The following is a 60,948-nucleotide window of genomic DNA, read 5'->3' as shown; positions in this document are numbered from 1 at the left end:
CACCATCAGGCAAGGGGCTCTGTGTCCTGTGACATTCTTCCCTCTGCCTCCATCCAAGGTGTGACCAGGTGTCAGCCTGGTTCCCATCGTAGGAGCAGAAGTGGCTGCAGCAGCTCCAGACATCACATCTTTGCACCTCACTGTCCAGAAGGAAAGAGCCCCTCACTTCCTACCCATCAGTAATAATGGCTTGGGCTTCACTGGGATTTCACACCCCCCTCACCCGGGGCCAGAACACCTCCCTTGGCTTGATCCGTGGGGGCCACCCTGGGAATCCGCCGCTGCAGGATGGGGGATGGGGAACGGGCCAGGGGCAGCCTGTCGTCTCTACGGGTGGTTCTCTGAGCTCACGCAGTCCTGTTTCCCTGGGGTGGAGGCTACCTCCGAGCACACGCTGGTCTGCCTCACCCAGTCCATCGTGTTAAACCTCCCCAGCCCGTGTCCCACCCTCCAAACTGGCGTCCCTCTTTCCTCCCCTAAACCCCCAGCTGCCAGACAGCCTGTCTGTGTATGAAACGCAGCTGCGGACGCGGCTGACACTGGTTTTGTCTCTCTCAGGGGATTTCTCGGTTCCCATGTGATCTGGTGGATTCACGATCATGTTTGGGAGAAAAGGGTCAATTACCTCCTTGCACCAGGATTCCCTGCATGATGACCCAGCCCAGGAGAAAGGGAGCTGGGGGCTGGCCAGAGGTGGGCTTAGAGGGTCTTCCTGGGAGCAGCACACTCCCACCCGCCCGGACATCTGCTGTGCTTGTCACCTGTGCAGAGGGAAAGGCCAGGCCTGAGGGAACCTGTGAGCAGGGCAGACCCAGGCTGCCCACGCACGGGATGGGCTCTCTGCCCTGCCTGTGCCCAGTGCCCCCGGATGGGCTTGGGACTGTGCCAGGCCCTGCTCAGCTCTGCAGGAGGGAGTGGGGAGTGGGCAGGCGCTGAACAAGGAAATGTGCAAATAACCATCCTGGCAACAGGCTAAAAAGGAAAATACCCAGCCTTCGAAAGACGCAGGGTGAGCCCACCTTGTCTGGGCCGGGCCGGGCTGCTCCATCTAAGCTGCACTCTCGGCCTCCACCTTCATCCAGCACCCGCCATCCCTGTCTGCAGAGATGCTCAGTAACCAGCCAGTCCTTATCCCAGGTGCTGGCACCCCTGCTTCCCATGAGCCAGACAGGGCAGGGAGCACAACCCACTTTAGGGATGGAGAAACTGAGGCCCAAGAGTAGAAACTGGCTGCGAGGTTTCCGCTCAAGTCTTGTTCTTGGACCCAAGTTCACTGCCCACTTGGATGCCACAGCAAAAAAGACTGAAGCCTTTACCCACGTCCTTGCCTCTAGAGGTTAGATTCAGGAAGAGGCTTTTAGCGGGGCCTCTGGAAATTTTCATCTATTGACTCATTCTAGAAGCTGCTGATCTGACAGACATAAGCCTCGCTCTCCTTTTCCAGGGCTGCATTTGGAGCCAATCTCATCCAAAATGCCGGAAGCCCCTCCTGCTCTTCCCCTGACCAACCCTACATAGTATAGAACCCGCTGGAGTATGTTTCCCGTGGCTGCCAGAACCAGACCACAAACTGGGGGGCTTAAAACAACAGAAAGGCATTCTCTGGAAGCCAGGAGTCAGAAACTGAGGGGTGGCAGGGCTGGCTCCCCTGGAGGCGGGGGGTGGGGGGGTGGGAAGAACCAGTCCCAAGCCCCTCTCTCCAGCTTCTGGGCCCATTCCCCACCCCCCCACCCCGCCCCCCAGGTCCCTGGCTTGAAGACTCATCACGGCAACATCTGTCTCTGTCTGCACATGGCCTTCCCTCTTGTGTCTCTGTGTCTTTCTTTTTTTTCTGTTTTTGTCTTTTTTTTTTTTTTTTTTTGTCTTTTTGCTATTTCTTGGGCCGCTCCCGCCGCATATGGAGGTTCCCAGGCTAGGGGTCCAATCGGAGCTGTAGTCACTGGCCTACACCAGAGCCACAGCAACTCGGGATCCGAGCCACGTCTGCAACCTACACCACAGCTCACGGCAACGCCGGATCGTTAACCCACTGAGCAAGGGCAGGGACCGAACCCGCAACCTCATGGTTCCTAGTCAGATTCGTTAACCACTGCACCACAACGGGAACTCCTGTTTTTGTCTTTTTAAGGCTGCACCTGCAACATATGGAAGTCCCCAGGCTAGGGGTCAAATTGGAGCTGCAGCTGCCGGCCTACACCACAGCCTGTGGCAACAGTGGATCCTTAACCCACTGAGCAGGGCCAGGGATCAAACCTGTGTCCTTATGGAATTCCATACACCTCGGGACGACCAAAAAAAAAAAGAAAAAAGAAAAAAAACCATAATAAAGGTTATCTTAGTGATGTACTTTACACGGATTTTCCAGAAAACATCTGAGCCACAAGAGGTACTCCTTTAGTTACTTTTAATTGTTACGAATTAACACAACATACATTTACTTACTGAAATGTAAATGGACACACACCTGCTAGCAGCTCCTGTACTGGAGAGGCTATTCTCACCACCTTCTTGTCCCCCCGCCCCCGCCACCCAACTCTTGCCTGCAGCCTAGGTGGGGCTCCCCCTCTGCCCTGGCCCCCTGACAGGGTGATCAGGCGTGGCCTCCCTTGCCCAGAGCCCTCAGTGGCTCCCCAGCATGCTCTCGGGAAAGGCCAGGCCCTGGCCTATCTCCTCCCGCCCTCCTCCTCCATGGCTCCCACTGCACACCACGTCCTGCTGCTCTGGCTCTGCCAGGCGCATTGCGGCCCCAGGGCCTTGGTCACTCTCGCCCAGATCTGGGTCAGGCGCCCTTCCCATCTGCTCCTTCCCAAACACCCTCGTCTGCTTGCTCTGTTCCTGCAGCGCTGAGCATCTGGTAACCTGCTTATGATTTGCTTTATTGCATCCATTGTCCGACCCCTCTGGGATTTCTGCCGGCTTTGCTCACTGATGCCCCCAGCACCGCAGCAGTGACCAGAAGCCTCGGTGCCTTTTGTTGACTGAACAGGACACCGCCAAACCCCGGCTCCGCCGCCTGCGTCCTCCCTGCTGGCATCTGACAGGCAAGGGGGCGGGCCCACGGCCCGACCGAGCCAATCAGAGCAGACTTGATCCCAAACGGCGTCTGGCAGGCGGGGTCCCGCGCTCTGAGGGGCCCTAGAAGCTCTCCCAGGACTGTTCTGAGGATGCCAGGAATCCCTTTAAATAAAGCTCCAAGAACTGTGCCTGGCAGACAGTAAGGCTTGCTCCCTATTGTAATTATTCCGGAAGGGGGTCCAGGAGCTCCAAGTGCGCTCGTTTAGCACATTCGTGTGTCCAAACCCTACTCTGTGCCGAGCTCCACGGTGAGCACTGGTGGAGGAGGGGGCACAGCGATAAGGATGAAGGCCGCCTCCCCCAGGCTGGGCGGTCAGGTCCCTCAGTGACCTCTGAGCGCATGTCTCCATGACCAGACGTTCAGATTCTGGCGTTTGCAGCCAGGGTCCATAGGACCCTTGCTGACCGAGGTCCCGCTTTCTACGTCGGGGAGCTGGGCCCTGGCCGCGCCGGGGAGCTGGGTCTATGCAGGTGTCCCTGCCAAGTGTCCTGCCCATCTCCGCCAGAGTGGACGCCCACCAGGCCAGGGCTGTGCTTGACATCTGGCCACTGTGCCAAGCTTGGGGACGCTGCAAGGGCACACTAGGATGCTGCTTTCCTTTGAAAATAACCCTGCAGTTCCCGAGTGTCTCAGCAGGTTAAGGATCTGGTGTTGTCTCTGCAGCGGCTCCGGTGGCTGCTGTGGCGTGGGTTCCATCCCTGCTCGGGGACCTTCTGCATGCACGGGCACAACAAAACATTTTCTTTTTTAAATAAAATAAAACTCTTGTTTGCCTACTGGCCTTCTCAGTATATGATTTTCACAAGCAGAGCTCACAGCTGTTAGCTCCTTTGTCCAGCAGTGGCTGGTGGGTCCGGGGTGTGTGTGCAGAGACAAGGGAACAAATGACTAAGCAGCTCTTCTCGAGGGCCTTTCCGCCGCGGCTCCGGCTCTGTGTCAATCTTCCCACCCTGCACTGCACTGCGGATCTCACTGCGGATGTCTGGATGGCAAACTCAGGTCTTATGGAGTGAGTGTGTGCCTGGGGTCACAGGAGGGGGTGGCCATGTGGGCGGGCCTGGGGGCACCTATAACCCCCAGACACCTGAATGGAACCCAGCTCGGGAAACCTACCAACCTCATCCATCCATCTCCCTTCCTGCCCAAACCTTCCTGTACTTCTCCACCCCAGGACCGACTCAGGACCAAGAGCAGACAATTATCACTGCGAATCAATAGCCTAGTGGCTCCAGATGCAGCCTGAACACTTCCAGAAGATTGATGGACTCGTTTTCAACGGCATGAAAGGAAAGTATGACTTTCTTGGAAGACCAGGGAGGTGAGCAGAATGTCTGAGCAGGGGCACTGCCTGGCAGGGAAGGTGGTTTCCCCACCCTGTAGGCACAGAACACGGCGGGGGAGGGGAGGCGCCAGAGTGGGCGGGGCTGCCCATCAGGGTGGTCCCATTCGCTGCTCCGTTGCTGGAGCCTAGAGCAGACCTGGCACGTGGTGGGTAGGACTCCTGAGCATTTGCTGAGTGAATGAAGGAACGAGCAAGGACCCTGCTGTCCTACAGGCCCCGGGGAACCCTTTGCCATGAGGGCTCAACATTCAGGTCTGTGTTGCCTTTGAGGTCAGGGGGCTTGGGGTCAGAGCTGAAGCTAGGAGCCCATTTCTCTGCCTGTGAACAGACCCGACCTCGCTTGCTACAAACGGCTGCGTGTCAAGGACACCACAGCCCGGGAACGGAGGCGAGCAGGAAAGGACAAATACTGCAGGAGGTGCCCCCAGCAGTCAGACTGACACAGTAGAGGGGGTGCCCGGCTTGGGACAGGCGGGGATGGTGTGTTTCACGGTGACAGTTTCAGATGAAAACGTTCTGCACGTGGAAGCGATGTTTATGTGTTTTACGCCACTGCACTACGAAGGGAAAGTGGGCAGCGTGTGTTTTACCACCCACCCACCCACCCAGCCTTCATTCCACTGGCCTCTGGGCCTCATGGTGTCTGAGGCGAGGCTCGTCCTCTCCAAGAAGGCACCTCGCACAGTGATCGGGCTTCCTAAGAGGGGTGCCACCCTGCCCAGCTGTCCAAAGCACCCCCAGGCTGACCCAACTCGCCTCTGCTCAGTCAGGCACAAGGCTTGCTTCCCAGAAGACAAGTGAGAGACAGGCCATCTCTCGGCCTGGCCTGTAAACACGTTGCTCCTCCAGGCTCCCTCCCACCCTGCAGGCTGGGAGGGCGATGGCCATGGGCCCCTTGCCAGCCATGGGTCATGTGGGCAAGCCCCCTGAACAAAGATGAGGGGCAGGTGCCCCTGGAGTGATCCTAGTTCTCTGAGCCACTAGAGGGGTGGGCCTCTTGTCGGAGGAGGGCACCCCTGAAGGTCAGAAGACCCCGCAAAATTTCTCTGGGGAGCCAGATCTTCCTTTTTCTGTTTTTGGCTCAGGTCACAGTGGTGACAGCACCAAATCCCAACCACTAGACCACCAGGGAGCTCCCCGGGGAGCCACATCTTGTCGTGTGAGCAAGTCTGCCACTGACCAGGGGGTAAGGGCCTTGCAGGCTGCACCTGAGACCTGAAGAGGTCAGGATGGGGACGGGCATGAGAGGTGCCTCCCAGGAGCAGATGGAAGGGGTGTGGGGGTGGGGGGCAGTGCCCAAGAAGGGCCTATACGGTTGTCTGCAAATCCCCACCTTCAGTTCCATGTTTTAAAATCTGTCTATCAACCTGACGGTGCTAGGAGCTCCCTTCGTGGCTCAGTGGTTAACGAACCTGAATAGAAACCAGGAGGTTGCAAGTTCGATCCCTGGCCTCGCTCAGTGGGTTAAGGATGGGGTGTTGCCATGAGCTGTGCTGTAGGTTGCAGATGCAGCTCGGAACTGGTGTGGCTGTGGCTGTGGTGTAGGTGGGAAGCTGTAGCTCTGATTCAACCCCTAGCCTGGGAACCTCCAGGTGTTGTGGGTGCGGCCATAAAAAGCAAAAAGAAAATAAATAAAAAAAATTTACAGTGCTATTTCTATCCTTTGTGATACTAGCAAGAAGATATATATATATATTATTATGTGTGTTTGTGTGTGTGTGTAGTTTGCCTTTTTAGGGCCACACCCACAGCATAAGGAAGTTCCCAGGCTAGGGGTTGAATCAGCCCCACTGGATCCTTAACCCACTGAGCGAGGCCAGGGATCGAACCTGTGTCCTCATGGATGCTAGTCAGATTCATTTCTGCTGCACCATGATGGGAACTCCATGTATGTCTATATAGCTTTTGGCCACCCTAAGGCATATGGAGTCCCGGGCCAGGGATCAGATCTGAGCCACAGTTGCAACCTATGCTGCAACTGCAGCAATGCCAGATCCTTAACCCACTGTGCCAGGCTGGTGATCAAACCCGCAACCTAGTGCTGTAGAGACACCACCAGTCCCACAGTGCCACAGCAGGAACTCTGAAAGTATCTTAATTAACTAGCACGTAGATAACTGCTGTGCATTTTAAGAGTGTGATGCTTCTGCAATTGAAAGAACGTAATAATTAAAATCTACGATTAACCCGGAATATAAACATGACGATCAGATCAGTTGATTCCGTAAAATATTCTGGTGGGTTCTTCTTCAGGTGACTAGTTTGTGCTCTTACCTCAAATCCTGCTAGTCGTGGTGGAGGGAAGCAGCAATACCCCCTCAACACGGCAGCCCCTGTGCCAGGCACTCAGTGTTCGAGCGGTGGATCAATGTTGGCAGATGGCCCATGCCCATGTGCCCACTGCTTCCAGGTGGCCATGCAGGTCTGAGGACCCAGGAGGGGTGCTGGGCTTTCCCAGCTGTACCAGGTGAGATACGGCACGCGTCAGCTCCAGGATGCAGACACCTTGGGAAGAAAGGAAGGCTCTGGAGCACAGACTCAGAAGGCCTGGAAGTTGCTAAGAGACAGTTACCTGGGGGAGAAACCAGCAGGGCCTACTGTACAGCACATGTAAGTGCACTGAGTGTCCCGAGACAAACCACAATGAAACAGAACATGCACAGGCATAACTGAACCACTCCGCCATACAGCAGAAATTAACCCAACACTGTAAGTCAACTGCACTTCATCAGCAAGACCGTATGGTACCGGCACAAAGACAGAAAGAAAGATCAGTGGAACAGGAGAGAAAGCCCAGGATTCAAGCCACGCACCTAGAGCCAGCTCATCTATAACAAAGGCGGCAAGAATATACAATGGAGAAAGGACAGCTTGTTCAGTAAGTGGTGCTGGGGAAACTGGACAGCCACATGGAAAAGAATGAAATGAGAACACTCCCTAACACCATACACAAAAATAAACTCCAAATGGATTAAAGACCTAGATACAAGACCAGACACTATCAAACTCTTAGAGGAAAACATAGGCCAAACACTCTCCGACATAAACCACAGCAATATCTTCTCAGACCCACCTCCTAGAGTAATGACAATAAGAACAACAATAAACAAATGGGACTTAATTAAACTTAAAAGTTTCTGCACAACAAAGGAAACCCTAAATGAAACAAAAAGACAACCCACAGAATGGGAAAAAATAGTTGCAAGTGAATCCACTGACAAGGGATTAATCTCCAAAATTTATAAACACCTCCTACTGCTCAATACCAAAAAAACAAACAACCCCATCAAAAAATGGACAGAAGATCTAAACAAACGATTCTCCAAAGAAGACATACAGATGGCCAAAAAACACCTGAAAAGATGTTCAACATCACTCATTATTAGAGAGATGCAAATCAAAACCACCATGAGGTACCACCTTGCACCAGCCAGCATGGCCATCATCCAAAAGTCTACAAACAGGGAGTTGCCGTCGTGGCGCAGTGGTTAACGAATCTGACTAGGAACCATGAGGTTGCGGGTTCGGTCCCTGCCCTTGCTCAGTGGGTTAAGGATCTGGCATTGCCGTGAGCTGTGGTGTAGGTCACAGACGAGGCTCGGATCCCGCGTTGCTGTGGCTCTGGCGTAGGCCGGTGGCTACAGCTCCAATTAGACCCCTAGCCTGGGAACCTCCATATGCCGTGGGAGCGGCCCAAGAAATGGCAAAAAAAAGACAAAAAAAAAAAAAAAGCCTACAAACAATAAGTGCTGGAGTGGGATTGTAAATTAGTGCAACCACTGTGGAAAACAGTATGTAGATGCCTCAGAAAACTAAAAATAGAATTATCATTTGAGGGAGTTCCCGTCGTGGTTCAGTGGTTAATAAATCTGACTAGTAACCATGAGGTTTCGGGTTCGATCCCTGGCCTCACTCAGTGGGTTAAGGATCCGGTGTTGCCGTGAGCTGTGGTGTAGGTTGCAGACATGGCTCAGATCCTGAGCTGCTATGGCTCTGGTGTAGGCCGGCGTCTATAGCTCCGATTCAACCCCTAGCCTGGGAACCTCCATTTGCCACAGGTGTGGCCCTAAGAAGATGAAAAAAAAAAAAAAAGAATTATCATTTGACCCAGCAATCACACTCCTGGGCATCTATCCAGAGACAACCATGACTCGAAAAGACACATGTACCCCAATGTTCATTGCAGCGCTCTATACAATAGCCGAGACATGGAAACACCCTAAATGTCCAACGACAGAGGAGTGGATCAAGAAGATATGCTACATATACACAATAGAATATTACTTGGCCATTAAAAGGAAAGAAATAATGGCATTTGCAGCAACACGGATGGACACAGAAATTATCATGCTAAGTAAAGTCAGACGGTGAGACACCGACATCAAAGCCTATCACTGACATGTGGAATCTAAAAAAAGGACACAATGAACTTCTTTGCAGAACAGATACTGACTCACAGACTTTGAAAAACGTATGGTTTCCAAAGGAGACAGGGTGGGGGATGGGGGATGGGCTGGGGGTTTGGGATGGAAATGCTATAAAAATCAGGTTGTGATGATCATTGTACAACTATAAATGCAATAAAGTTCATTGAGTAATAAAAAAAGAAAAGAAAAGCATTCTTAGAACTGAAAAAAAAAACCACAACTGTACTTCAAAAAAATTAAAAAAAAAAAAAAAGGCAATTACCTTGAAAAAAAAAAAAAATAACCCAGGTATGATGGAGTCTGAGAAGGAATCTAATAGGACTGAAGCCTCCCCAGTGAGCTTGGCTATGCCACAGAGAAAGCACCAAAAACACCAAACCCTGGGCTTTACGGGCAAGAACACCCAGCCTCCCTTTTGGGAAAACTGATTCCCCAGAGGAAGGCTGTTCTTTGCTCTCCACTCCTCCCGGCACTGTTCCAATACTGTCTTTCCTTTTTTGTTTTTAGAGCTGCACCCGAGGCATATATAGAAGTTCCCAGGCTAGAGGTCGAATTAGCACTGCAGCTGCCTGAACACACCATAGCCACAGCAACGCCAGATCTGAGCTGGGTCTGTGGCCTACACCACAGCTCACAGCAATGCCGGATCCTTAACCCACTGAGTGAGGCCAGGGATCGAACCTTCACCCTCACAGACACTATGTTGGGTTCTTAATCTGCTGAGGCACAATGGGGACTCCTGCTCCAATTTTTTCACCAGAGGCATTCTTAAATTTTTAACTTAAAAAAATACCTATAGGGACTTCCCTGGTGGTCTAGTGGTTAGGACTCAGTGCTTTCATTGCTGCAGCCGGGTTCAATCCCTGGTCTGGGAACTGAGATCCCACATCCAGCCACTGCACGCCATGGCCAAAACACCCAAAAAATCAGAATATGGCTATTGTGATGCAGAGGAATCATGAGAATTTAAACAGAGGGACCTGATCCACAGCAAGCTATTCCGGAAACTTTGGAACCAGGCCGTGCCTCACTGGAGGAAGTGGGGAGCCGGTCTCTGAAGGGCCCTCCCCGGTCCCTGGGGGTCTCTCTTGCTGCCAGGTCTTCACGTGTGTGCTCCCAGCAGAGTGTGGACCCGGGGACCTCCGACACCCAGGGCCACGGGTCAGGTGAGGCCGTGGTAACACTGTAGCCAGCTTTCGAATCATTCCCATCAGTGGAGTCACATTTTTCAAGTGCAATTTTATTAATATTTTTATATTGTTCTCTTCAAATTGGCGTCATTCAAAACCACAGGAAACAGGCACACAGTGCTTGCATTTTACTCGCTATCACTTCCACGACCAAGCACGGGCTCGGGTCTGCGCCGGGACGGAGCCGCACGGCACAGGGCGCAGGCCCGCGTTCGCCCAGCCTGCTCTGCCCTGCACCCTCAGCGAGGGGTGGGACTCAGGTCCCTCGCGGGGTTCAGAGCCCTCGGAAGGCGAGCGCCTGCAAGCAGCTGCTTCTCTCACGGACCCTCGGACGCAGGGCGTGTGGGCCCCGGCGGGCTCCTAGGCGCTGCTCTTCTTTTGTTTCAGTGGAAGCTTGCTCCAGATCCTCTCCAAGGCCACTTTTGCCATGAAGAAGGTGATGGCAAAATTACGCTTGTACCAGTCCCTAGAGAGAAAAAGGACAAGCACAGGTGACACAGGCACAGGAACGGGGCACCCAGCCTGACTCCTCGTCCACCTCCCTCGGTGGCTCTGGGCTCTCCGGCCCCCATGCCCGTGAAGCTGTGCACAGAGCCTGCCTGCCTCCCCTGGGCCTTCATCCTGGGGAGCACGCGGCAGAGCAGGGATGGGCCCGTTGCACAGCCCCCTCCCCGTCCCTGGAGGCTGCTGCCAGCCTCCTCTGGTTTTTGCTAGAAGACTCCAAAAGAGCCCTCAGAAGCCTTGGGGCCCAGGAGCCCCGTGCCATTCTCTGAGACTCAGTTCTCTGAGACTCAATTGAGTGATGGGGACGTGACTGCTCAGCAAAAGGCCTGGAGACTCGGCGGGAACTCGGGAGGGCCCCTCCTGGCTCCGGCACCTTGTCTGCACGAGACGCACAGGAAGAAGTACTGCCTCCTGAGAAGTTAACTTATCACAAGGGCTGGCATTATAAAGTTCCATGTCCTCTTCTCCTAGATGACCTGAACTTTTGGCTAATCTGTGTTTCTAAAGAGATCATTCCAGAGCTTCTCATACAACTATCAGAATGGAGTTGCACACAGTGGTGGGTTCACTTGCCCTGAGTTATTCTACAGGACCTGTCGACACTTGCAAATTCACACTGTCAGCAGCTGAATGGGCAAAGCTTGGCAGGTTTCCACACATTCCAGACCCTCAGTGCTAAGCCCTTGGAAGCTGAAATGCCAACAAGTGCCAGTGCTTATCCGCCAAACAAATGAGCTAACGAGGAAAGTGGAACTGCTATTCCAGTCTGGACTCAAACGATTTCTTGGATCCCAGTGTAAAGGATAACCAAAGCCTTAAAAGAAGCAACGGCAAGAAGAGAAATGCTAGTTTTCTGGAGCTGTTGCGCGGCTAGAGAGAAAACTCCTCTCCGTGTGGGAAAAATCTTCACATTTCTGTCCACTTCAGTCATGCTATGAACAGAAGCAACATTCTATAATGAGAACTTTTAGGATCTGTCCTCTCTCTCTCTTTTTTTTTTTTTGTCTTTTTGCTTTTTAGGGCTGCTGTACCCGAGGCATATGGAGGTTCCCAGGCCAGGGGTCTAACTGGAGCTGTAGCCACAGGCCTGCGCCAGAGCAGCAGCAATGCAGGATCCGAGCCGCGTCTGCAACCCAAACCGCAGCTCACAGCAACGCCGCATCCTTAACCCACTGAGCAAGGCCAGGGATGGAACCCACAACCTCATAGTTCCTAGTTGGATTTGTTAACCACTGAGCCACGACGGGAACTCCAAGAGTGGTAATTTTCTAATTCCACCACGCCTTCTGTGTTCGCTGTCCTTCTTCTGCAAAGGCGACTCCCCTCTTGGCCACCGCGCTTCCAACAGGTTCGGGAGAGTAGGAGAGGGGAGTGACCTCTGCATTTTCTCTTTTTTTTTTTTTTTTTTTTGGTCTTTTTTTGTCTTTTGTTGTTGTTGTTGTTGCTATTTCTTGGGCCGCTCCCGCGGCATATGGAGGTTCCCAGGCCAGGGGTTGAATCGGAGCTGTAGCCGCCAGCCTATGCCAGAGCCTCAGCAACGCAGGATCCGAGCCGCGTCTGCAGCCTACACCGCCGCTCACAGCATCACCAGATTGTTAACCCACTGAGCAAGGGCAGGGACCGAACCCGCAACCTCATGGTTCCTAGTCGGATTCGTTAACCACTGCGCCACGACGGGAACTCCTGCATTCTCTTCTCCACACACCAGTTTCCAGGATGATGCTCTGCCTCGTAATGTCCCCGGGCCATGAGCCGGTCAGTGTCACCAGGATGGCAAAGACGTTTGTACATGTGATGTGTCTTCACTCTGCCAGCAGTCATTTCTTCGTGTGGCTGGAATGGCCTTGCCTTTGGCCACTAGGAGCCCCTCAGGCTGCCTCCTGAGCCGTCCTCACACAAACCTCACTTCCAAAACCAAGGGGGTGCCTCGAGTGCTGTTCCTGCCCAGACCGTGCATCTCAAAGGAGTCCCGCGCCTCGGATGGGAGTGCTGTTTAGAACCCCTGTCCACGAGCTCCTGATGTGCTGCAACGAGATCGGCAGCAGCTGAGGAGTGCTAGGATGCGGGTTTGATCCCTGGCCTGGCAGAGAGGATCTGGCGCTCCTGCAGCTTCCTTCGAGGCCGCGGCTCAGGTCTGATCCCTGGCCCACGAGCTCCACATGCCGAGGGGCGGCCAAAAAAAAAAAAAACCCCAAAAACCTCACTGTCCAAGCACTAGGGGTGCAAACTGCTACAGGGATGCCATGCAAATAACTTTAATCAATGTTATTTAAAAATGCAAAAATTAAGCTGATAGCAACTTCTACTTTTATTTATTTATTTTTTTTGTCATTGTCCTTTTTAGAGCCGCAGCCGCAGCATATGGAGGTTCCCAGGCTAGGGGTCTAATCGGAGCTGTAGCTGCCGGCCTACACCACAGCCACAGCAACGTGGGATCCGAGCCATGTCTGCGACCTACACCACAGCTCCTGGTAACACCAGATCCTAAACCCACTGAGCGAGGTCAGGGATCGAACCTGCAATCTCATGGTTCCTAGTTGGATTCGTTTCCACTGTGCCACGACAGGAACTCCGACTTCTACTTTTAATATAAACATGAATGTTGTTAAATTCAGGTAGGAAAATAATCCTGCTCAATATGGAAGTGATATTCAAGGAAAAAAGTAGACACTCACCTGTTATAATACATGTGCTTCTGAAAATTTTTACTCAGAAATTCCTTGTAAAATTCAGCCATTTCTTCTGCATTCAATGTTGCTTTTGCACCTGAAAATTAATTTCAACTTAAGCAATAAGAATTAAAGGGAAGGATTTTACAAAAATTAAAGCTAATAAATGTGTTCGCAGTTGCAGGATAGAATCGACATCAACTGTGTCTACACACTTACGCTAGACAATCCGAAAAGGAAATTGAGACAACAATTCCATTTACAACAGTATCGAAAAGGATGAAAAACTTAGAAATAAATTTAAGGGGGGCATATAAGACTAATACACTGAAAACTGTAAGATGTGGTTGAAAGAAGTGACGGACCCAAGTAAACAGAAAGACATCTCATATTCACGGCTCCAGAGTCCTAGTACTGTTAAGAGGGCAACACTCCCCAGTTTATTTATTTATTTATTTTGCTTTTTAGGGCCGCACCCGAGGCATATGGAGGCTCCCCAGCTAGGAGTTGAATCGGAGCTGTAGCTACTGACCTACACCACAGCTCATGGCAACGCCGGATCCTTAACCCACTGAGTGAGGCCAGGGATCGAACCTGCAACCTCAAGGATGAGATTTGTTAACTTCTGAGCCACAACAGGAACTCTAACACTCCCCATTTTAAAATGACACACAGATTCAACACAAACCCTATCGAAACCCCAGGTGGCTTTCTTTTCCCCCGAGAAACTGACAAGAGGATCTTAAAATTCAGATGAAGAAGCAAGGAAAGAGGGTAGCCAAACAATCTTGAAAAGGATCACAGTTGGAGGACTCCAATCTCTCATGTTCAAAACTCACTACAAAGCTGCTGTAATCAGTTTGGTGTGGTGTCAGCAGAAGGACAGGCATAGAGATCAACAGAACGGAACTTAAGCGTCCAGAAATAAACCCAGACACTTATGGGCATGGAGATCCCATTGTGGCTCAGCAGTAACGATAATGAACCCAACTAGTAACCTGATGTCGAAGGTTCGATCCCTGGCCTCGCTCAGTGGGTTAAGGATCCAGCATCGCCATGAGCTATGGTGTAGGTCACAGACGCGGCTCGGATCCTGCATTGCTGTGGCTGTGGTGTAGACCAGCAGCTGCAGCTCTGATGAGACCCCTGGCCTAGGAATTTCCATGTGCCCCAGGTGCAGCCCTTAAAAAAAAAAAAAAAAAAAAAAAAGACAAAAAAATTTATGGGCAAATGATTTTCAGAAAGACAGGCATGTAGATCAATAGAAAAATAACTTTTTTTTTTTGGTCTTTTTAGGGCCACACCTGCAGCATATGGAAATTCCCAGGCTAAGGGTCAAATCAGAGCTGTAGCTGCTGGCCTACAACCCAGCCACAGCAACGTGGATCCGAGCCATGTCTTGGACCTACACCGCAGCCCACAGCAATGCCGGATCCTTAATCCACTGAGCGAGGCCAAGGATCGAACCCATGTCCTCATGGATACTAGCAGGGTTCATTACCACTGCGCCATGACAGGAACTCCCAGAAAAGAACTTAAGAGTTCAGAAAAACACTCAAAACATTTCTGAGCAAGTGTTTTCAACAAGGGTGCCAAGAGAATTCAGTGGGAACAAAGAGTCTCTCCAGCAAACAATGCTTAGGACAACTGGCTATCTAAATGCAAAAAAACAAAGCTGAATCCCTACCTCACACCATAAACAAAAATAACTTAAAAATGAATCAAAGACTTAAATGTGTGAGCAAAAACTACACAACTCTTGCAAGAAATGTGCAAATCTTCATTAGCTTAAATTAGGCAATGCATTTTTTCACTCCCATTTTTGGCTGCCCCGAGTCTAAGGACTTCCCAGCCAGGGATCAGATCAGAGCTGCAGCTGCACGTTGCAGCTGAGGAAACGCCAGATCCTTTTGTTTTATTTTGTCTTGTGCATCTTCCTGGACATGATGTTGAGTTCTTAACCCACTGAGCCACAACAGGAACTCCTACAATGCCAGATCCTTTAACCCGCTGTGCCAGGCTGGGGATTGAGTCTGTGTCCTGATGCTGCAGAGATGCTGCCGATCCCATTGTGCCACAGAGGGAACTCCGGGAAAGAATTTTAATTAGATACGACACTTAAAACAGGCAAACTGAGAAAAAAACAAACTGGACTTCATCAAAATTTATTTAATTAAATTCATTGCTTAATCTTTTTGGTCATGCCTGCGGCATGTGTAAGTTCTCAGGCCAGGGATCAAACCCATGCCAGGGCAGTGACAACGCCAGATCCTTAATCCACTGAACCACCAGAGAACTCCATCAAAATTTAAAACTTCTATGTTTCAGGACTTCTCTTGTGGTTCAATGGGTTAGAAATCTGGTGTTGTCACTGCAGTGGCTTGGGTCACTGCTGTGTCATGGGTTCAATCCCTGGCCCTGGAACTTCCACATGCCACAGGCATGGCCAAAAAACAAACAAATAAACAGACTTCTGTGCTTCAAAGGGCACTACTGAGAAAGTGAAAAGACAACCTATTGAACTGGAGAAAATATTTGCAAATCATCCTTCTGGCTGGTCTGATATCCAACATATGTAAAGAACTCTTACAACTCAACAATAAAAAGAGAGATAACCCAATTTTAACATGGATTTGAATAGACATTTCTTTCTTTCTTCTTTTTTTTTTTTTTTGTCTTTTTGCCATTTTCTTGGGCTGCTCCCGTGGCATATGGAGGTTCCCAGGCTAGGGGTCTAATCAGAGCTGTAGCCACTGGCCCACACCAGAGCCACAGCAACACAGGATCCGAACCATGTCTGCAACCTACACCACAGCTCATGGCAATGCCGGATCCTTAACCCACTGAGTGAGGCCAGGGATCGAACCCGCAACCTCATGGTTCCTAGTCAGTTTCGTTAACCACTGAGCCACGACGGGAACTCCTTGAATAGACATTTTTTGAAAGAAGAAATAGAAATGGCAAATAAGAGCATTCCCTGGTTATGGATCCAGAGTTGTCACCGCTGTGGCACGAGTGTGACTCCTGGCCTGGGAACTTCTTCACGCGGCAGGCACGGCCGGGGGGAGAACAAGACAATAACAAGTGTTGATGAAGATGTGGACGGAGCTCCTGGAACCTCACACATGCTGGTGGGGAGGGAAAATGACGCAGTCACTGTGAAAGACAGCTTGGCGGGTCCTCAGAAAGTTAAACACAGGAGTTCCCATTGTGGTTCAGTGGGTTAAGATCCCGACTAGTATCCATGAGGATGTGGGGTTCGATCCCTGGCCTTGCTCAGTGGGTTAAAGATCCAGTGTTGCCATGAACTGCGGTGTAGGTCGTAGATGTGGCTGGAATCTGGTGTCGAGGTGGCGTGGCAGCCAGCTTCTAATTTGACCCCTAGTTTGGGAACTTCCACATGCCACAGGAGCAGCCCTAAAAACAAAAAAAATAAAAAAATAAAAAGTTAAACACCGAGTTATCATATGACCCTGCAATTCCACTTATAGGTAGAGACATGATTGTCCAGAGCAGCATCAGACATAACAGTCAAAAAGTGGAGGAGTTCCCATTATGGCTCAGTGGTAATGAACCTGACTAGTACCCTTGAGGATGTGGGTTCAATTCCTGGACCTGCTCAGTGGGTTACAGATCTGGCATTGCCGTGAGCTGCGGTGTGGGTGGCAGATGTGGCTTGGATCTGGAGTTGCTGTGGCTGTGGTATAGGCTGGAGGCTGCAGTTCTGATTAGACTCCTAGCCTGGGAACCTCCATATGCTGTGGGGGCAGCCCTAAAAAGAAAAAAAAAAAGGTGGTCTGCCCATATGATGGAATCGTATTCGGCCATGGACAAGAATCTTCATGGTACTATTCATGCTGCAAGAGGGATGAAGCTCGAAAACACACACACAAAGGAAAGAAGGCACGCGTATTTATCACAATGTTGTAAATCAACAACACTTCAATACAACTTAAAAAGAAAAAAAAGGCACGCACGTAAGATTACAAATCACAGGCAGACTTTGGAGTTATTAAGGGTTCGATTCTGACCACTACAATGAAGCAAATATCACAGTAAAGTGAGTCACCTGAGTGGCTGATTCCCAATGTAGGTAAGATGTATTACACGATAGGCTGAGTGTGCAACAGCATCATGTCAAAAAACGCACATTTACCTTAATTACACAATCACGCTACTGGAAAAATAGGGCCAACAGACCTCCTCTATACGGGGTTACCACAAACATTTGTTTTTTTAAAAGAATCTTCCAAACACAACAGAATAAAGCTCCAGAGAATGAGGCGTGCCTGTGTACGATGCCGTTGACCTGGAAATGCCCAGAAGAGGCAAATCCATAAAGACAGAGAGTAGACCAGTGGCTGGGGGGCGATGAAACCGTTCTGGACCAGGTGGTGGTGACGGCAGCACAATCTCGTGGACACTAAAACCACTGAAGACTTGTACACTTTAAAAGTCTGAATTTTATGGGAAGTGAATGACATCTCAGTAAAGAAAAGACAAGGGAGGAAGCATCTCCCCGTCCCTAGCCCCTAATGGTTACGCTGTCGCCGATATGCACTCGGGGCACCTATCACCCTGGGCTGGGTTTCCCCACTCGAGGGCCAAGGCTGAGTGTCCAAGGAGGGACTGTGAGCTACCAGCGCAAGGGAAACAGAGTGTCTCCTAAGCCGAATGCACCCTGCGCTGGCCAGCAGCCCAGGCACCCCGGCTCCAAGGCAGGGAGCACATGCCAAGCCGGTAACACACCCGGTGCCTGTCACCTCCACGGTAGGAGACGTCAACGTGGCCTGCTCTCAGGGCTCCCCTGCCCCCAGACTCTCACAGGACAGGAACCACGGCCTGCCAGGCAGTAGGGCTTCTGTGCCGCGCGGGATGGCACAGCGGGGTAGGGCCAGTCTCAGGACACCTGCAGTGGCTGGGGGTCAAAGGACTGAGACCACACGGGAAGAGGCGCCCTGGCTTAGAAGCCCTAACCCCAAAACAGGCATCGCACCTAGGGTTCCTGCACTTCTGGGGCACCCCCAGGCAGAGGCCCCCCGCTCCAGTCCCCCGGGGTTTAGTCCCTTCGCCCCTGACAGAAGCTGTCTCCAGGCCGAGGCCATGTTCCTGGCTGTAGAGCTGATGCTGATGCTGACGCTTCAACCCGATCAGGATTTGGGGGAGACGGAGACGGAGGTGGAAAGAGAATCCCAGGACACAACTTGAGGGCCAGCCCTGCACTCACACAACAGAGGCGAACACTCAGAGCACAAGCAGGGCTGCCCTGGCAGACACAAGGCAAGGACCGCATGCCTGCCGGGCCGCCCCCTGCCTCCATGATCAGCAGTTCACTCCCTGTGTCCAGGCTCCGCTGCCCCGGCCTCCGGCTGCCCTTCAAAATCTCCGTCTAGAAGATTCCTTCCCACCCTTGGAGAGGCCGTCTCTGACCCCGCTCCTCCCCGCAGCCCTGCTTCTGTCTGTCCGCAGGCGACGCGCCCGAGCGCAGAGTGCGTTTACTGAGCTGGCCGCTCCCGCCCATGTGAGGCGGTCCCAGCTCCGCCAAGGCCAAGGCCACGCTGTCTCGCCCTCCGCTCCTCTCGGCGGCCAGCTGGCGAGGTGGCAGGTGTCTGATAAATACCTGGAATTAACCAACGGACGGCTTCTAAACGGAGTAGCAGGGAGAACAACCAGCTGCCTGAGGATGGGAGGGAAGCCAAAGGCTCCCAGAGAAGGTGACCGCCAAGCTGGGTTTTGAAGGATGAAGAGGATCCCAGAGGGCAGACGAAATGAAGGGTCTGGAGAGGCAGAGAGATGCCGGAGCACAGAGTGCGGGGCGGGGCAGGCGGGGTGCGGAAGGGCTCCGGCTTTGGGCAGCAGAGCGAGCGCTGGGCCGGCGCGCCAGCCCCCGAGCAAGGAGCTGGTCCGCCAGGCCTCCAGGCAGGTGTGCCGCTCCCCGGCCTCTCCCGCCACGGAGCAGTTATGGAGGCGCACATGTCCTCCTGGTACGGGGACGGGTTCTGTCCCTCACTGGCCCTGCGGCCGTGGCTTCGCTCACCTCCAGGACGTGGATCAGCAGAGCACGTCTCATAAAGCTGCTGTGAGACAAACTGAGTTGCAGTCCGTGTGGCGGCGGGTGGGACAGGGCTGGGTGCAGAGGGCACTCAGGTTCCCACCGCTGGCAGAACAGCAGGAGCCCCAGGCCCTGAAGGACAGGCTGGGGCGCCACCTTCGGCTACTGGCGGAGATTGGGGTCGCGCCCAAACATTCCCAGGTGACGACGCTCAACGTAAAGCAGAAGCACCAGACACGGTTGCTGAGAACTTCAGATGCCACACCCACAACGCTGCAACGTGACACCGACCTTCAGTAAAACTAAATAATGAAAGACAAGTGGAGAACAATCTAATTCATCACACACTTACGGAAAGCTGGGCAGGCGTTTCATAAATACCAGCTGACTTAAAAGAAACCCAGCCTGATGCCATCCCCGCCCCCATACCAACGCTTCAGCAATGAAAGAAATTAGAGGCAAGAATTCTCCCACAGGGAGTTCCCATTGTGGCGCAGCAGAAACAAATCTGATTAGCATCCATGAGGACGCAGGTTTGAGCCCTGGCAGTGCTCAGTGGGTTAAGGATTGGTGTTGCCGTGAGCTGTGGGCACAGGTCGCAGATGCAGATCTGATGTTGCTGTGGCTGTGGTGTAGGCGGCAGCTGCAGCTCTGATGTGACCCCTAGCCCGAGAATTTGCATACACCACGGGTGCGGCCCTAAAAAGACACACACACACACAAGAATTCTCCCACAGCACGGCTTGCCCTACCAAGGAGACTGAATCTGGGACAGGCAGAGCTGAAGTCACGGTATCCGGCTCTCTGCACTGGAACTGAATCCACGGTTTTCCTGTACGGCCGCAGAGGGTCCCAGTGAACACCCAGGGTGCGTGGGCCGCCGGCCTCACCCAGTCTTCATCGCCAGATGTTTAGATGCTTCCCCCTCTTGCGATGAAGACAGTGCTGCCACGGACCCAAAGTCAGGTCTGCCCATGCTTTCCTCTAGGCAGACTTCTCAGATAGTCCGCAGTCGTATGTCCCTACTTCTTGGCAGGTGAGCTTCATGCAGCTAAACCCTCCGGAAAGGGAGCGAGGAAGACACCTTCCTGAGCTCAGAAAGCATCAAATGATACCTGGTTGCTGGGGGTTTCTTTTTCGCTCGCCCTTTGGTATATGGAAGTGCTGGGTTAGGGACGGAATTCAAGCCACAGCTGCAGCAACGCCAGATCCTCAGTACACTGAGCGAGGCCAGGGGTTGAACCTGCACCACCAGAGAGATACCACCAGACCCCCAACCCACGGCGCCACAGTGGGAACTGCTCTGGTCGCTGTTTTAACACGGACTGTAAAATTTAGAGTGTGAGCAACTGTAGGTGTCTTGTTACTTCTACAGACTTGTCAAGGCTTTTCATTGCGTCCACACTGCCTTCTCAGCTCTGCCGCAAACGCCCCCAACCTGCCGTTCGTGTTTAGGGTGCTTCCCGGCCTTCTTGTCTGCCCGGCCCTATTTGCTGGGCACAGTTTGCGGAGCCTTCAACACAACCCCCACGCCCAGGCCTCTGCCCAACCCGGGCACCGCTGCGCTGGCTGGAGCCGCCTGGGAAGAGTCTCAGGCTGGCGCCTTCCGCAACGCGGGAGGTGTAAACGGAGGTGGAGAAAGCCCGCTTAGAGCAGAGGGGTCGTGACAAGGGCGTGTCTGGGTGCCCTTTGGGGCCAGGGTCAGCGTGCAGGGCAGGCCTGGGCCCAGCTCTACGCTGGCCCTGGGTCTGAGCCGCCTCATGTCCCTTCAGCAAACTCTCCTTTCCAGAAGCACAGACTAGCGGGTCCTGACCAGTTGAGGGTCAGTTTTCATGTTCTTGAATCCTTCCACCTTCACTGTCAAGCTGAGGACTCGCCACTCCTCCAGATATCGGAGGGTCACTCTTATTCCGTTAGGCTTGCTACGACTAGGAGCGATGTATTGAACGTATTAATCCATAAACAACTGATTTTTTTCTTTTCGCAGCCATACCCACAGCATGTGTACGTTCCCGGGCTAGGGGTCAAATCAGAGCTACAGCTGCCGGCCTACACCACAGCCACAGCCACTGCATATCCGAGCCGCGTCTGCGACCTACACCACAGCTCATGGAAGCACCGGATCCTTAACCCACTGAGCGAGGCCAGGGGTGGAAGCTGCGTCCTCAGTGGATGCACCACGTTAGGCTCCTGACCCGCTGAGCCGCAAAGGGAACGTCTTCGCTCCTGCTCTCCAGACCCTCAGTAGGGCCGGTGCAGTGGACGGCCCTTTATTCCAAAGGGACCCAGGTAAGGCCAAGGGTTAGCAGGGAGAGTGACAGTGCTTTAGCCCAATACAGACCTGGCTTTGGGGGGTCAGTGGTTTCAGATTTTCTGTGAGAATAATGTGTAGACAATAGACGTCAGTTTAACCAACAGTATAAAGTTATTTGAGCACTAGACTTTCCACCCAAAAAAGGAAGGACAGCACGGCAGGGAGAGGGAACTGAATGCCGTCTACACCCCTGACACGTCAGGCGGGCAGCCTGGGGAGCAGGACGCGAGTGCGGTGAGAGGGCAGCGCCTTTGGTCCAGACGGAGGAGCGTGGCTGTGTCATGCTGCTGTCACAGGAACTCTGAAAACCTAATGTCAGATCTGCATTTGGGTACAAGAGTCTGACTACGCGGCAAAGAATGGATTTAAGGCACAAGGTGCTAAACTTCAGCCTGGAGGCCACATCTGGCCTACCGCCTGTTTCTATAAATACTCACTGGGACACGTCCTTACCCGTTAACTTAGGTGTCTTCTATGGCTGCTTTCCCAGAACCACAGCAGAGCTGAGTAGCTGAAGCAGAGGCCCCTTATAGACCTGAAGCCTAACCTCTTTACTATCTAGCCTTTACAGAAGCTATAAAGACCCCAATCCAAAGACTGGGGGCCAGGAGTTCCCGTCGTGGTGCAGCAGAAACAAATCCGACCAGGAACTATGAGGTTGTGGGTTCGATCCCTGGCCTTGCTCAGTGGGTTAAGGATCCGGCGTTGCCGTGAGCTGTGGTGTGGGTTGCAGACGTGGCTTGGATCTGGCATTATTGTGGCGGTGGTGTAGGCCAGCAGCTGAAGCTCCGATTAGACCCCTAGCCTGGGAACCTCCATGTGCCACTGGTGCAGCCCTAAAAAGTCAAATGACAGGAAAAAAAAAAAAAAAAAAAAAAAGACTGGGGGCCAGGGAACCAATTACCAATTAGGAAGATACTGCAATAGGCGGAGAAGTCACACGGGCCTGAATCAAAGCCATGTTTAAGAACAGGGAGCAGCAAAACTGCTGAGAAACGTCTACGAGGTACCCGAGGTGAGAGAGCCTTCCAGGATAACTCCCCCAGCGTCCAGTTCACGGCTGGTGGGCCGGGCATCCAGGAGGAGGAGCCAGGGCAGGAGAGACAGAGGGTGCAGAAGCCACAGGACCTTGGGATCCAAGTCCAGAGATCAGAAAGAGGGCATCAAATGACCAGCAGGCTGACCTTCGCCCAGGAGGAAAGGCAGCAGGAGAACAGGTGTAGGTCCCACTGAGGGTGCCCTCAGCGCACCTGCCCCTGAACTTGCTCTCCAGCGGCCAACATGCTTTCTTTTATCTTCTCAAACAGCTACTCAAACAAATACAGTGTTGCCAGAAAAAGAACCAAAAAAACTAACCTGGTTCCGCTGTCAGTCCCAGGCTTTTAGCTTTCAGTCTTGAGTGAATAAATTCTTCTTTTTCCTAAAAGAAGACAGCTGTCAGAACTCCCTTCCTTCCTTCGGCTTTCCAGCTCTCCTTGGCTAGGACTCAGCTCTCGGTGCTCTGGAGAAGGCTGGAGATGGAGTTCCTGAAAAGTGGCCCATCTCAAAGTGCGTCTTTTTTTTTTTTTTTTTTTTTTTTTTTGTCTTTTGTCTTTTTAGGGCCACACCCGAGGCATATGGAGGTTCCCAGGCTAGGGGTCTAATTGGAGCTGTAGCCACTGGCCTATGCCACAGCCACAGCGATGCCAGATCCAAGCTGAGTCTGCGACCCACACCACAGCTCACCGCAGCACTGGATCCTTAACCCACTGAGCAAGGTCAGGGATTGAACCTGCAACCTCATGGTTCCTAGTCATTAATCACTGAGCCACGAAGGGAACTTAAACCATCTGAACTTGGTTAGAATTTTCATGCTTGATTTAGGATTTGAAAATGAGATGTTTAATAAACTTTGGGAAGTACTGTTTATTTATAAATCTACAGAGTAAGACAAAACAACCCATTTGGTATAGCCTTCCCTAATAGATAAATACACATCACCTTCAAGTCTTTCTCCTGGGTTAGAATACTTCTTTCTCATGTGGTTTTTGATGAGCATGCTGTTAAGAATTCTTGATTCTCAGGAAGAGTGAAAACACATCCCAGACACCCATATTTTCATAAGCACACATATAAGCATATCTTCATGTGAAGCCTGCAGTTCTAGTTCTAGCTCTGTTATTCCCTTTTTTTCCTTGAAAGTCTCAAGACCGGTGATTCTATGGATAATCAATGTTTCTTCTTTATAGTTATACATTAGTTTTAAAATCACATGCATACATGTGTACAAATGGTCTATGTACGAAGTGGGCCGGGGCGGGGGTGGGGAGAGGGACTGAACCTCTACCAAACAACTCGAAGGCAAAGTAGACACTAAAGGAGGTCCCGCTGTGGCACACTGGAAACGAATCCGACTAGGAACCATGAGGGTGGGGGTTCGATCCCTGGCCTCACTCAGATCCGGCATTGCCCTGAGCTGTGGTGTGGGTCGCAGACACGGCTCGGATCCCTTGTTTCTGTGGCTGTGGTGTAGGCTGGCAGCTGTAACTCTGATTCGACCCCTAGCCTGGGAACCTCCATATGCCTTGGGTGCGGCCCTAAAAAAAAAAAAGGTAGACACTAAAGATTTAGCGCCCCCAAGTGGCCAACTTCAGTATTTCTCATTCTAACACAAAACCTAAACTTACCTTATGAAAAGTCAAATTTTGGTTCGCCCAGAACTGTTGGTTCCATTCCTGTGTTTCTTGTCTTAATTTTCTTAGCTTTTGTTCCAGTGGTGACTCATTTTCAGGGATGTAAAAGTGAACAGGTCGAAGGTTTGAATATTTATCTGGGGGTCCTATCCAATCATGGCAAGATTTTCTTGGAGGGCAGAAACTTGAGACCTTAAACAAAATGTATGGGATTAATACACAAATAAATCAATCTCTAGCATTATAAAATGAACAGTCCAGATTTATTAAAGACCCGTGTTAGCTTTCTCTTTTTAAGACTATGTGCCAGGGTTGGAGTTTCCGTGGCAGCTCAGTGGAAACGAATCCGACTAGTATCCATGAGGATGCAGGTTTGATCCCTGGCCTCACTCAGTGGGTTAAAGATCCATCGTTATTGTGAGTTATGGCGTAGATGGCAGACGTGGCTCAGATCTGGTGTGGCTGTGGCTGTGGGTGTGGCCGGCAGCTGGAGCTCCGATTAGACCCCTAGCCTGGGAACCTCCATATGCTGTGGGTATGGCCCTAAAGAGACAAAAAAAAAAAAAAAAAAAAAAAGGCAGACAGACAGACTATGGCCAGAGAATACCCAAATTAAAAGAACTGTAATAAACAGTATTAACACTATACTAGACATGTTCAACAACAGTGCTGGAACAACTCAACATCTTAAAGCAAACACCTGCACTTTGCACCATATACAAAAATTAACTCAAAATGGATTGAAGACCTAACATGTAAAATCTAAAACTATAAAACTTCTAAAACACAGTAAAAATTCAACAACCGTAGATGTGGCAAAGATTTCTTGGATACGACACCAAAAGCACAATCCACAAAACAAGAAATAGATGAACTGGACTTCACCCAAGTTAAAATCTTCTGTTCTTGCAAACACACGATTAAGAAGATGAAAAGACAAGCCAAAGACAGGAGAAAATACATGCAAATCTATAAAAGGACTTGTTTCAAGAATATGTAAAGATTTCTCAAAACTCCATAAGAAAACAGACGACAATTTAAAAACGGAAAAATTTTCTAAATAAAAGTTTCCAAAGAAAGTATTTAGGTGGCAAATAAGCACATAAAAAATGTTCGACATGATTAGTCATTAGGGAAATGTGAAGCAAAACCACGAGCTTCCACTACACCTCTTAATATGGTGAGAAAAACCAAAACCAAAACATCTGCCAATAGGAGTGCTGTCAAGGATGCTGTACAGGAGTTCCCACTGCGGCTCAGCAGCTTAAGAACACAGTGTTTGGGGAGTTCCCGTTGTGGCGCAGTGGTTAACGAATCTGACTAGGAACCATGAGGTTGCGGGTTCGGTCCCTGCCCTTGCTCAGTGGGTTAACGATCCGGCGTTGCCGTGAGCTGTGGTGTAGGTTGCAGACACGGCTCGGATCCTGCGTTGCTGTGGCTCTGGCGTAGGCCAGTGGCTACAGCTCCGATTGGACCCCTAGCCTGGGAACCTCCATATGCCGCGGGAGCGGCCCAAGAAATAGCAAAAAGACAAAAAAAAAAAAAAAAAAAAAAAGAACACAGTGTTTGTGAGGTTGCAGGTTCCATTCCTGGCTTCGCTCAGTAGACTGAAGATTCAGCATTGCTGCAAGCTGCAGTGTAGGTCAGAGACGGGGCTCGGATCCAGCATTGCTGCAAGCTGCAGGGTAGGTCACAGATGGGGCGTGGATCCAGTGTTGCTGTGGCTGTGGTGGAGGCCGGCTGCTGCAGCTCCAATCAGACCCCTAGCCTGGGAACCGCCATATGCCAAAGGTGCAGCCCTATAGAGGAAAAAAAAAAAAAAAAAAAAAAAAAAAAAAAAGATGCTGTACAGGAGAAACTAGCCCAACACTGTAAATCGGTGATACTTTTTTAGGGCCGCACCCACAGCATATGGAAATTCCCAGGCTAGGGGTCAAACTGGAGCTGCAGCTGCCAGCCTACACCACAGCCACACCAGATCCGAGTCACGCTTTTGACCTGCACCACAGCTCACGGCAACACCGGATCCCTGACCCACTGAGCCAGGCCAGGGATTGAACCCACATCCCCATGGATACTATTCGGATTCATTTCCCCTGTGCCACAACAGGAACTCCAACTGTACTTTAATAAAAACAAATAAATTACTAAAAAAAAAAGTGCTGTCAAGGATGTAAAACAACTGAGCTCTTAAACATTGCTGGAGGGAAGGCCAAAGGGCACCATTCCTGTGGAAGAAGAGTCAGCAGCCCAAGACACAAGTAAACACACCTAACATACAGCCCAGCCGCCCCTTCCAGGGTTATTCATCCAAGACACAGGAATACATGTGCTCACACAAAAATCTGGATATGGGAGTTCCTGCTGTAGCTCCCCAGTAACGAACCCTACTCGTATCCATGAAGACTCAGGTTTGATCCCTGGCCCTACTCAGCTCATCTAGTAGGTGAGCTGTGGTGTAGGTCACAGACATGGCTCGGGTCTGGCGTTGCTGTGGCTGTAGGATGTGCTGGCAGCTGTAGCTCCGATTCGACCCCTAGCCCGGGAACTTCCATATGCCACAGGTGCAGCCCCTAAAAAGACGTAAAAATAAAATAAAAATAAAAATAAAATAGAAGGCACTTCATTCAGGATATTTCAGCATTTCACTATGACCATTAAAAGCTGCAACTTCCAAAGAACTAAAAATAGAGGTGCAAGGCTTGCAAAATTTAAGACAAAGCAACTCTCTATCAGTGTGTAGCTTACTGATCACTTGAACAAATGTAGATTTAATAGCTAAAATTTCAGGAACGAATGCAACTAACCAGGTGCAGCTGTGCATTTTGCACTGGCCTGCTCAGCAGGAGCAGCAGGGGAGGAGTGGAGTGGCTGAGCAGCTCAGCTCTGTGCACAATCCCCACCCTTTCCCCCAGGGTGGGGCTGATGGCCTTTCAGGTCTCTGGACCTACTCCTTAACAGTTAGAGTAAATAAGGCAGTGTAGACGTAGCAAGGAAACCAAGTCACCACTTCGGAAACACAGCCTGGTAGTTTCTGCTTTGATGGCCGCCACGAACCAGTACCAACTACCTCGAGCAGCCCAAGGCCTGGGCAGTCACTGAAGGAGATGCTAAACGCAGCACTACCCGGGCGCATTCTCCTGGTCTTGGACGCTGTGACCTTGCTAGAGCTTCTACACCCCCAAGCAGTCTAAAAAGAGTGAGACTCAAACAGGACAAGGATAGCAGTGGGTTTACTCAGGAAGTGGGTCACCAAGCTTGGTGCAGCTACTTGGCGTGAATAGTTTGGACCACAGAGCACACTGCAGGAGGCTGTGTCAGCTCTGCCATCGCTCCCTAGGGTTCAGCAGGTCACAGTATATGGACGTTCCCAGGCTAGGGGTCCAAGTGATGCTATAGCTGCTGGCCTGCACCACAGCCACAGCAATATGCAGAGGAGTTCCCGCTGTGGCTCAGCAGTAATGAATCCAACTAGTACCCATGATGACAAGGGTTCAATCCCTGGCCCCTTCAGTGGGTTAAGGATCCGGTGTTGCTGTGGCTGTGGTGTAGGCCGGCAGCTGCAACTCCAATTAGACCCCTAGCCTTTAAGGTTTGGCCTTAAAAAAAAAAAAAAAAAGGTAAAATTAACCCTTTTAATGTATACAATTCAGTGTTTTTAGCAGGTTCACAGAGCTGTGCAACCTTTTCTACTAATTCCAGAACATTTTTAACTCCCCCCAAAAGAAACCAGGTACCCGGAGTTCCCGTCGTGACGCAGTGGTTAACGAATCCGACTAGGAACCATGAAGTTGCGGGTTCGATCCCTGCCCTTGCTCAGTGGGTTAACGATCCGGCGTTGCCGTGAGCTGTGGTGTAGGTTGCAGACGCGGCTCGGATCCCGCGTTGCTGTGGCTCTGGCGTAGGCCGGTGGCTACAGCTCCGATTCAACCCCTAGCCTGGGAACCTCCATATGCCGCGGGAGCGGCCCAAGAAATAGCAACAACAAAGACAAAAGACAAAAAGACCAAAAAAAAAAAAAAAAAAAAAAAAAACCAGGTACCCAATAGCAGTCACTCCCAATAATCCACTTTCTCCAACCCTTGGCAAACTACTCCTCCATTTGCATCTCTACGGACTTGCCTGTTCTGTATATTTCATGTAAATGGAATCATACAATATGTGCCCGACTGTTTTTTTTTTTCTTTTTTGTCAAAGCCACAGTACATGGACGTTCCCAGGCTAGGGGTCCAACTGATGCTATAGCTGATGGCCTGCGCCACAGCCACAGCCACGGCAGATCCAAGCTGCATCTTTGACCTACACCATAGCTCACTGCGATGCTGGATCCTTAACCCAATGAGCAAGGCCAGGGATTGAACCGGAATCCTCATGGATACCAGTCAAATTCGTTGCCGCTGCACCACAATGGGAACTCCTTTATCCATCATTCTAAGAACATATGGTCACCAAGTCTTCCACTTATTTATTTGTTTATTTATTATCTATGGCTGTGCCGGCAGCATGCAGAACTTCCCGGGCCAGTGACTGGACTCGAACCACAGCAGTGACGACACTGAATCCCTAATTGCTAGGCCACCAGGGAACACCTTTTCTTCTAAAAACGCTCTTTTTAAAATCTCTACTCTTCTGAAAATATTTTCTGGAGTTCTCCCCTATAGTCTTTGCATCTGTGATATTTGGATATTCTCAGAAAGTGAAGGTGATTCACACGAAGGGACCCGGGGAGCAGAGACAGGAACGGAGCCAGCCTGGGCCTGCTGCTGAGAACTTTCAGCTCCCGGCTCCAAGCAGGCTGGAGAGGCTGCAGAAAGGCCCTTTCGCCGTCCGCTCTGCCAGCAGCAAGGGGGCAAAGGCGCAGGTTCCACCCTAACTGTGCGTGTCTACCTGTCTACCGCCTTCCAGAACCACGCCCGTTTTCTTACAGGTTACCCAGCAGGAAATGTTAAAGAAGCCACCTCGACAATTCCAGGCTTTTCTGAGCCACCCACACAGAGCACATGTGGCTCAGAGCGGCCCCGGGGCCTTCAGCCACTTTTCCACGTGCTTTGCCACCGTTTCTGCTCCGACGCTGCCACACCGTGTTTCCAGGCGCACTGTGTGAAGCAGCTCTTTCAATGATCCTGTTCTGTGTTATCATTTGAGAGGTTTTTTGTTTTGTTTTGTTTTTGGCTTTTGAGGGCCACGCTTGAGGCATGTGCAAGTTTCCAGGCAAAGGGTCGAATCGGAGCTACAGCTGCCGGCCAACACCCCAGCCACAGCAGCTCGGGATCTGAGCCGTGTCTGCGACCTACACCACAGCTCACGGCAACGCTGTGCTCCTTAACCCACTGATGGAGGCCAAGGATCGAACCCGCAACCTCATGGTTCCCAGTCAGATTCCTTTCCGCTCTGCCACGATGGGAACGCCACAGTTTGACTTTACCTTGTAGCGGCCGCAGTTCCTCGGCTCTCCCCTGTGAACACATGTTCTGTCCCTGTTCACCAAGCCCTGCCGTTTAAAAGGGAGGAGAAGGGGCTCGGGGAGGAACGAGTCTTTTGTGAAAGAAAGCCGTTCTCTGCCCTTGAATAGGCACCCTAATTTACGGTTCTCACAGCAAAGGCGTCCAGAGCCCAGGGTCCTTAGGCCTGGACTGGAGTGGGGAAGGCCTCGGACCCACCAGCTCCGCTGAGCACCTCGGTGTGAGTTTTCATTACTGGGGGTGCTGGAGAACCTGCCAGCTTCTCCTTTCTAGCTGTTACCTGCCAGGCGGGGCACCGGCACCCCAGGCTGCTCCTCTGCCGGGCTCTCCAGCCTCCGGGTTTACAGCAGGCTGCCGAGCTCACCCAGTACCCGCCCCCCGCCCCCCGCCCCCCCCCCCGGGCCACTCCTTCTAGAAGCCGGCATTTGCAGCCAGAGCCTGTTTCTCCAGCACCCTCCTTCCCAGAAGTGCCTGTACCCAGCGCAAAGGTCCCCTCTGAGCAAAGGTTGCCCTGCAGCCTCTGGGGAAACCGACAGGCAACAATGAAAGGAGCAGACGTCGGCAAGATTCGGTGTTCTGGCGCTTCCTGGAGTCCTGACTCTTCTGGGACAGGACCTGAAGGCCATTCCCTTCTGGAGGGTTGGAGCCCCAGCCCCCCATTCTAGACGGATGCTAGACAAAGCAGCACCCCAAAGTCAGCAGGACACCAGCTGGGTTTATTCTGGGAGTGCAAGGTTGGTTTAACATCAGAAAGTCCACCACCAGTGAAGTAGCCCTCTCCAAAGTAAAAAAGTCAAGAGCGCGTGTGGTCAAGGCTCTCGAATGCAGCTGTCTGTTTAAAGGTGACACGAAAGAGTCAGAGGGACACGTTAAACTGCACCGCGGGAATGCACTCCGCAAAACCCGGACAGCGGGAAACTCTGAAGGACACACTCCCCCAGCCCCAGATCGACTGCTTTTAAAAAAGGGAGGGGACAGAGGCACACCCTACAGGCTAAAAGAACCCCTAAAAGAACACCATTCCATCACGATGTGAAGCCCTTATGAGGATCCTGATGTAAGCAGGCTGTAAAAGCAAAACCTTCACAGCATCTCGAAGGCAATGGAGGAGGCCACTGGTGGCCTAAAGGTTAAGCAGCAGCGCTGCCATGGCTGTGGCATGGGTTCCATCCCCGGCCTGGAAACTTCTATACACTGTGGGCATGGTTTAAAAAAAAAAAAAAGGTTATTGGAGCTTCCAATGGGGCTCAAAGGGTTGAGAGCCCAACGCTGTCTCTGGGAGGATGTGGGTTTGATCCCTGGCCTCGATCAGTGGGTTAGGATTGGTGTACGTTGCAGATGTGGCTCGGATCCAGTGCTGCCACGGCTGTGGCAAAGGCTGTGGCAAAGGCTGCGGCTCGAGCTCCAACTCGCAGCTTCTAGCCTGGGGGTGAGGGGTGGGGCATGAAAAAAAGACTGTCGAGGAAATTGGTTGTCGGTGCGTTTCTTTTTGGACCGCCCCACAGCACATGGAGTTCTGGGGCCAGGGATCAGAGCCAAGCCACAGCTGCAGCAACACCAGGTCCTCTAACCCAGTGGAACCTGCGTCCTGACACTGAAGAGATGCTGCCGGTCCCACTGTACCACAGCGGGACCTCCAAAGAAAATCCAGCATTGGAAATTTGCTGGAATTGAGGAATTACTACGATTACTATGGTACTTTAGGTGTGACAATGCTCATCATACACAGAAGTCCATATCTTTTAAAAATACATATGGAAATACCTACATGTGAAATATGATGTCTGATATTTGCCAAAAAATCACCTGGGAAGTGGGACTGGATGGGGGGAGGGTGAACTAAACGGCCATCAGCGAGTGGGTACCTGCGGAAGCAAGTACTGGATACACAGCAGCAATTCTTTTTTTTTCTTGGCTACTCCATAGCATGTGGAGTTCCTGGGCCAGGGACCAGAACCAGAACCAAGCTGCAGCTGTGAAGATGCTGGATCCTTAACCCTCTGTGCCAGGCCAGGGATGGAACCTGTGTCCCAGTGCTCTGCCACTGATCCCACTGTGCCGCAGCTGCAACTCCAGCAATTCTTTATATTCTTCTTTGTACATGTTTTATTTATTTATTTATTTATTTTGTCTTTTTGCCATTTCTTGGGCCGCTCCCGCGGCATATGGAGTTTCCCAGGCTAGGGGTCTAATCGGAGCTGTAGCTGCCAGCCTATGCCAGAGCCACAGCAACTCGGGATCCGAGCCGCGTCTGCAGCCTACACCACAGCTCACGGCAACGCCGGATCGTTAACCCACTGAGCAAGGGCAGGGATCAAACCCGCAACCTCATGGTTCCTAGTCGGATTCGTTAACCACTGCGCCACGACGGGAACTCCTACATGTTTTAAATTTCCCATAAGTAGCAAAAAAAGAAAAACAAAAATTCAATGTAGGAGTTCCCATCATGGCGCAGCAGAAACAAATCTGCTAGGACCCATGAGGTTTCGGGTTTGATCCCTGGCCTCGCTCGGTGGGTTAAGGATCCTGCGTTGTCGTGAGCGGTAGTATAGGTTGCAGATGCGGCCCTGCTCTGGGGTGGCTGTGGCTCTGGTGTAGGCCGGCAGCTGTAGCTCCGATTAGACCCCCTACTCTGGGAACCTCCATATGCTGCGAGTGCAGCCCTAAGAAGCAAAAAAAAAAAAAAAAATCAATGTAATTTTCCACATTAATAGAACAAGGGCAAGACAGGGAAGACATGTAACCTTTCGCTGGGTGAAGAACAAAGCATCTGGTGACGTTAGAACACCGGCCTGAGAGTGGGGAAACCTTGGTTTCAGTCCTGACTCCACGGTGTGCCACCAAACACGTCACTTAATCCCTCTGGGTCCCAATTTCCTCCTCTTTATGGTAACAGAGTTAAAGGACATGGGTTTTAAAGTCCACCCCAAATTTAATTTACCTTCCAACTACTTTTTTTTTTTTTTTTGTCTTTTTGTCTTTTGTTGTTGTTGTTGCTGTTGTTGTTGTTGTTGCTATTTCTTGGGCCGCTCCCTTGGCATATGGAGGTTCCCAGGCTAGGGGTCCAACCGGAGCTGTAGCCACCGGCCTACGCCAGACCCACAGCAACACAGGATCCGAGCCGCGTCTGCAACCTACACCACAGCTCACGGCAACGCCAGATCCTTAACCCACTGAGCAAGGGCAGGGACCGAACCCGCAACCTCATGGTTCCTAACCTCATGGTTCGTTAACCACTGTGCCACGACAGGAACTCCTGTCTTTCTCTTTCTGACTTACTTCCCTTAGTATGAGCATCTCGAGTTCCACCCATGCTGCTTTAAATGGCCTTATTTTGTTCCTTTTTATGGCTGAATAGTCCAGCTACTGATTGAAAGTCTTTTACATATGAGAAATATGCACATCAATCTTAAAATTCAATGACTAGACCTCTCACCAGTTTCTCATTTATCTGGAGTTTCAACTTCTTTCTACGAAATTTATTTGAAATCAAACTTGAGGATTTTGGAGATCATTTTCCTTAATGAAAATGTAAGCAGGAGTTCCCACTGTGGCTCGGTGGTGATGAACCGGACTAGTGTCCATGAGGATGAGGGTCCTGGCCTCGCTCAGTGGGTTAAGGATCCGGCATTGCGTGAGCTGTGGTATAGGCTGCAGACACGGCTTGGATCCAGTGTGGCTGTGGTGCAGACTGACAGCTGCAGCTCTGATTCAACCCCTAGCCTGGGAACTTCCATGTGCTGAGGGTGTGGCTCTACAAAGAAAAAGAAAAAAAAAAAAGAAAATGCAAGCAAAACATGACACCAGTTGTTCCTGTTCTTTGTAAATGTTACCTCTCCATGCTGAGGGACTGTTTCTTTGTTCTTTTTGATCTAAAGATTACTAGGAGAAAAATTTTAATTCCTTATCCTTTGGATAAAAAAACAGTATATCCCTTACTGTGCTTGAGTTTCCTCATCTGGCGCACGCGCTTCCATGGTGTAATAGTGAGCACTCTGGCCTCCGAATCCAGCAAAAAAAAAAAAAGTTTCCTCGTCTGTGAAATGGGGATGATGATAAAAGCACCAACACAGGAGCTCCCCGGTGGTCTAGCGGTTAGGGCTCAGCACTTTCACCGCTGTGGCCCAGGTTCAGTCCCTGGTCTGCGAACTGCAATCCCACATCAAGCTGATGCACATCTCAGCCAAAAACAGAAAAAAAAAGAAAGAGCACCTCCTTGACAAAGGCCTAATTTTGAAGCTTAAATAAATCAAAATACGTAAAACTCTCAGAACAGTGCAAGCAAGTGCTCAGTAAATGTCGACTATAAAAGTCAGGGACATTCAGGACTACAAGCCAGTACTGATGCGTGTCATGTAACCACGGTTCCCTGATTTGTGAGCTCATTAGACTTGCCCTTAGGAGTCCTGACGTTACACCTCAGCAGAGCTGTGGCGAGGGGCAGGGACTGGACAAACCAAGAATATTAGCAAATGCCCTGATGCCCAGGCGGCATTCCAGATCAGCCACATCAGAACCTCTGTGGGGGGAGATCCCTTTGAGGCTCAGCGGTTAACCCGACTAGGATCCAGGAGGACTCAGGTTCAATCCCTGGCCTTGCTCAGTGGGTTAAGGATCCAGCGTTGCCGTGAGCTGTGGTGCATGTCACAGACTCAGCTTGGGTCTGGTGTTGCTGTGGCTGTGGCGGAGGCCGGCAGCTAGAGCTCTGATTTGACCTCTAGCCTGGGAACCTCCATATGCCACTGGTGCACCCCTAAAAAGGACACAAAAAAAGTGGTACCCTGGAGTTCCCTGGTGGCCTAGTGGTTAAGAATTTGGCGTTGTCACTGCTAGGGCTAAGGTTCAATCTCTCACTCGGGAACTTTTGCATGCCACAGGTGCAGCCAAAAAAATGGTACCCAAAGATTAAGAGAGAAATGAATTGTGTCCTAAAAGCAGGTCTCTTTAACTCAAGCAGAAAATAAAGAACTAATGAAAAAGTATGCAGAGTGAACTAGAAATACAAGACTAAAACATATCTCTTTAGATAAAGAAAATAAAAGGGTTATAACCTTTTGAAGACCTAATATTAAAATTCAAAGTCTAAAAGACAGCAATCTCTCTGTGCTGCAGGAAGTTAATTACCTAGAGAATTGGCTGTGTGCTCCAGAAGTACACAAAGTGGGGGCCAAGAGCAGAGGAAACACAAACTGCCCTGAGGTGAAGAACTGTTCTTTCATGTTCATCCAATATCTAGCACAATGGGGAACACATCCTAAAAAAAACACAACACAAGTCATGATGCCAGAATTGGGCACGGTCTGACTCATGGGTCAGCTGCTCCACTTTGGGCATGGTTCCCATCATCACCTTCACAGGCACAGGCAGCCCGTCAGGGGTGTAGCACCAGCTTCCCTGTCACTTGGACTGCGTGAGAAAGGCAGCGGTCTCACCTCGAGGATCAGATCCACGGTAAGACTCACTTTAACAAAAGGCTGTATGTCAGTGGAAAAAGCCTTGTTTGGGGCTGTCCTTTCTTCTGGCAGTAAAACAAGTTTGGGTAAAGGCTTCGCTCTGGCAGTTGTCCTGACGTTCAGTGTGCCCTCACAGTGCATTTTCAGGTACCTCTCAAGTATCTTTCTGCCCAAAGACAGAGATACTCGGTGGGTTTCTATGTTCCAGGAATAGAAGTCAGGACTGCAGCACTGTACTGGGGTCTAGGTGATCCACTGCCCTGGTAACTCCCTGGTTAAACTATATACTAGAAAGAACTTCAAAAGCTGTGTTTATAAAAGCATTGTAATAGAAACAGACCAAAATAAATGAAAATTTACAGGCAGGCACACTTTGGAACTCTTATCGGGCTCTTTTTTTTTTTTTTTTATCCCTCTTTAACTATCATTAAAAGGATGCTTTCTGGAGTTCCCGTCGTGGCGCAGTGGTTGACGAATCCGACTAGGAACCATGAGGTTGCGGGTTCGGTCCCTGCCCTTGCTCAGTGGGTTAACGATCCGGCGTTGCCGTGAGCTGTGGTGTAGGTCGCAGACGCGGCTCGGATCCCACGTTGCTGTGGCTCTGGCATAGGCTGGCAGCTACAGCTCCGATTCGACCCCTAGCCTGGGAAACTCCATATGCCGCGGGAGCGGCCCAAGAAATAGCAAAAAGACAAAAAAAAAAAAAAAGAAAAGAAAAAAAAAAGGATGCTTTCCAGCCTTGCTCCTTAACCTATTGGTTTAAACCTTAACCTGCTCTCGTTTAAACTTTTTTTTTTTTTTTTTGGCTTTTTTTGTTGTTGTTGTTGCCATTTCTTGGGCCACTCCTGGGGCACATGGAGGTTCCCAGGCCCGGAGTCGAATTGGAGCTGTAGCTGCCGGCCTATGCCAGAGCCACAGCAACTCGGAACCGGAACCTGAGCCACGTCTGCAACCTACACCACAGCTCACGGCAACACAGGATCCTTAACCCACTGAGCAAGGGCAGGGATGGAACCTGCAATCTCATGGTTCCTAGTCGGATTCTTTAACCACTGAGCCACCATGGGAACTCCATCGTTTAAACATTTTATCTGCAGCCCATTCCACACCCTTGGTCCACATTTTCATGTGACTGTTGGTATCAAAGTTTAGGACTCCCTTAAACAAAACGTCATTCCCCAAAGCAGTGCAATTTATAAAAACTGCTACAGATATTAATCGTTATGGCTCTTCAGTCACAGATATACATATATGCACACGGTTTCCAAACCAAATGAACAAAAACATTCAACGTGAAGTCCTACAAAACAGTACGCCATCACTTGAAGAAAAGCGTTACTAATCATAAAGACGACACACACACGTGCTGCGCATGTCAAGAGCTCTTTACATGTAAAAGCCAGTTATCCTCGACAGAAAGACGGTACGTATAAACTTTTTTTTTTTTGTCTTTTCTAGGGCCGCACCCGCAGCACATGGAGGTTCCCAGGCTAGGGGTTTAATCGGGGCTGTAGCCACCAGCCTACGCCAGAGCCACAGCCACGCGGGATCCGAGCGGCATCTGCGACCTACACCACAGCTCATGGCAACGCCGGATCCTTAACCCACTGAGCAAGGCCAGGGATCGAACCCGCCACCTCTTGGTTCCCCGTCGGATTCGTTAACCACTGCGCCACGACGGGAACTCCCCGGTACGTATAAACTTGCTGGCCGGCTATGCTATTCTTTTATTCATTTATTTATTTTTTTACTTTTATTTTCTTTCCGCTGTACAGCATGGGGACCAAATTACTCTTACATGTATACATTTTTTCCCCCACCCTTTGTTCTGTTGCACGGCTATGCTATTCTTAAAGTTCTTTCAACAGCCCCGGGACGGCGGCGGCACCCTCAGTCCCACCTCCACAAGGGGATTGACGCAGGAAACTGGGGGGCTCCAGGGCTTCCCCGCGCTCCACTCGCCTGTCCCGCAAAGCCCGTGCCGGCTCCGGGTCCCCACGCCGGGGGGCTCAGCCGACACCGCAAGTGGCGCGTCGCAGGTGTGAGGGTCCCACAGGGGTCCCTGAGGGGTGCGGCCCGGGTCTGCCGCCCCTTGCGGTCACTCCTCCCGGCCCAACTTTTCCGGGAACCCCACTTACGCGGCTGGGCGCTGCATCCCTGCGCTCAGCGCTGCGCTCGGGGGCGAGCTGACAGCCACGGCCTGAAAAGGCGCGGCGGAGAGGAAGGAGGACCGTCTTGCTTCCGGGCCGCCAGGGCGCCATGGTCGCCGTCCGTCGGCCCGCGCGGCGCACGGCGGAGTCGCGACGGCGCTAGGGGCTGCCTTACGGCACGGTCGCAAAGCCCGAGGACGGGGACAGCGCGGCCGATCGTGCTCTTTCCCCGCGTGTGACCGGCTGCGAGGACGGCCGTCGGCTCGGGCGCGGCCGGGTGGCCGCCTGCTCCTGGGGCTCAGCCGTTCCAGGCTGACTCGCCAGACGGCCAGCGGCGGGCTTGGTCAGGGTCGGGGTGGGCGCGGAAGCCGGAAGACCTTTTCCCAGGGCGAGGGGCTGTTCGGCCCGGGGGCGGAGCTGCCGGGCCCAGGCGACGGCGGGAGCTGCGGCGGCGCGGGGCGTCGGCGGCGGAGTGCGCGATGGCGCGGGCGGCGCAGGTGAGCGAGAACCAGGCGGCGGCAGCCTTCCCTCGGCGCGGGCAGCAGGCGGGCGACCCCCGACTCGGCGCCCTTCCCCGTTGTGGCCGGGCCGGAGTGGGCGCCGCCCCAGCCCTGGGTCCGACGCGGGCCGGCCCTGGTTTCCGAGCCGGGCTCCCCGCAGCCGGCCCGGCCCGAGCCCCCTCCCTCCTCGCCGGCTCCCAGGCCCGGCCGAGCGCGGCCGCCCCCTCCCCCGAGGGCCATTGTGAGGTCAGGGCGGGCGGGTGCGTCGTGGGGTCCGGGCGAGACGCCCGGAGCGGCCGCTGCGGCCAGTAGCTGCCGCTGCCACTGCCGGCCCCTTCACCGGCTGCCCCGTTCAGATCTAGCCGGGAGGGGTGAGAGGGATGCAGCTGGGGGCCCAGCTCCGGAGCCGCACCCCGTAAAGGGCTGATCTTCCATCTCGCCACTTCACCCACGGGAAGCCAAGACCAAACCAGCTTAGACCTCTTCTGGGTAAAGTGCTGGGAGGGAAGGGCGGGCAGGGAAGGGAAGAATCGAGGCCGCCTGCTCTCCCTGGGCCTCCAGAGGCGTGTTCTCGGCTCGGACACCCAGAAGGGATTGGTTTCACTTGAGTACCCGGCCCCCTCCAAAGAGCTGATCGATAGAAACCCAGGAGCATGAAAAAAGTGCGTTGAGCCATTCTGGATTCCTAATGTGAGGCTAGTGAATGGATTGCTCAGAGTTGTCACATGCTTGTGCGATGTATTTCGGAGAAGGGGCAGGAGCATGATGGGGCCTGGGGAGGTACTAGGCCTCCAGAGCCCAGGGTGGTGCTTTGACAGTCCCAGTCGCCTTTCCCGTGGAGCCCTATGCCACTGTAGAGGAGATGTTAGAAGGGCTCAAAGGATGGAGAGGACGGTAGAAGCGGGGACTTGGGCGGTGTCTGCGAACCACTGGTGTTTGTTTCAGTGGCTCGGTTCCTTTTGTTTACTTTTTCCGGAAATTAGTCATAGCTCTTTGTAATGGGGTGAGAGGAGGGCCCTGCTTAGACGTACTGACCTGGAAGGTTAGCAGAGCTACCACAAAGGTGCCCTGCCGCGCCAAAAAAAACAGCTTCCAGTTTTAAGACCTCAGATACCTGCACCTTTTCCAAAATGTTCAGCTTCATGCCATACTTATGATGGCATATGTTGTTTGTTCTCTCTTACAACTGAGGAAACTTGAAGTTCACAGGCCCAGAGCTCCGGCTCCTATTTCCACTCGGCAGTAGCCCTGGTCTCAACCTCGGTGCAGCTGTTTAGCTGTTTTCATGAGAGGGAATTGATGAGTCGCTCTGATTTCTGTGCTTGGATTTCTTCTCCTTTGGACTGCAGTAGCCAGCCTTTTTTTTCGAGCCTGTCTTTTTAGAATGAGAACTGTAGAATGAATTGAATATGTGATTACCATGCTGCAGGCTTTGTAGTGTAATGAGTTATCGTTTTTGCCATCTTTTAGTGCTTGTGAAACTGAACACAACCAAAGTATGGCGATGGGAAACCAGCATCCTTCTATAAGTCGGCTCCAGGAGATCCAAAAGGAGGTAAAAAGCATAGAACAGCAAGTAACTGCTTTCAGTGGCCTGTCAGACGACAAGACGTACAAGAAACTGGAGAGGATTCTAACGAAACAACTCTTTGAAATAGACTCTGTAGATACGGAAGGCAAGGGAGATATTCAGCAAGCGCGGAAGAGGGCGGCCCAGGAGACGGAGCGTCTTCTCAAAGAGCTGGAGCAGAATGCAAACCACCCCCACCGGCTCGAGATCCAGCACATTTTCCAAGAAGCACAGTCCCTGGTGAAAGAGAAGATCGTGCCCTTTCACAGCGGCGGCAGCTGTGTGACGGAGGAGTTTGAAGAGGGCATCCAGGACGTCATCCTGCGGCTGACGCGCGTCAAGACGGGCGGCCGGACCTCCTTGCGGAAGGCGCGGTATCACACCCTAACCAAGGTCTGCGCCGTGCAGGAGATCATCGAGGACTGCGGGAGAAAGCCGCCCTCGCTGCCGCTCTCCGCCGACGCGCACCCCTCGGTGGCCAAGATCAACTCCGTGATGTGTGACGTGAACCGGGCCCGAGGCACGCTGATCGCCCTCCTGATGGGCGTGAGCAGTGACGAGACCTGCAGGCACCTGTCGTGTGTGCTCTCGGGGCTGATGGCGGATCTGGACGCTTTGGATGTGTGCGGGCACACGGAAATCAGGAACTATCGGAAGGAGGTGGTGGAGGATATCAACAAGCTGCTGAAGTACTTGGACTTGGAGGAGGAGGCAGATACCACTTACGCCTTCGACCTGGGCCAGAACCACTCCATTCTAAAGATAGAGAAGGTCCTCACGCGAGTGAGAGAAATAAAAAACGAGCTCCTCCGAGCCCAGAATCCCGCCGAGCTGTACCTGAGCTCCAAAACGGAACTGCAGGGCTTGATCGGTCAGCTGGACGAGGTCAGTCTTGAGAAGAACCCCTGCATCCGGGAAGCCAGGAGACGGGCGGTGGTTGAGGTGCAGACTCTCATCACCTACGTGGACCTGAGGGAGGCCCTGGAGAAGAGACGGGCCCTGGCCAGCGCGGAGCACCCCTCGCTCGCGGCCGTCTGGACCATCCTGGGGCACTTGTCAGAGATCCAGGAGGAGGTGCTCGCCTTCGACGGCAACCGAACCGATAAGAACTACATCCGGCTGGAGGAGCTGCTCACCAAGCAGCTGCTGGCGCTGGACGCCGTCGACCCCCAGGGGGAGGAGAAGTGCAAGGCTGCCCGGAAGCAGGCGGTGAAGCTGGCCCAGAACATTCTCAGCTATCTGGACCAGAAGTCTGACGAGTGGGAGTACTGAAACGCCGGGGCCACGGTGGTGTTTCTCGCTGTGCACTTCACAGAGACCTCTGTGTGTTCGTGGAGGGCGTTTGGTGCGTCGAGGCTACATGTGACTTTTGCACATGCGTACGGCAATCTCAGTATTTATGATTTAAGCAAATTATATGCGGTATCTCTGCTGCTCTCGATGTTGCAGAACAAATATTATAGCGTATTAACTTTTCCATTTGGACTGTTACCTGTACGTCGTGGTGTGGTTTTTTGGTTTTATTTTTTAAATCAAAATGGAATGGGGCAGCTTTTAAAGAAAATGTAACGGGCTGTTCGAGCATTAAAATGCGGATACTTCAGGAGCTAGAAATAAACATAGAACCTTAACGTGATAAATACCAGGACAATTATGAGAAAGGGGGGAAGCTTTGTTTAAATGGAAGGTCCACAGCGCAAAAGCAGTACAATGAGATGTTGTATTTTGCTGAATAAAGCAGGATTTTTTTTTCATTTGTAAAATCTGATTGGTCCCACCCCATTTAGTAGGGTAGGAATTTCTGTTTTTTGTATCTGTTTTTCCAGATAGTCTGTTCTTTCAGAAACATTTTGTTGAAATACAGTGTCTGTATTTCCCCCATTCTCTGAGTATAGAGAGGGGAGTCTTATTGTTGTGCGTAACATAAATTATGGAATTACTAGCAAAAAACCTTTGAGGCTGCATTGAAGAAGGGATAAGACACCAGCTCCTACCTTCAAGCTGTTTCCGGTTGTAACATCCGAATTTACAGTCTCCCTTAGAAATGAGGAAGGATGGAAACATTTAAGTAAAGTTAATGGACCTTTAAAAAAAAAAGGAAATGCCCAAAGCCATAGTAGGATAAGGAAGACTGGAGATTAGTCAGCAGTGATTAGGTTATGCCCAGAGGAGCAGCTGTGTCTGCGTGCAGCTTGCAGTGGGCTTGTTGTTCAAGGCCGCGTGCCAGACAGACTCCATCAACATCCCCGGTGCCCCGCAAGCAGACGTGTCAGCAGCCCCGAGGGACCGGGTGCGGGTGCGGGTGCAGGTGCAGGGGGGCTAAGCTGAGCTCCTTCCCTCGCCGGCAGGCGGGAGCTTCTCGGGCGCCGGGCGGGGCCAGCACAGTCTGTCTGTCTGTCTGCGTGAGATTGCTTTTCCTCTGCTGAAGGGTGTACGTGCTTCTGTTCGTACCTTTTGAGGATCCAGTTTTGAGGTTGCCTGTTAAGGTGAACAGCGGAATTGCCCGCAGCTCTGAGGCGCCTTGCTGACATGCTGTCCCCGAATCGGACCTGCGACCCCTCTGCAGTCGCCTCTCACAAAAGCAGCACCTCAGAGGACATCCTGGGACCGCTACAGTAATGTGCTGTTTTTTCAGGGGTAGTTTGATGACTTTGTAAATAGCTAAGAATAAGATAAAGGAATGGCCCCGAATACCTAAAAGATGGACAAGCGTAGCCCTAAAACCATTCACTGCGTCTCAGTGCTGCCCAAGAGTTACAAGCCCTTGAGCCCTTCCTCCTAGGAAGTCGTGTGAGGGTTGTGATCCTGTTTCGTAAGTGTGAGGTGCCCTTAAAATCCGGAAGGGCTTTCAGCTCCAGCGCTGGCACAGTCGGATCCCTGGGAAATGGAGGCTGTGCTCTGACTCGCTTCAGACGCCAGGCCTAGACGTCGCGTGAACCTCAGACTTGAAGGTGGAGTGCCAGCTTCCTTTCCAGGCGTCACTGCTCCTGAAGCAGGGCCTCCCCTCTCACTCATCTTCCAGTGTGAGCTCTGCAGCCCGTGGGGCCCGGGCCGCCGGAGCGTGTGCGAGGGGACACGGGGGACACGGGTCATCTGGGAATGACTCTGGTCACTGAAATCAACCGATGAACCTGAGTGACTGCTGAGGCACGACGTCCCCTAGGGCTTTGTACCTGGTCATTCTAGTCCCTTAATGAGCCCAAGGGACACTGTCCCTGGTTGGGAGGCCTGTGTTCCTGGGGGCATGTAATTTTTAAACTGGGCTCGTTGCATTTGTATGATCTCACATGAGGAGAAGCTGTACTGGAAGTTCCACCTACCCCCTAAAATGTTTGGCCTCGGGTCTGCATTAAACTGTCTCCATGTTCGTGCAAAAAACGGCTGGGAGTGTTTGCTTTCTCTGCAGCCAGCCAGCACTGCTTTCAGGTCATTCTTCACCCACGTAGATTACTCAGCCTGCAAGCAAGTAGTTACGGAAATAAATGTAATGACTCTCTACTGAGTACAATGTAATGCTTTATTTTGCTAAAATGCCTGGGTATAACATATGTGACACAATTTAGCGTATTTCAAAAGTTTAGCCAGTTTTGGTTTTTTTTGTCTTTTTGCTATTTCTTGGGCCGCTCCCGCAGCATATGGAGGTTCCCAGGCTAGGGGTTGAATTGGAGCTGTAGCCACCGGCCTACACCAGACCCACAGCAACGTGGGATCCGAGCCGCGTCTGCAACCTACACCACAGCTCACGGCAACGCCGGATCGGTAACCCACTGAGCAAGGGCAGGAACCGAACCTGCAACCTCATGGTTCCTAGTCGGATTCGTTAACCACTGCGCCACGACGGGAACTCCTGTTTAGCCAGTTTTTGCTCATTTGTTTTACTTTGGTTTTTGAGGGTCTAAGCTTATCCTGTACACGCAGGGCTTTTTAAGCAAAGCGTTTTAGCTTTGAACTCGTATGCAGTGTTTTTCTCAAGAGCAACTGGAGAAATATTTGCGGTTGGCTTTGATGTATGTCACCCAGGTGTGTCATTCCAGCATGTGGTTGTCGTTCCCTCTCTGTTGACTGTGTGGCTCTGTTCTAATACTGCGTCTGAAATAACTCGGCACTGTCTCGAGAGAGACGCACCAGTGTCCCCTCAATTACTGATGAAATAAAAACCTCCCGGCTTATCTCTGTGGTAGAGAGAGGATGGGAGTCCGAGGGGTGAGTTCTGCTCCAGTGTTTTCCCTTCGTGTGCTGTCTGGCTTGGGTGTTCCCGGAGCCGGCCAGGCCTGCCTCCGGCTGGTGGCAGTGACACAGGGGGCCGAGCTCAGGCCAGGACCCAGTCACAGGTGAACGCCAAGTGCGGGGACCAGACAGCAGCCACCTGCCCGCAGCCCCTGCAGCCAGGACTCACCCGTACTTGGAGGAGGACACTCGGGAAGCATTCTGGAAAATCCTCTCCCCAGAGGAAAGGCTGGAGTTGAGGCGTGCTGTTGGCACTTGTCTTCTCGTTAACAGGGACATTTAGTCTTTGCAGAGTTTGTGGAATGCTCTGACTTCAGGCTCTCCCCTCCGCCTCCCGGTCTTGCCTCCCTGAGGACCTGTCCCACTCGGGACAGTTGTGTGTCTAGTGTAAGCCCATTACGTGGGAGCAGCAGCTGCTTCTGCCTTCTCCTACAGGCCCTTTCTGTAGGGTCGTCTCTGCCTGCGGGGATCTCCCAGGACCCACATGGAGAAGCAGTCAGTGGCACAGGTTAGAGACTTTGGGGGACCTGGACCTGTTTCACGATGCCGTGTGAGGCTTTGCTTACTTAGGTGCAGAGAAGCTGTTCTCGAGTGCTTGCTGTGCGTGGTGCCGCACCGAGGGCCGGGAAGCAGCCCTCCTCCTGTGTCCCCACTAGACCAGCGCGCAGGGGTGGCCAAGGACAGTGCACCAGCTGTTGCGAGTCTGCCTTGGTCATAGATGATGTCAGGAGAGCTGGGCAGGTGCCACAGGTGCATGGGGAGCCCACGGGCTCCCCAGGCTGTGGAAGTGGGGGGGCTTAGGGACCCCAGAGGCAGGCCAGGGACAAGATAGGAGAAAGCCCAGAGTGGGCTGGGCAGCACTGACACGCAAAGTCAAGGCACTGAGGAGCTTGACTCTTGCTTCAGGGGCGCCAAAGCGCTAGCTAGTGGGCAAGCTAGACCCAAACCCGGGCCCAGACGCGGGTCTGCAGGTGCCCGGCTGGCAGGGTCTGTGTGGTGGTGGCGGGGGTCTGAGAGTGCTTCTGCCGTAACTTAGACAGTTTTTCCGCTTGTCTTTGATTGAACCTTTCTACATGCCAGGCCCGGTGCGGAACGTCTTCCGGCCTCTGTAACTGGCAACTGGCTTTACCTGTATTTCATAGACTTTGACACTGGCGTCAGTTGCCCAGGGAACTGCCCGAGGCCACACGGCTATCGAAGGGCAAAAGTCCCCAGGGGGGCCGGGAAAGTGTAGCACCAGCTCCCCCGAGAGGCCTGACCTGGGGGGGTGTCCCCCCGCGGGGGCTCCCAGGTCATCAGCGTGGTGCAGGCCGGACTGGACGGCAGGAGGTATAAAAGCTCCGTGCGGGTGACACTGGCGGAGAAAGGAAAGCCCAGGCTGTGGGGTGCACGGAGGGCGGCGTTTGCCCTCGTAGGATTCGTACACCTGCCAGCCGCCAGGGGCCCGTGACTCCCAGAAGGGGAGGCACCGGGTGCACCCCCTCCTCTTCGTGGCCATGGCACCCGGCTGCCCTCTGTCTAAGAAGCCTTCCAACTCGTGCCATTGCCCTGTGGCCTCCCCTTTCCTAGACCTCGCGCTAGGCTGTGCCGGCCCCACCTCATCCTCCAGGGCACGCTGGACCTGGAGCTGGGCGGAAAGGCCGGGTGTCACCTCCTCTCCATCCCTGAGACGGCGGGTGTGGCTTGCATACCTGCCCCCTCAATGCTCGGGCCCACTGGTGTGTCTGTCACTCCCACGCCAGGCCACAGTGCCCTCCAAGACAGAACCGCCTCCGTCCTTGCAGCCTCAGGCCCTGGCCGTCACGGCCGCCTGGGTGTCCTCTGGACCAACTCTTCTTCCGAAATCGTGTCCTCGGCTCCTGGCACGTAACACATGTTTCCAAAGACTTTTGCTGAATAATTGGAAAACCTCAGGTCTTCAGATTGCTTCATAAAGTGTTTAAAATCCACTGCCTTGGAGTTCCTGTCGTGGCTCAGCAGAAGCAAAGCCGACTAGGATCCATGAGGACGCAGGTTTGATCCCTGGCCTCTCTCAGTGAGTTAAGGATCCGGCATGGCCATGAGCTGTAGTGTAGGTCACAGACGTGGCTTGGATGTGGCGTGGCTGTGGCTGTGGTGTGAGCTGGTGATTAGAGCTCCGATTCAACCCCTAGGAACTTACATATGCCTCGGATGCAGTCCTATAAAAAAAAAAAAAAAAATCAGGACTCAAAGAACTTTGCTCTCCTAAGGAGACCTGCAGCCAGGATCCCAGTACAGCTGCCAGGAACGCACCCCTGGCCCACCCCACTTGCATGGCAGGAAGGCTGGCCAGGCTGGCATGTTGCCAGGCTCACCTCTAACTAACTGCCTTTGGCTGAGTGCCCAACTGGGCACCTTGTTCACCTCATCCTCCTGGCCCAGCAAGGGTTGCGGGCTGCACAGTTCAGGTGGTGAGCACTGTGCCAGGGGAGAGGGCATCGCGCACCCCAAATGTGCGCCTCTGGGAGGGGCGCCTTGCTGGGGAGTCAGAACACTCTGGGGCGCAGGCTTTACACTGAGAGCCCCCCGGGGGGGGCAAGGACCTCCCAGGCAAGGGAGCAGTGGGTGTGGAGGCCGAGTCCAGCACCAGGCGTACTTGAGGGCCTGGGAGAACCTGGCAGAGAGCAGGGCTGCCAGGGGCTGGCTGGTGGGGTCCTGGTGAGCCGCTCGAGGATTTGGGCCTTGGAAGACAAGGAGCTTTGTCGAATGCTATTCCTGGTGACAGGGACTGAGCTGGGAACAACGGGAGGGGGGAGTGGAGGGGGGGAACAAGAGAAGCAGCAGAGGGAAGGACGGGGAGCACTCACAGGAGAGGGGGATGGGGGCTCCCAGGGTCCTGGGCTGACGGCAGGAGGGGTGCTCGTGGGGGCAGAACCCCCTGGATCTGGTTGAAGAACAAGAGGAGCTTGGGAGTTCCCGCTGTGGCATGGTGGTTAACGAATATGACTAGGAACCATGAGGTTGAGGGTTCGATCGATCCCTGGCCTCGATCAGTGGGTTAAGGATCTGGCGTTGCCGTGAGCTGTGGTGTAGGTCACAGACGTGGCTCTGATCCCGCGTTACTGCGGCTGTGGTGTAGGCCAACGGTTACAGCTCTGATTGGACCCCCTAGCCTGGGAACCTCCATATGCTCGGGAGTGGCCCTAGAAAAAAGACCAAAAAGAAAAAAAAAACAAGAGAGGAGCTGGTTCCCAAAGGTGCAAAGGATCCAACAGGCACAGAAGCCTGTCATGGCCACAGGCCTGGGGCAGTGAGGCGCCTAAGGTCTTGTCTGCACCAGCTGCAGACCTTGTCGTGCTGCCCGAAGGCCAGTCTAGGCAGGCCCAGGCCACTCCCTGGGGCCCTCAGCTCCTGGGCCCGTATGCATTATTTTCTCTGGGATGCCCAGGTCCCATCTTTCCAGAAAAAGACATTTCTGGCCCTTGTCCCCGACCTTGCAACTCAAAAGAGAGGCAGCTGTCCTAGGACCAGCATGGCGATTGGGGTGGCTGGGGGCGGGCCATTCAAGGGTCTGGGGAAGAGAGTGAAGGCAGAGTGACAGCTAGTGCAAAGGCCCTGAGGTGCAGCAGCTCCTGTGGTTGGAGCCAGGTGAGAGGCCAGGTGAGAGTCTGCAGGGCTGGATCCCTCGGGGCCTGGCTGGCGGTGCAGTGAGCCAGGGTACCTGGGGGAACAGGACTGCATCCTGGACCAGAGGCTCCGTAAAAACAGAGAGCCAGGTACAGGTGGCCTTGTGGGACTGGGTGCTTCGGAGGAAGCCCTCCCAGGCCCAGCCCACAGCAGCGCCACCAAGCCTGACTTGGCCTTGGATGGCTGTCTTGGTGCTAGGCCTGTGCCTGGGCCAGCTGGGATGGGATCCAGATGGGATCGCTGCAGGGCTGCATGCGCCCCGCTGCGTGCGAGTCCTGCCAGGCTGGGTATCAAGGGATGACCAGGAGAGACCCGCCCTCTGCACCGCCGGCCCGCCCCGCGGCGCACCTGCTCCCCGCGGGGCCCCTGACCTTGGAGGTCAGCCTCAGTGGGCACGCACCTCCCCTCCGCACCCCGCCGGTCCAGTCTCTTTCTCCGGGAGGCCGCCAGGTGGCGCCCGCGGCCCAGTTCGCGGAGCCCGGGACCTTCCCGGCGGAAGGAGCCGCCGGGAGCTGTCGCGGCTGGGCCACCGCCCGCCAGGCCCTCCCGGCCTCGCAAGGCTGCGGCTTCTGCCCCCCGACCCCGAGCTGTGCGTGGTGCCTGTGCTGGGTTCCGCGCCCCGTCGCGCCCCGACCGCAGGCCCCCGTGGAGGGGCTGCGTGGAAGCCTGGGGATCTCCCGGCTCCTGACTCGTCCCGCAGTTGGTCCAGCAGAACCGTCTCGGGCCCGGGTCAACACACCTACCCACAGCTCATGTGACCTCACGCCGTCAGGGTGGGGCCGCGGTGGCCTGGCGGGCAAGGCGGCCCTGCTGTCTGCCCTCCTCTCCACGCAGGCGGGCCCCTCCCTCCTGGGGAATTGAGCTCAACCTTCTGGGCCAAGCCAAATGCCACTTCCTGCAAATGCCACCTTCTTGCCTCCTGCCCTGTGTGCTGGCACCACCGGGGCTCCTGTGTTTTGAGGTCTAGGGCGGGGGAGCAGGGAAAGTTGGTGAAAGCCAAAGAGAAAGAAGGAATTGGAAGATGAGCGATGAGCAGGACGAGGCGAGCCCTCGCTGGGAGTCTGGGATCTCGGAGTCAGGAAAAGACAGGCAGCCGGGAGGGAGGCTGGGCCTCATTCCGCCTAGCAGGCCTCCCAGGCCTGTGTTGCCAGCAACCAGGATAGCTCAGGTGATGGTGTGCCAGGGGAAGGTCCCCTGTCACCGTGTAAGGCGGGCCTCCTGCCCCAGGCTGCCCACAGCAGCCAGGTGGGGCAGACATGGGGGGCAGTGGCACCAGCCCAGCACGCTGGCTCACTCCCGTAGGGCCTGGGGGGTGGCCCAGGGTGCAGGGGGCCTTTCACTCCTGGCCTCGTGGTGGCACTGGCCTGTTCCCAAGGCAAGCCTCAGTGCCATTGTCACCTCGGTGCCAGGAGCAAGGCTCTGGGCCCTGATGGTAGCTGCCTCCGGGCTTGCCCTTTCTCCCTCAGGGCCCCAAGCACGCTCCTGGCCCTGCCCAGGGAAGGTATCTGGGGGGCTCAGAGGTGAGCCACGCACTGTAGGGCCCCCACCAGTAAGCCTCGGCCTCCGGGGCCCTGGGGCCTCCGAACTGAAAAGCCAGCTCTACTAAGAGCTCAGGCCTCTCCCAGCGGCCTTGGGACTCGAACCAAGCGGTTCAAGTGCTCTGGGGTCACTGCCACTGTGGGATGCAGGCCGGAATCACACAGGCCCGCCTGTTGGTAAGGAGCCGGCACCTGCACCAACGGGTGGGTGTGGTGACCCCTGGCCAGCCCTGTCAGCCGAACAGCCCCTCCCACCCGGCCCCTCCCCCGGGCATCTCCCCCCCCCTCCCCTCCCCCCCCCCCCCCCCCCCGCCCAGGGTGTTCGCTGCGGGGCTCCAGGCCCTGGGGAGATGTCCAGACTCCACCCTCCGAGGTTAGTTGACAACCCAGGGAGTCGAGCTGGGCCCCAGGGCCTCTATGCACCGAGGCCTTGGCCAAGGCAGCGGCCCCCTGGGGCCTCTCTGGGCGAGGTCAGGGGATCGGGAGAGGCCGCGTCTTGATGGGTGAACTCCAGGGAGCCACGTGGAGCCCAGGGGGTGGCAGCCCAGGCATGGTGTGGGGTGTGGAGAGGAGCCTGTGGGAAGGCCCTGCCCTCTGCTCAGTCTCCCCTTTAGGCCCGCAGAGCCCCTCCCGCCCTCAGCAAGTCCTCAGGCCCTGGCCGAGGCCCCTGAGGCCGGCTGGCTCCGGGGGCTCTGGGCTCAGTGGCCCCTTGGAGCCCAGGGGCGCCTCGAGCTGAAGCTCGGCCCTACAGCCCACTTCCTGCTCCTCCTGGGGGTGAGGCGGCAGCTCCTGCAGCTTCAGCCAGCGCCTCCCTGTGGCAGTGCGTGTGGGCTGTGAGCGTGTGCGCACGCATGTGTGTGCTACGAGTGTGTGTGCTGTGCGCATGTGCACATGCCTTCTGTGCTGTGTTTACACTGTGCTGTGTGTGGCTGTGAGCATGTGTGCTATGAGTGTTGCACACGCATGTATATGCTGTGTGCACATGCGTGCTGTGTGCCCACATGCATGCATGTGCTGTGTGCACGTGTGCGGTGAGTGTGCCCACATGCCTGTATGTGCTGTGGGGGGGCCTGTGCCCACACTGTGTGGGACCAGGGGGGACACTCGCCATGGCGCCCGCAGCAGCAGGGCCTGGAGGGCTCGGAGACGCCGAGCAGCCCCCAACTGGGGATGGGGCCCAGGCGGGGCTGGGGAGGGACGCCTGGCAGCGAGCTCGAGGTGTCCTGGGAACAGGGCCCAGAAGGAAGTCTGAGCAGCAGCGACGGCGGCGCCATGGCAACGCAGCGCAGCGCTGGCCTACTTACACCCGCCCCCGCCCCAGCTCGCTGCTCCAAGGAGGGGTGCGGGGCTCCTGCGGGCTGCGCCCCAGCCTTAGGGGCTCGGTGCCTTGGGAGTCCCGGGCCTCCTCCTGGTCTCCTCCCCGCCGGGGTGCAGGGACAGGCCCATGCGGACCCAGCTTCCTCATCCAGAAACGACAGAAATGACCAGCACCCACGTGGCGCTCGGCCCCACCTCCTCCTGGGCCGTGACCCCAGGGCTTTGCAAAAGGGCTCTGGACGTTTTGGCCCAGAAGCCTTGGAGTTCCATGCTGCTGGGGTGACTGCAAGCCCCGAAGGTCTCTGACCCCAACCAAAGGTCCCAGGCTGAGGCCCCCAGGGCAGAACAGAGTCTGGTGACAGAGCCCAGAGCCAGAGCCCTCCACGCCCTCAGACAGCCTATCGGCCTCTGCCTCAGGGGACAACACGCGAGGCCAGACTCTACTCTCGGTGGTGGGGCTGGGTTGGGGGGAGGGCGTCACTCTTTGAGGGAGACCCCCCTGGGCCTGACATAAGCTCTGCTGACAGTCCCAGGTCTTCCATGCCCGCCTCCTGGACCCGCCTGACACTAGGGGCCGTCTCTGTACCTGTGCCTGCAACTCGCCCTGCAGAAAGCCCGCCTAGCCTGGGGCCCCAGGGCACGCAGAGCCTCGGGGTGGGGACAAGGGGCTCCAGTGCCCCGGGGCTCAGCAAGCCGTAGAGGAGCTGTAGGCATTCACGGGGCCTGTGGTGATGTGTGCTGGGCAGGCCCTGCCCATGCGGCCTTGCCACCAGTGGCCACCCTGGGCTCCCTGACCCACAGGGCTTCAGCCGGAGGTCACCTCTGGTGCAGGTGCCCCTGGAGAGGGGGCCAGGGCCAGCAAGGCGGAGGATGCTTTGTGGAGCACTGGGGCCTTGGGGACAGGAAGCCCTTGCCCCACAGGGGCTGGCTGTCACCAGACACCACCGACCATTGAAAAGCACGTGTTTTCCTGACCTCACCTGAGGAGCCGGCCAGGCCCAGAGCCTGCTTTGTGACCTCAGGCCTGGGCACCTGCTGAGCCTCAGTTTCCCCACAGGGACCGACGTACAGCAGCAGGGCCCTGAGTGCCTGCTTGGATGGAGGCTGGAGGCCGCTGTGACCTTCCGTCCCAATTCTCCTTCCAGACGGGGAGCCTGGCCCATGCCCGTCCACTCACGGCAGCCACCACAGCTCCTCCCCAGGGCAGTGCCAGCGCCATCTGTGGAAGGAACGACAGTGGGGATGAATGAGTGAGCGAGGCTTGGAAGCGCAGCCTGTGCCCCAAGCGGAAGCGGGGGTGGGGTGTCCATCTGTCCATCTGTGAGGACGGGCGCGCCTTCCTCCAGGCCCCAGCTGCAGCTGCCCTTCCTTCCCCCCACCCCCCTAATTTATGCCGTGAGGCGGTCCCGGCCACTCACTGGTCCCCCGCCTGGCAGCAGCTTTGTCCCCAGGCAGATTCCCAACGGCCGGCAGCCTCTGGGAAGAAAGGGCCCTTCTCTGGCGGTGGTGAGGTCACCAGGAGGGGCCCCCATGCTCACAAAGGCCGCGGCCCCCAACCCACCCTGCTGGCAGCTGCCTCTTTGTCCCCAGCTCTCAGTCTAGGAGAGACCCCGAGGGGCCCCTGCTTGGCCTTGAGAGGCCCAGGCGGGCCGCCCTGGGAAGGGGGTGGCGTGGGGGAGGGATGAGGCTGGCTTTGCTCCCGAGAGACAGCACCTGCTGAGGCGCAGACCCCACCCCTGCTGCCTGGCTGGGCCCAGGCAGTTGTGGGGTGGGTGTCTCGGCCTGGGGGGGGCGGTCTCTGGTGTCCTGACCCATCTGGGTCCCCAGGACACACTTCAGGGAGGAGGGTGAGGTCCTGGAAGGTATCCTGGGGTGGCCCAGCCTTGGGGGCTCTGCCAGAGATGCTCCTTGCCGTCAGCGGCTGAAGCCACCACCTCCCTGGATCCCAGGACACCTGGCAGGTGCACGTGTGTGTGGCAGGGTGCGGGGCCTGCAGGCCTGGGCACGTCCCCAGACAGGAAGCCCCCCCCCTAAATTTAGGGGGAGCGCCTCTGCGTATCCTGTTCCACAGGGGTGGGGGCTGCGGCTCAGAGCCAGTCCTTTGCCCAAAACCACGCAGCCCCTTCCTGCCTCCCTGCCCTGGGCTCCGGTGCCGTGTTTGTAGCGCCTGCTGTGTGCCAGGCCCAGGGCAGGGAGTTGGGACACGTTCCGGGCCTGCAAGGGCCACCCCTGGCACCACGAGAAATGGGAGACAGGAGGAGACAGGCCTGGGTGGGGTCCGGGGACGTCCGTCCGTGTCAGGGCTGTGAGGGGAAAGTGGGGAATTCGGCTGCCCTGGTGGAGGAGGCCCTGGGTCACTGGACGCGGAGACTGGGAGAACAAGGCCCGGTGGCCGGACGGGGAGCACGGTGCCCGGCGCAGGGGTGGGGAGGGCAGCCCGGGCCCACAGCTCCTTAGCAGTCTCTCCACGGAGGGAGGAAGTGGAGCCTGAAGGGAGCAAAACAAAACCCCTTGTCTTGTCCCAGACAAACAGGGGCCGTGCTGGAGGCTGGGCTGGCTGCTGGGGGCCCTGCCAGGCGTGGCTTCGAGCAGAGCCAGCCCCCGCCAGGCTGGGCCCACAGTGGGGGTGCTGAGCCTGAGGGCTGGGGATGGGGTCTCACCCCGACCTCGAGGCTCTGCCCAGAACCCCAGTGGAACCCTGCACTTGGGCCTTGGGGGCCAGCCAGGAAGCAAGGTCAGAGGCAGAGGCCCAGAGGCCTGGGCGCCCGGCCGGAGGGCTTGGGTGTGGGAGGCCCTGAGGGGCCGGGCGGCCGCGCGCCTTCGGGCCGGTGCGGGGGGGCTGGGCCCCCAGGCCTCCTCCCGCCGCCGAGAAAGGTCCCCGCCTCGTTCGTTGCCTGGTACCCGGAATGTCCATTGTGCCTGCAGCTTAGCAACCAGCCCGCGCCGCCGCCGCCGCCCCGCCCGACAGCGGCCACCCGCGTTCCGCGTTCCTCGGCAGGGCGCGCGCCTCCGCGGGCCGGGCCCGGCTCCCCCGAGTGCGTCCCTCCCGGCCGGCGCGTCCCGCAGCCTGGGCGACGGGGCCACCGGCACAGGCGGCCACGTTCCTGCCGAGCCGCGCGCCGCCGGGGCGCTGTCGCGACCCCGGGAAGGAGTCTGTGTTCAGACCTGGGCTCGGCCTCTGGTTCCTGCCCCCGTTAGACTTCCTTTCTCCGCAAAACTAAGGACGGGGACAGAAGGCCGCCCGGGGGCGGGGAGCTAGACTCGGAAGGGGCAGAGGGGCTGTGCGGGTGCCCGCGGGTCCAGGGCTCCTGGGGCGGGACTGCGCGAGGGGCCTGTCGTTGTGTCAGTGACATGACCATGACGACAGGGCGGGTTGCTCAGCTCCCCTCTGGAGGCGGGTGAGGTCCGGCCTGGCAGGGGCAGGGGCGGTGGCAGCAGGGCAGGGGGACCGGGACGGGGCTGTGGGGAGGCTTTGGAAGGAGGCCAGAAGAGGGGCCGCCTCCGGGAGCGGGGACAGCACCCCCACTGAGGCGGGAAATGAGGGGGTCCCGAGGCCACCCTCCGCCGCAGCCAATGCTCCTGGGTCCGAGGCCACGGATCCGCACAGGGAGCAGGAGTGGAGTGGACGGCTGACGGTTGCCCCTGCCCCGCGGGGGTCTGTCGCTGCTGCCCCACAGCGCGTGACCCGCCGGCTGCCAGGCCGCCTTCAGCGCGGCTGCCCCCCAACCCTGGGGAACCCGAGAGACACACCCTGCCCTCGACCCAAGAGGAGCCTGGGGGCCCTGGGCATTTGTTGGGCTGACTTCTTCCCGGACTGCTGGGGAGCCAGGAGGGAATAAACGGCTACGTGGTCTGGACCCGTCTCCTTAAAAACAAAAATCCTTTCTACTGTGGGCAACGGCAAAGCGAGTCCCAACGTGCTGGTTCCGACTCACCCCTCCCCCGCGCAGGCTATTTTGAGGCAGGCTGCAGCCACTCTATCATTTCTCAGCATCACTAGCACACCTAAAAAACGTGTCATTCCTAAACCCATGACACATTCGCTTCGGCTTCAAGTGTCCCGATTGTCTCATCTTGTGAAATAATCCACACTTGGTCTGTTCAAATCAGAACCCAAAGCGGTGCTGGCCCAGCGTCCCCCTCGTGGCAGTCACTCCGCAAGCCGGGGGCCTCTGCGCCACGAGCCACCGGGAGACAGAGCCATGCCAGGGGCCACAGACGGCCCAACCACAGGGAGGCAAAATGAAGCTCTAACTGGCAACAGCACAGCCTCCCAAAGAGCCAGGTAGGTGGTGCTGGAACCATCTCCATAGCTGTGACCGTGACCACACGGCTTCAGTTAACCAAGGTGGGTTTTGTTTTAAGAATAAAAGGAAAGAACAGATTGAGAGAGTCGTTCCTCTGGCAGTGATCACTGGGCCCTTCACCCCCGATCGAGTAGGTCTGGAGGGGGGGGCTGCAGTTCCACCAACTCCCAGGTGACGCCGAGGCAGCTGGCCCAGGCACCACATTTGGAGAGCCGCAGCTCCACAGGCACTTCCCGAGCACACCCTGAGCCAGAGCCGGGATGGTTCTGTCACCTGCAACAGGAGAACCGCCTGATGGCTCTGTAAAGAATTAAGAACCAGAAACGGCGTCTGGCGTACCCACAGCAGCAAGATGTGTACGTATCCGGGTAAGAGGTACTTACTAAACTGTTCCAAGGACAGGGTCTGGCATCCTAAAATACCACTTAGTGGCAGCGCACCCAGGTGCCAAAATGAACCTGGGCTCCAAGGCCCTGGGACGTCAGAGCCTCCTCACTCTGGGAGGAGGAGGGTTAGACGTCAGGGGAAAACAGGTGGGAAATAAGACGGAACAGGCTGGAGTTTGGCACACGCTTGCCAGACGGGCAGCAAGTTGGGCTCTGAGCTTCTTACTGGCTGAGGCGAAGATTAGGCAAACCTGTGCTGCTCAGACTCCCACATTGTTTGAATTACTTGGGGGATCCGTCTAAAATACCCCTGATGGGGAGACTCTTGACAAGGCGCCCCCCTCCGGAGATGTAGGTGCTGCTGCCCTCAGACCACACTTTGAGGACAACTCAGGGTCCCCAGGATGGAGACACGGGGACAGCAGCTCTGTCACTCCAGTTCCTAAGAGCCCTTGCAGGGTGAGGTGAGGCCTGGAGTGGCTCCCCCAGCAGCAGCAGCCCCAGGACCCCTGCCTCTTAAGGGTCAGGTCTGAGCAGTGGTCAGCAGAGGGTGGCCGGCAGAGACAGGAGTCAAGGCCAGGCTGTGGGGGTGGGGGTGGGGGGGACAGGAAGGGGGAGGGGCTGAGCTTTGGATCCTGTCAAAGGGTGGGCCACACAAGTGTCTTTGCCCCCCCCACCCCCGCCCCGCCCTGAAAGCACACTCGTGTTCAGACAGTGCAGGGCCTGGCTCCATCCTGTCCCAGCAAACAGGGGTTTCTGCCGGTCCGGCCCCGGCTCCACACCTGGCTGTGCAGGGTGAGGCCCAGCGCCCAGGGAGGGGCCCAGGAGCTGAGACACAGGGGCCCGGCTGTGCCCAGCGCCCCGGCAGGAACACGGAGGCTGTGAGGAACGAGGGGGATTCAGGGCCGAGGGGCTGCGGTCCACGCTGGAACCACAGCACAGGACATCCTGAGCCTCCTGAATCTCGAGCGGAGGGCGGCCCACTCCCACTGTCACCTTGACCCAGGAGGGAGCCAGGAAGGGGTGACGGGTGGGGGAGGCCTGGCCTGAGTCCCTCTGCTGTGCCACACACCCAGGGTGCCACCCGGGGCTGGTGCCTGGGGCTTCCTCCCAGCAGGAAGCAGGGGAGTGGGGAGGGACGGGGCCAGCTGCTGATGGCCTCCCCGCCGGTCCCGTCCCCTCGGCTCCTTCTAAAAATGTGCCCGCAGCCGGCCTGCCTTCCTCTTTGAAGGGACAGATGTCAGGGAGAAAGCTGATTATCGCCAAAGGCTGGAGGCTGTGACCGGAGCTCTCGGGAGCGTGACCCAATTCCGAGCTATTCTCGGCCTGGTGGGAGCCGAGTTATTCCCCTCCCGCCAACGCCGCCGCTTCCGAGGCAGCCTGACTTTGAGACGCCCTCGTCCCCGCCGGGCACAGGCGCCGCCCGCGTGCCACCTTGCTGTCCCCAGCACCCACACCCTAGCGTGGCAGGGTCTCTGCCCATGTGACCCAAGGCTTGAAAAGAGCCTGCAGGACCGGGCTGGCCCCACCGCCTGGGCCATGGACGTGAGGGGAGCCGCGTCCGGGAGGAAGGGGAGGAGCCCGGCTGAGCTGAGCTGCAGCAGCCCGGGCGGCACGTGGACACACGGACGAGCCCAGCTGAGGACGAGCCCGAGAGCAGCCAGGCCGCAGGTCTGGAAGGAACGGACGGCTGCCTTAAGCCGCTGACTACCTTTGGGGGAGGGCTGTTTGCCACGCGGCATATCCGTGGCAACATCTACCCAGGACACGCAGCTCAGAGTTTCCTCTGTGGCTCAGCAGGTTAAGGACCCCGACCAGTACCCATGAGGACACAGGTTCAATCCCTGGCCTCGCTCAGCGGGTTAAGGATCCCGTGTTGTGATGGCTCTGGCGTAGGCTGGCAGCTGCAGCTCTGATTAGACCCCTAGCCTGGGAACCCCTATACGCCGCGGGTGCGGCCCTAAAGTGCAACAAAAAGCAAAGAAATAAAAGCTGTGGCGGTCAGGGGAATGCCACCTGCCAGTGCACAGCCCAGTGTCCTGAGTTTTTAGTTTCATGACACGACTAACTGTAAGCACAGTGATTAGAGGGTATGGATTTTGCAGACGTCTCAACGTCCAGTCTTCTGATAAAATACTCAACTGCCACAGGGGCAGAGGCCCTCCCTCAGGTAGACTCAGCAGCGGCCCCCACTTCTGGCCTTGGAATCTTCTGGGCAGTGGAGGCTCCCACGCGTGATAATAATCACGGAGACGTTCTGCCGACACCGGCTGTCCCTGTGTCCAAACGGGGACGTGACAACCCACGGCAGCTATTCCCCCGCCCCCGCAGGCAGAGCTCCTCTCTGCACACGAGGGAGTTGGCGCGTCGACGTGGGGCCAGACGGAGGATGTGACCCCAGCAGCCAGGAGCCTGAGCGCAGTGCGGGCTCTGGCCCCTCCCGCGGAGGACAGGCTTCCGGCAGGGCCCCATCCAAACTCCTGACCCGAGACCACACCGGTCCATCCCGGAGGCCCTCCTGCCTCAAGCCCACAGCACGGGGGCCAGTCCCCCTTCTCTTGCTTGCTCTTCTCGGCTACACTGTCTGCCTAGTTCCCAGGGGCCCTCAAGGCTGAGCTGCCCTGAACATCTGGGTCCTTGGCACCAGGGGGGCACTGGCAGGTGCTCGGCCCACATTTGCTGGGTGAGAGCCACCCTGAGGCTGAGGACACGAGCAGCCAAAGCCTCCAGCAGGGCCACCCCCTAGGCTGGCAAAGGACCCGACAGCCCTGGGCAGAGCAGAGCACTGGGGCCCGGGGGCAGCCCTGCAGTCAGCGCAGGCGGGCAGGCTGCCCCCTGGGAGGGGGCAAGGTGCTGCCCCATGCAGCCTCGCTCCTGTGCTCACTGCCTCCGCCTCCTGCAGAAGCTGCCGGCTCGGGGCCTCCCTGCTCCCACCGCTCCCTCCTCCACGTCCAGCAGCCCTTCCAGACCCGGCAGGCCCATCACGCTTCCCCGGAGCAGGGATCTCTCCCTTGGCCTCTGTGGTCACAACCGTGACAACGGCACTGGGGAGTGGGAGAGACTGACAGGGGTCGCGGGGAGTCTGCCCTCCTCCGCACCTGTTTCTCCCCCCGGGCAGCAGGCTGGGACAGGGAGAAGCTGCATGGCCCTCCTGGGCCGGGGTCCCGGCAGCCCACCCCATGGCGGCTGAGAGAGAGCCAGGGCCCCAGGGAGGACAGACAGGTCACGAGGCAGAGGGAGATGAGCCTCTGGGTCATGCCCTGTTAGACAGGAAACAGCCTCCAGGGGCCTGGCAACCCTGATGACACTGACCCCCACCAAGGCCCGCCCTGGGCCTCAACCCACCCTGCTGCAGCTTGGGCACTGGGTACGAACCCGTCCGAGGCTGGGGAAGCACAGGGGGGCCAAAAGCAGCACACACTGCGGCCGCCCTGGATCCTGGCCCAGGGCCAGGTGCGAGCGGCCACCTGCCTCGGGGCTCAGACCCTGCAGGGGACAGGGCTCGATGTGTCGCACCTCGGCCAGGCAGGGCTTGGGGTGACAGGGCGCAGAAATTTCCAAGGAAAAACTGAAGGCCAGAGGTGCCTGTCTGGGACTGGATAGGGAGTTTCCGGGGTGAATCCTTGTCCCGTGACCAGCCCCAGGCCGCTGACTCAAGGAGGTGACTGTCACTGACCTGCTGATCGGTCCCTCACGACGCCCCTGCCTCTCTGGGCATCAAGCTCCCCATCTGCAGAAGTGGGGGGGGTGGTGCTCGGCTTCTGCTCCTCTTCCCGCAGGGGCTCCTAGGCTGCAGGGCTGTGGTCAACAGCATGGGAGGCGTGGGAAAAGGTTGAGTGAGATGCTCCTGCCCGGGGGTCGGAGTCACTGGCACATTGGAGTGGGGCTTTCAAGGATGCACAGGGGTTCACCGCCGGCTCAGGGCTAGGTGGGGCTCAAAGCTGAAGCTGGGAGTTCCCGTTGTGGCGCAGTGGTTAACGAATCCGACTAGGAACCATGAGGTTGCGGGTTCGGTCCCTGCCCTTGCTCAGTGGGTTAACGATCCGGCGTTGCCGTGAGCTGTGGTGTAGGTTGCAGACGCGGCTTGGATCCCGCGTTGCTGTGGCTCTGGTGTAGGCTGGCGGCTACAGCTCCGATTGGACCCCTAGCCTGGGAACATCCCGCAGGAGCTGCCCAAGAAATGACAAAAAAAAAAAAAAAAAAAAAAGCTGAAGCTCATCTGAGCCTGGCTGACTCGATGGGGTGGGACAGATGCTCAGAGGGCCCAGTGGAGCCATGGAGGCCTGTGTGCTGGGCTGGCCACACTTGAGAACAGCTCAGTGCCAAGAGCAACTACAAGCTTGGAGAGGGACCCAGGTCTTCTGACCCCTAACCCTTCAGCCCCCACTCATCCCCCACCCCAGGGTGGGCCCTTCCAGCTCACACAGAGGTGCAGGCCCATCACTTCCCCAGAGCCGCGGGCTGGGCTGTCAGCCTGAGCGCCGTCCAGAAAACAGGCACAGCTGGGCCTGGAGTGGCTGCTTGCACACGGCACCAGGCCCCCTGCAGGCCTTTCCTGAAGACCAAGGAAAGCCCGGGTGCCTCCTCTGTCCCTGGAGCTAGACATCTGGTCAGAGGTCAGGGCCAGTCCTTGAAGGAACAGGTGATTCCAGGGACCTCAGGGTCTCTGAAGGGACACAGGTCTTGGGTTCTAAGAGATGGGTTCTCTTGCAGGCCCACCTCACTTGGCAACCCTCCAGCGACCCCCAAGCCTGGGTGGTGGCCTTGGGCCAGAACAGAGGCCAGGGGGTGGGCCCTGAGGAAGCGCACGAGGCAGCCCAGGTGCCTGGGCCAGGCTGCTGACGGAGGGCCCGGGGCACAGGGGACAGATGTGGCCAGAGGGAGAGACAGACACACAGGCAGGGAGTCCCTCTTCTCCCGCCCCCACCCTTCCCAGGGACAAGTGGCCCTTTCTGCAGCTGGCTGGGGGTGGCCACACACTCGCCCCTTTGTCCACCATGTCCCAGGCCATTGTCCTGGAGTCCAGAGCCCCTGCGGTGTCCGCCTGGGAGAGGAAGAAGCTGAGCTGGGCAGGTGTGGAGAGAAGTCTGGCCTTGCAGGGCACCAGTCAGCACGGCAGGGGCGACAGTGTTTATTTCTCTGCCAGGCATGGTTGGGGGCCGGCTTCCTGCAGCGCAGTGCCCTGGGCTCTGGTCCTAACATGGGGACAGAGGCTCCTGGCTGCTGGTGAGGCCGGGGTGGGGCTGAACACACGGGACCCGGTGACCTCCCATCCTCCGTCCTGTACGCCCCGCACAAGCCCGAGGCTCCTGCGAGAGGCAGGGCACCGCGTGGCTGGGACCTGGCCTGGCCGACCATGGGAAGCACATCCCGTCTGGCTCAGCTCTTCTCTAAGGGACACACGGGGGCCCTGGCTGGACCAGGGCAGCAGAAGGCACTTTCAGGGGTAGACTGGGGTGGGGTGGGGGGGACTGGGCACAAGCCCACATGCCCAGGCAGTGCCCAGTGGAGTAAGGTCAGGCCTGAGGCCACACAGCAGGGTCCGCTTTCAAACATCGATGACAGGCCAGCCCACAACCCTGCCGGGCAGCTGCTTCACAGGCCCAGGCCCTCTCCCTCCTCCGAGTCTTTGCTCCCCACCTGCTGTAGGAGGCCCCCGGGAAAGGGGTGAGAGCTGTACCCTCCTGCCACCTGCCCTCTTGGGCCTCCACATCCAGAAGAGGCCACGGCAGTGGACACTTCACGTGACAGCAAACAGCAGCAGGATGGGACGCTGAGGGCAGGGGTGACATGGGAGGGAGGTCTGACTCCCCAGGGACTGGATGCTTCCCCCTCCACCCCCCCCCGTGGCAGCCTCCTTTCAGCCACACACCAGGCCCCGGCCCACGGTCCCTCTGTTTCTAAACACGGCCCGGCAGGCGTCCGCTGACCATATAAGGCATCTTCTGGCCGAGCCGAGCCTCCCTGTCTGGCCCCGCAGGGCCCCCAGCTCCCGGAGTCCTGCCGGCGGCTCGCTAGCCCAGGGTCTTGGTGGCGAAGGTCAGGTACCCGGTGTGGCCCACGGCCTCCTTCATGGGCGTGCCGCTGCGGAAGGGGCGGGCGTCGGGGCCCGGGCTGGCGCCCAGGTCGGGCGCGGGCAGGCTG

The 60,948-nt window shown here is 55.5% G+C and overlaps 3 protein-coding genes across 5 annotated transcripts in view; 1 reads left to right on the top strand and 2 right to left on the bottom strand.

Moving 5' to 3' along the window:
- Positions 1–10,064: 10,064 nt before the first annotated feature.
- APOPT1 (apoptogenic 1, mitochondrial) lies at positions 10,065–37,468 on the bottom strand. The gene is made up of 5 exons (XM_021081513.1): positions 37,300–37,468; positions 24,241–24,438; positions 22,931–22,994; positions 13,215–13,305; positions 10,065–10,501 (listed from the first exon to the last, which is right to left on the bottom strand). Exons 1-5 carry the CDS (start codon positions 37,420–37,422, stop codon positions 10,396–10,398), a joined length of 582 nt encoding a protein of 193 aa, XP_020937172.1. The 5' UTR covers positions 37,423–37,468; the 3' UTR covers positions 10,065–10,395.
- A 22-nt stretch (positions 37,469–37,490) lies between these two features.
- On the top strand, positions 37,491–42,883 carry BAG5 (BCL2 associated athanogene 5). Of its 2 annotated transcripts, none has more exons than XM_021081512.1 (2): positions 37,491–37,808; positions 39,282–42,877. In XM_021081512.1, the coding sequence occupies exon 2, from the start codon at positions 39,310–39,312 to the stop codon at positions 40,651–40,653; it is 1,344 nt and encodes a 447-aa protein (XP_020937171.1). In that variant the 5' UTR covers positions 37,491–37,808; positions 39,282–39,309; the 3' UTR covers positions 40,654–42,877. The 2 variants fall into 2 exon arrangements, with proteins under 2 accessions (XP_020937171.1, XP_020937170.1); XM_021081511.1 differs by lacking the exon at positions 37,491–37,808 and adding an exon at positions 37,827–38,300 and having other exon boundaries at positions 39,282–42,883.
- Positions 42,884–59,911: 17,028 nt separating this feature from the next.
- Positions 59,912–60,948, bottom strand: part of TRMT61A (tRNA methyltransferase 61A) — an 8,774-nt gene continuing 7,737 nt past the window's right edge. For both annotated transcript variants that reach the window (XM_021081563.1, XM_021081562.1), the window contains exon 4: positions 59,912–60,948. This exon is cut by the window's right edge and continues 130 nt beyond it. In XM_021081563.1, the coding sequence (XP_020937222.1) occupies positions 60,819–60,948 (130 nt within the window). In that variant the 3' untranslated portion in view covers positions 59,912–60,818.

Source organism: Sus scrofa, unplaced genomic scaffold (genome assembly GCF_000003025.6).
Source record: "Sus scrofa isolate TJ Tabasco breed Duroc unplaced genomic scaffold, Sscrofa11.1 Contig1914, whole genome shotgun sequence".
Taxonomy (NCBI): Eukaryota; Metazoa; Chordata; class Mammalia; order Artiodactyla; family Suidae; genus Sus; species Sus scrofa.
This window is presented reverse-complemented; position numbering and strand designations above follow the sequence as displayed.

What these genes read in the sequence shown, in the direction of transcription:
- APOPT1 (XM_021081513.1), bottom strand. Translation starts at nt 37,422, where the DNA reads ATGGCGCCCTGGCGGCCCGGAAGCAAGACGGTCCTCCTTCCTCTCCGC. An exon ending in AAAATTTGACTTTTCATAAG is followed by an intron (nt 22,995 to 24,240) that starts GTAAGTTTAGGT and finishes GTCTTCTTTTAG; the next exon opens with GAAAAAGAAGAATTTATTCA. An exon ending in AAGCACATGTATTATAACAG is followed by an intron (nt 10,502 to 13,214) that starts GTGAGTGTCTAC and finishes TTTTCTCTCTAG; the next exon opens with GGACTGGTACAAGCGTAATT.
- BAG5 (XM_021081511.1), top strand. Translation starts at nt 39,310, where the DNA reads ATGGCGATGGGAAACCAGCATCCTTCTATAAGTCGGCTCCAGGAGATC.